At 40.4% G+C, this 72089-nt stretch overlaps 1 protein-coding gene across 1 annotated transcript; it reads left to right on the top strand.

The window, feature by feature from the left end:
- Window positions 1-39261: 39261 nt before the first annotated feature.
- Window positions 39262-43029, top strand: LOC148037219 (lysM domain-containing GPI-anchored protein LYP6-like). Its single transcript, XM_087676157.1, has 5 exons — window positions 39262-40136; window positions 40576-40687; window positions 41789-41956; window positions 42064-42095; window positions 42610-43029. The coding sequence occupies exons 1-5, from the start codon at window positions 39368-39370 to the stop codon at window positions 42840-42842; spliced, it is 1314 nt and encodes a 437-aa protein (XP_087532283.1). The 5' UTR covers window positions 39262-39367; the 3' UTR covers window positions 42843-43029.
- Window positions 43030-72089: the final 29060 nt, after the last annotated feature.

Genomic DNA, 72089 nt, shown 5'->3' on the forward strand with positions numbered 1-72089 from the left:
TGGAATTAGGGTTTCTGAGACAGGGGCCTGGTTTTTCTCAGATTGCAGGAGCTATACTTGATCATTTTCAAAAAATTTTACATGTCTAGGAAGCTTACTTCATGGGCTATCAAAGCCCTATGGAAATCGTCCAGATCGTGGATAGCACGATGCAGGCAGAGGGTGCGAATAGCCACGGCACGATTCAGGACAGCGATGACAAATTTCTGTAATTCCAGGGTCAAGGCGCAGCAATGTGGTCGATTGATGTGCCAAGGTGAAGCGCCTTGAGTAGGAGAACAATCCCCTAGAAGAAATCAAGAGCTGAAGTGGCCTGGTTGAGGAGTTATGGAAGCTCCAAGTGAGGTAGGTCCTGTCTGGCTATGGCAGACACAGAGCAGAGATTGAGAATTTTCACAATGCTGAAGCTATGCTTGCCCAAAGTCAGTGATTGATGTGTCAAGAAGAAGCTCTAGAAGCAGGGGAACACTTTCCCGGAAAGAAGCTCCAGGAGGTTTGACCTGTAGAGTGAGATATAAGAGCTTCAAGCTGACAGGGTGATGCTGGCTATGGCTGCCATGAAAGCTCAAGTGAAGGTAGAGTTGAGAGATGAAGTCATGGGCTGGAATTGTGGTGACCAGAGTTGAAGAGGAACTGAGAGAGAGCAGAAAAGAGCTAAGCCATGCTCAACTGAGCTCTGATACCATGTGAAAGATGCGGGATCTAGAGCATGGCAAAGGCGGAAGCTATGGAGGATGGAAGATGAAGATACTACTCATGTTGACATTGACAAAGAAGACAACTGTTACACAAGTGAATTAGGTTTCAAGATTGAGACTTGAACTCATAAACACAATCTTGTGTAGGACTGACAATGACACAGGGACTTGACACAAAGAGACAAGTACTATTGCATTATCATCATATGAAAGTGATAGTCAAGTACATCATTATATAGGATTGCTTGGTAGCACACTACATCACTGTGCCTATGGGATCTGTCTCTCTTCCTAGAATGAACTGCACCTTCCTAGCCTAGTTGTTCCATACAAAGGGGCATACATAGGGTGTGATTGGCAGATTCTCAACATCTATGGGATGTGCCTCATAGTGGACTTGACCTTAAGTCTCGAAGTCCTAAAACCCGATGAGTCAACACAAATGAGTGAACATTCCCATCCATCTATCCATTCACATGTTGCTAGAGCTAGCAACACAAGAGCCTAGGCCATAGCTAGTAGATCAGATGATGGTGATAGATAAATTTCCAAGGGGGCTGACATTAGATGCATTGAGTGTAGCATCACTCACATGTATCTTGACTGTCCAACATGCAAGGTCTCATGTAGTACCCTAACTAGGTCTAGCATGCCTAATGTTCGAAAGGTCCAAGCCACAAATAGTGACCCAAAAGATGAAGAGCTAATCCCTCTTGCATATCTTAGGGTCAAAATAACTGCCAAACGGGAGCTCTCATAGAGGAAGATTAAGATTATAACATCTTGACCTATGAGGTATGGACTGAGATCGGACAACCTGAACTTGTTCTGACCAATGTAGCTATCAAGCCATATGGAGGATCAGCCTATTCCCTCTTAGGATGATGCAAAATTCTCTTGATATTGAGATTGAAAGCATGCCCACAGTGTTTTATGTGCTTTCTCAATTGAGAAGATAAGGGAAAAGAAATCTTGCTTGGAAGAACTTTCAAGCATGCAACCAAATGCATTGTGGACTATGAAGCACACCGTATACGTCTAAGCTTACCAGACATGGAGATAGTCACTTCTTTCAGAAAAGGGAACCTTGTCTCTTCTTTAGAGAAGGGCAAGAAGCTTGTCTCAGAGTCAGATCTAACACCTAGAGAGGAAAACTAGAGAGTTCTTAATGAACTAATCAAGGCACACAAGAATAAGAGAGAACCGCTCTCAGTAGGAACCCTTTTGGAACCAAAGAAAAGACCACAACTACTCGAAACTCTACCATAGCTTTTCAAGCTGTTGAGAATAGAACTGCATCTAGAAGGGGAAAAAGATTTAGGGCAAGTAATTGAAAGTGTTGATGTCATGATGGGTATCCAAAGCGTTGCTCCATGCCCAAGGGTTTTATGTAGGAAATTGTTGGATTTGGTTACCAAAACCACCTCTAAAGCCACCTTTAGTGACCATGGACCAAGTCCCATCCAAATCCAAGAGAAAGCAAAAGAGACCCACACGTAGATCTAGGTCATGGACCAAGATACATGAGGAGACAACACTAGATAAGTTAGTGATTGATGAGCTAATTCGTGTGACACTTGAGCCACAATTCTGTAAGAGCAACCACTTGAAGTTGCTGCTAATCCACATGAGAAACTGGTAGTATCTAAAAATTCATCGAGCAAGGAGAAAAAGCTAGAGCCAAAGTAGCACTTCCACGTTGTCACAACACGTAGGGTTGAAGGTCACCACAAGGGTTTGGTAAGAAAATTGGACAAGATAGATGGAGATGCGTCTTCAAGAGATCAGTAGATTACAGTGAATGTTTAAAGGTTCAAGGTGTACTTCATGGTCAATCACAGGGGTTAGAGAGAGAAGAATGCATGAGGGTTAAAGAGCTTAGACTCCAGAGATGGTAGAGATAAGAGAAGGGTTGAAGGTTTTAAGCCAAATCCTTGAAGATCTTAATAGAGCTTCCAACTATATGTTCTTAGCAAAGATCACAAGAGTAACTCCTCATAAGTTCTAACTCAAATCAAGCTTGTTTTTCTTGATTGTAAGAGCAATCACAAATTATGAAATCAAGTACAATATGCTGTCATGTATCATAAACAACTCTGCTTCCCATCATTCATACATGATGCCATAGCATGAATAAACTTTGCACGGTTACATTCAATGTAGACTGAAAGGGACAAAAGCTTTTGAGTCAATTACAAGGTTTGTAGGGCAAAGAGACTTGCTTCAATCAAGAGAGCTCCAAATAGAGATCCTGTTAAGGATAAGATACCACATCCATGAAATAAAGAGATAAAGTTCCTCATAATTCAACTCAAAGCATCTATGAATGGTTTACAAACATTGCCTTGTCATAGGGGCACATAATACTTGCATATTTTGACAAGATATATTTTGTAGAGCAAGAAATGAATTAAAAGAACTCTTCTATAGCTAAATCTTTGAATATTGCTAAAGATATCAACCCCACATCAGCCCAAATATCTTCTGGAATTCACCTTTGATGAAAGCATAAACTTCCCCTAACACGGGGTGCATAGAACATCTAAATACAAGTGTCTATCATATCATATGAAGCAAAAGAGAAGGAAAAGGACCTGCTGTCCACAAATTCACTATGTGGGCTACCTATTTCAGCCCATATACAAGGCTTCTACCTTCCAAGAAGACACTTTGATGAAGTACAAAAACATCCCTATAATCAGGAGCATGTAACAAGCAAAGCATGTACATAGAGCAATCAAGATGCTCTCTTGTTACCCCTTCCACAATGCTTATGCAATATCAATTTGCATCAATCATATTAATGTCAAGTAAGACCAATGGTCAAACATGAATCATCAAGAAGAGAAGGATAAGTGTTGCTACCCACAATTCTTTGTTTGGGCTGAAATATTCAGCCCATTTTCTTCACATAAAAAAGTCAAGAAGGCTCCTTGACACTCCTCTCTTCAGGCTTCCACAATGGTAGATTGCAGTAAGCTTCCAAGTGTAAGAATGAGTCCTTTGAATTAAGATTAATCATCAATAAAGCAAGTAGATGAACTTCAGCCCTTCAGATTTCAGGATTGGAAGATCAATATCAGTCCCTATTCAACTCTTAAAGGACTCATGAGAGTGAATTTAATGTCTCTCTTGACATGGGAGATCAAACTCAGCATATAGAGGAATACACATGTCAGGTCTAGTCCTTCCTCAAGACTCCTAATAGAGCTGTCTTATGTATGGGCTGCTGCCCTTTAAATACATAGTTCAACCCTGTTTTACACAACCAAGAGTGGCCTTAAATTTTCATCAAAGCATAGAAAGAGTAGCACTTACATGTCAAGTGGAGTCTGATGCAGTTTCTTGTGGTTGCATGGCTTGAACTTCCCCTTTGTCTGGTGGCTTTGGACACCTCTCTCCCTTCTCCAACCATGGCTCCTATTCAGCTTGAAAAACATGGTGAAAAAACTAGATGTTCTCTTGTTTCTTCCTTGACTATTGTTCATGTATCATTAGTCACTTAAGTAAGGTACAAGACATATACAATGTCCTACCAAGCCATCTGCTCATGACCACATTTCTTCTTGCTTAATGTACCATGACTTATAGAACTTGTAGCAATTTCATGTAAGAAATGCAAGGAAAGTTAAGAGTAAGTGACCAAATTCAGTCATCTTGTCAAGGACCCATGATAAATTTATTGCATTTTAAGGCAGAGAGCCCCCGTCTTTATTCCACCATGCCATATGCTAGTGGCCTTGGGTTTTTAAGATTTATTGCACTAGGTAAGTCTCCATGCAACATGTCTAGATTACGATGACTAAGTGATATATGTAAAGGATAAAATTTTTATGTTTAGACCATGGGCAAAGTATCCCATGACAATGTGAGGCTACTCAAGGTAAAACGGAAAGTCCAAGGATAGATGAGATAAAGCCTTGAAGTGTTAATAAGCAACAACCCCAGGTTGTTGCTAGTTCTTCAAAATAACCAAAATCTCCTCGAAATCAAGAACCTTTGTCACCGAAACCAAAAAAGAAAATTTGGCAATAATAGCCTAGTATATCTAAGGAAAAGGATCCACAAGGGATAGGTACAAAAACATCAGAAGGGCGATGAGCTCCCTCTACAAGTGTTGTCACAAACAAATCTAGAAATACTAAGACCATGAATACTTCCACTCAATCTGAGGATCCAAGTGCACAATCATATTTGATTGCCATGATTGACCACTCCACTGAATCAGAAGTTACTACTTCCAATTCTGAGATGGAACCCATACAATCACAACCCTTGGCTGTGACCAAGACTGTCACTTCAGCTGAAGAACAAGCCTCTAGTAGTTTAGTCTCAAACAAGGATATCGATACTCTAGTGCAGAGAGCATAATGAATCCATTGATTCACAAGTCATGTTCTTGTCCACCAACACCAATACACTTGAAACTAGCTAAATGATCAATCAAGGAGATGTTAGAAAAGAGGGGTCAACACAGAGATCAATCAGAAGCTACGAGTTCTCAAGAACTAGATGAAACACTCTTGACTTGACTTGCTCATGCATATGTTCATGCCAACCTTGGAATTCAAACTACTGAGCATAAAAAACTCTTAGAAAAGCCTTTGACATGGTCAAAGCAATCACAAATTTGTTGGATTTACCCAACAGTCGTGGGAGAAGTTATAAAGCAAATGACCAAGGTAGTGTAGGAGAAGCATCGTTTAATTCTTGTGTTCTACACTAGGAAGCACACAAAAAGTTGTAGAGATGTTGGAGAATTGGCCAAGAAAGCAGAAGGACAAAGTGAGTTTGAATGGAAATGGTATACTAGTTGAGGTTTAGATGCATGATATGGTAGCCACCACCTAATGACTAGCAAAGAAAGACACTTTGGACTTCAGTGCATGATCCTACATATGTTGCTTCTACATCTCTCCGAGTGCTTGCATTTGTTTGTGGTGTCAACATTTCTAAATTGGCTGGACTTGATCCCTTGTGTGACAAACTTCTTTCAAAGGAAGAGCTACACATTGCAAGTGGATTAGGACAATGGGACATGATGATTGATGTCACTAGATATATCTTTTGTCTCATTTATGACCCACAAACTTCTTGATGAGCATGCTTCATTAGAATACAATCCTAATTTCTATGAATGGTCTGACTGACACAATACCAAATCTTACCTTTGCTTCTAGTATGACAATGACTGAATCTTCATCAAATGATGTGGAAGTAGAGTGATGTACATAAAGCTTCTACTAACCAGACCCAATGGTGGCTCGAAAAGGTTGCAACTCTAGATCCTAGGCACAACACCACTGATATCCCTACTAACTCACCCCACTAGTTAGTCCCAATTGAGCCGATTGAACCCCGAGATGCTCTACAAGAGGTTGTTGAGACACATCTCTAGGTCAACCCTACTAAACCTGACCCTCCATCTGGCATCAAGCCTTTGCTAATATGTCGACCATTGAGTACCATTGCTTCTCATTTGGCAAAGAAATTCAATTCCTTTGAAACAAAATGCCTACTACAAATTGAGTCCATATACACTACTTATGCCAAGTTTTTTGCAATGATTGATCTAGACCTTGCTGATGATGAGGCAATTCACATTGCTTCTAAATGGTATTCCACTTGGGAGGACAATGAAAATATTTTCGATAAAAGCCTCTTTATTCTGAGGTAAATCCAACAAATTTATGATTGCTTTGACCATGTTAAAGGCTTTTATAAGAGCTTTTGATGCTCAGCAGTATGAATTCAAGGTCCATGTAAACATATGCACGGGCAAGTGAAGTCAAGAGTGTTTCATCTAGTTCTTGAGAACTTGTAGCTTCTGATTTATCTTTGTGTTGCCCCCTCTTTATAACATCTCCATGATTGATCTTTAGCTCGTTTCAAGTGTATTGGAGGTGTTGGTTGTAACGTGTCCGCTTGCCCACTGTGGGACACATCTTAGCAACCCATCGGGAGGGGAGTCTAGAAAGCGCCACTTGGCACTTGCAAGGAATGTCACAGGGTTTGCGATCTAGGTCTTCCCGAGTTAGGATGGACCCAAGTCACATCCACCGCACTTTCCTCGATAGCTTTAGTTGTCTAATTAGGTCCTACCACATTTATGTGCGACATTTAAAATCAGTTTCATTAATTAAGCCTTTAGGGGCACAGAGTTCATTCACGTAATTTACAACAAATACACAAAAACAAAACAAGCAGTCCTTTTATCAAACAAGTTCCTTAACTTATCTTTAAGTTAATCTTTGTCTCCTGCCCATACAGGAGAATTATGTATCCCTTCTGTCCAACAGAAGTACCAGGTCCAAATCTCATGGCACCGAAATTTCCTCCTTTATCTAGAATAGGATCTTCAAACGTCCCAGATATTGGGCTCACGGGGATCTCCAACTCCATTCTGGACAACATGCAAGGGTGTCCAGAGCTCCACTTGACCCACAAGCGGTCTAGGAGTGAGATGCCATTTTTGTGGTTGGCCTTTTCACCACTCGACCATCGGCCTGTGAATTGAGTAGTGCCCTCTCAAGATCATCTGCGATGTGATCTTGGAGATGATCCACGCGTGCAAAATATCCTTTCTTAATTAATCCAATTAAAATTCAAGCACGATCAAAGCAATCAGCCCTAATATCATATTCTAGAAAAACATTCCTTTATTCCCATGGTAACTTGTCATTACAGACCCCTGCCATGGATTTTCCATCAACACAAACCTTGGAATATTTATCCAAATCACAATGCAACAATCCCTTGATTGAAAGAAAAACATTTAGGGTGTTGTTCAATCAACCAACAAAACTAATTGTATTTTCCCAAACAATACAACAATAGATGCGACAATAATTCCATTGCATATTCACTCTCCCCCTTGGGGCCAAAGCGTAGAATTTACTTAATATTCCCTCCTTTAGCCTAAGGCATATGCTAAAAGTTCCAATACTATACATGACGTAAGTCCTATCATTCCAATGCAAATTAATCAATCTAGCAAGAGCATTTATGCCTCTTTTCTAAGTGACAATTATCTTTTAGCATTTTCCTACTATGCAACATTTTTTTCTTGGCTTTATCTTCCTCTCTCCTAAGGCAAGGAGTCGCATGTCATCGATGTAAAGTTTACATAATCTCTCCCATGTATGTACCGTGTATATGCATTTGCGAACTTTAAACAATATTATCCTCGGTACAGATTAATCAAAGACTCATCGATGCTCAATACTTTAGTGTCCCATATGTTGCTTATGCTATGTATGGATTCATCACATAGCAACTAGGTGCAATTTAACTCCCTTTGATACAAGCACTTCACAAACTTCATCTTTGAATATTTGAGATGCGATTTTTCATTTTCAGTGACCTATTCTAGCACCACAAGGTATGGAGCCTAATGTATCTCTTGTGAGCATTAAAACAAGCATCTATCAATTTGAAAATACATTACTTATGATCGGTACCACAATTGGATTGACAGTGATACCTTCGCCCGAAGCTCTGTTACTGGTTGTAGGATTGTCATCTGCATGCGACATTCTTCGCTTGGAGGCCATCATCCGCAAGTAGACTCAAGAGATTAAGAAGGTGGAATAGATTCGAGATGGGAGAGCGAAAGAGAAGATGGTTAAATCGAGGATCGAGATAGAGGGAAATTGTGTAGCCTCTCGGGGTAACTCTTCTCTCTCTCTCTCTCAAGCTCTCTCTCACAATCTCTTGGAGGGGTATACTCTCTCTCCCCCTCTCTCTTGCAGCCTTTCGAGGTCTCCTTATGCTCCCTTGTGCCTCCCCATGCCTCATATTTATAATGAATTAGAGAGGAGGGGATAAGTCTGAGAACAAGAGTGGAGGGGCTCTTAGAAGACTCAGTGATCTGATGCTCAGATCATAAATCTGATGGTTTCATTGGCTCCAAAAGGGGGGTAAAGATTCAAGACACTTGGTTAGAAAGCTCTTAGTTCACTCCTTCTTTTCTCAGTTCGAAGTGTTGTCTACTGCCTATAGACTGTGATCGCATTGCGCACGATTTTGCCAGTCACTTTTCTTTATTTCTCTTTTTATAAAATCTCCAAAACTGACTAAAACATCACTTGTCTTTTCTTTTAAATGGCTTTTAGTTCTATCTTTTTAGGATAATATCTAAAATATAATAGTTTTTCCCCTGCCAAGAATCTAATATTTTTGGACCATTCAAACTATACACATTAATACTAGTGATTAATATGGCTCATAAATCCTGTTCACATTGTACTTTTCGTGAAGGGTGGCTATGGTCCTTATCAATTCGAGAAAAATGTCAGATTTATGACTCTTGATTTTTCTAAATATGTTTTTAATTGAATGAAAATTATTAGCTATTAATGCTAGTCAGTTTTTACCTTAGTTAGTCTTTAGTTAGTAATCTTACTAACTTATTAATTCACTAACTAACTTTCAAACTAACCAACTAACTTTTGTTGCATCGAAATACTACACCGTAAGAACCTTAGACTATGTCATCTGCTCCATGAGAGCTCCAAACTATCGTCACAAGATTCTATATCCTTGTCTGAGATTGAAGTACTAGAGGCTTGTTCTTCAGCTAAAGTGAAAATCTTGGTCACATCCAAGGGTTGTGATTGTATGGGTTCCATCTTAGAATCGGAAGTAGTAACTTTTGATTCAGTGGAGTGGTCAATAGTGACAATCAAAGATGACTATGCACTTGGATCCTCAGACTGAGCAGAAGTATTTATGGTCTTGGTATTTTTGGTTTGGGTGACAAAGGTTTCTGGTCTTGAGGAGACTTTGGTTGTTTTGAAGAACAAGCAACTACCTGGGGCCGTTGTTTATCAACAATTGAGGGATTTATCTCATCTATCCTTAGACTTTTTGTTTTAGCTCTCGAGTAGCCTCACGAGAGGAAGTCATTGCTTTGGCTCTAGCTTTTCCTCCTTGCTCGATGACTTTTTAGATACTACCAGTTCCTCTTATGGATTAGCAGCAACTTCAAGTGGTTTCTCTTTTGGACTTGTGGGCTCAAGTGCCACATGAACTAGCTCGTCAGCCACTAACTTATATGGTGTTGTCTCCTCAAGTATCTTGGTCCATGACCTAGACCTGTGTGTGGGTCTCCTTTCACTTTCTCTTAGATTTGGATGGGACTTGGTCTAGGGTCACTGGAGGTGGCTTTGTGGGTGGTTTTGGTAAACAAGTCTAACAATTTCCCACATAAAACCCTTAAGCGCAAAGCAATGCTTTGGGCACCCATTGTAGCCTTGTGCTAGCTCTCCATCGACACTTCTAATTACTTGCCCTAAATCTCTTTCCCCTTCTAGATGTAGCTCTATTCCCAATAGAGTGAGAAAATGTGTTAGTTTTTCTAGTAGTTGTGGTCTTTCCTTTAGTTCCAGGAGGGTTCCTACTAAGCAGTTCACTCTTGTTCTTGTGTGCCTTGAGTAGTTCATTAAGAATTCTCTGGTTGTCCTCTCTAGGCATTTGATCTAACTCTGAGACAAGATTCTTACCCTTCTCTAGAGAAGAGAAAGGGTTTCCTTTGCTGAAAGTAGTGATTATCTCCATGTGGTAAGCTTAGGTGTACACGATGTGCTTCATAGTCCACAATGCATGTGGTTGCATGCTTGAAAGGGCTTCCTTTCCCATATATTATCAATTTGGAAGCACATAAAACACTATAGGCATGCTTTCAATCTCATCAGTCAAGAGAATTTTACATTGTTTGAAGGGGGAATAGGCCGATCCTACATAGGACTTGATCATTGTATTGGTCGGGATGAGTTCAGATTGTCTGATCCATACCTCATAGGTCAAGATGTTGTAATAATCTAACATAGGACTTGATCATTGTATTGATCATTGTATTGGTTGCGATGAGTTTAGATTGTTCGATCCATACCTCATAGGTCAAGATGTTGTAATAATCTGAACCTTCCTCTATGAGAGCGTCAGTGATGAGCTCTCTCTTGGTAGTTAGTTTGACCCTGAGATATGTAGTAGGGATTAGCTCTTCATCTTTTGGGTTGGTTTTTGTGGCTTAGACCTTACAGATATTAGGCATGGTAGACCTAGTTAGGGTACTACATGAGACCTTGTATATTGGATAGTCATGATGCATGTGAGTGATGCTGCACTCAATGCATCTAAGGTCAGCCCTTGGAAATCTATCTATCGCCATCCGGTCTACTAGCTATAGCCTAGGATCTTCTATTGCTAGCTCTAGCAATATGTGAATGGATAGATGGATGGGAATGTTCACTCATTTGTGTTGACTCATCAGGTTTTAAGACTTCAAGACCTTAGGTCAAGTCCAATATGAGGCACATCAACAATAGAGTGTAAGGCTCTTAATAGATAGATGACAAACTCCTCAACTCTTCTTGCAATGGTATTGTGTGGTTCTCGGTGTGGGTGTTCTCATTCAACGCTCTAGGCTTGTCAGTTCTTATTGGATTTTGCAACTTCTTCTTCTCAACCAAAAGCTCCAATACACTTGAAACTAATTAAATGGTCGATCATGGGGATATTAGAAATGAAGGGACAACACATAGATCAATCATGAGCTATGAGTTCTCAAGAACTAGATGAAACACATTCCACTTCACTTGCTTGTGCATATGTTCGTGCCGACCTTGGAATTGAGACTGCTGAGCATGAGGAACTATTAGAAAAGCCATTAACGTGGTCAGAGCAATCACAAAATTTGTTGGATTTACCTAGCAGTTGTGGGAGAAGCATTGCTCAATTCTTGTGTTCTACATTGGGAAGCACACAAAAAGTTGGGAAGATGTTGTAGCATTGGCCAAGAAAGCAAAAGGACAAAGTGAGTTTGAATGGAAATGGTATTCTAGTCAAGGGTTAGATGCATGATGTGGTAGTCATTTAACGGCTATTCTTGAGCATAATTGTCAATAGAAGCTTTCCATGAATATCCTACGCTGCAATAACATTAAAGACTTGAAGCTGATACTAGCATCAAAACCTTTCTAAAGATCTCAAGCTCGAGAGGCATCACATCAAGACAACACATTTATCTTAGATCTTAAAGAACCATCAATGAGGTTTCACTTTCTTCATGACACCATACCTTTACTACAACATCTAATGGTCATCTACTTCATTGCTTCATTAATGACCATACTAGTCTTCATCGACAAGTTTAGGTTCTTCTTCAACAACTTCATCAATAATGTGGCAATGTGCTTCAATGTCTAGACTCAATGTTCAAATCTTCATTGTACCTTAGTGCACCAATAATCTTATGTGCAAAGTTTTATTATTTGCAGTCAGCCTTCTAATCTCATACTTCCATTTCTCCTTGTAAGGCAACATGCCTTATTGTATATCATTGTTGTTACTTGACTTGCCAAAAGAAAAATAAAAGAAAAAAGAAAAAAGACAATAAAAGAAAAATAAATATGCATGTATGTGCTTAGCACTGCACCTAGGAGTCCTCAAGTTGGATGCATCTAGTGACCCTAGTTAGCTGGCTCCATCTCTAAACCCCTAGCCCTTTTTCCATTTTCCAACACCCTTACTTAGGACACATCAACGTTAGGATGACATACCTAGGGAGCATCCATGAAGTAGTCTTCTAACTATATATTAGACTATGTATGTAGCACGGGCACTCACTATAGTATTTGCACAATAACCTATTCATAGTTTTGGGTCCTCAAGTGTGGGAAACACTTCAACCTTGCTTGGAGTTTGACCCATCTCCCAAACTGAGAACATCATATGTCCTGTGCACGAATAATAGACTAGCACTTTCCCCTAGGAAGTGATTGCACGTGAGGTTTATTTTGCAAGTACAATAGTTCATGGAGGATCATAAGGCATCACTTCTACATTAACCTTGAATCTCCCATCTTTTGCAATCTCCCATTCAACTTTAAGGGCCATTCTAGCTGTCTCCATTAGAAGAACCATTAGTCAAGTATATCTTTAGCATAATCAACTTCTACAAAATTTGTCACTAGTTACAACATCAGTCACCATCTACCACAGTATGAGCAACATCATCCATACTTGCAGTAGGAAACAAATCATCATCTTCTGCCGTAACGAATTCTTCATTAGTAGCATTCATTTCTCCCTATCAAGACTACTTCTTCAATCAACTATTCCCAGCATTCGTGTCTATTCGTGTCTTCAGTGCAAGCTACGGCATGCTACCTATGATGTGAGTACCATGGGACTAGCACTCGTCTAGGAGGGAAATAATGTTAGTGGTGTTTTGAGAAGACTGCAAAGGCGCAAGTGCTAGCTACTATTTTTTAGTGGATATTATTTTTGTGGAGCTTCAATTCATTATTTTTGGGCACTTGGATTATATTTGTACTTCATGGACATAATCTGATTATGATGGATGTATTACTTTATGAGAGCCGAGATCACTCCTGTGTAAATTGTATCTAGCACTCGCAATTATGTTTGTCACACTCAAAAGTGTTGTGTGGTTGCATGTATTTTAATTATAATATCTTAGGCTTGGTCTAATTATGCTAAGGTTGAAGCATGCAATGATGTTTGACTAGCCTAGAGCCTACAAAATGGGTAGGATGCCCAAGAGAGGGAGCAAACCCTAAACGCAAAAGGGGCACAAACCCTAAATGCAAAAGGGTCACAAACCCTAAATACAAAATATAAAAGGGACACAAATCCTAAATAAAAAAGGGGTGCAAACCCTAACCCTAATTCTATTTCTTGGTTTATATAAGGGTGGGAGGTCTCAACTGTATTCACCCTTTTTGGCACATTCATGTTGTGGAAGCTCTATTAGTATGACTACTCAAGCTTTCTATTCAATATTTCTTGTCTATCGTCTTGCTTCCATTGTGTTGAGAGTGACTGAGAGGGAAAGAGTGAGAGGTGTGTTGAGTGAGGGAAGGGCAAGCTCTTCACCATCATCTTTCTTTTCTCATATTCTCTACTAGCTCTTCAACTCGTTGTTGGCGTGTTTGGTTGTGGATGCGAATAAGCAATGGCATTGGATTGTGTTGATTGTGGTCATAGAACCATCTTTGAGCCTTTGAGTCATCAAACACAAGAAGGTAAGTTAGGTGAGTTCACTACAACTCAAGCTAGTCTTGTGTTCTTGCTTTCTTGGGTTGGAGAGGAGGATGCTTGGTTAGTCAGAGTGGAGTGTTGAGAGACAAGGTGAGAGATTTTCACCGAAGTGAGGTGCAGCATCTGAAATAATAGAAGTCCATCCAAAGTCCTGACTATTGGTATGTTATGCTCAACATCAGGTTTGAAACATTAGGGTTAGAAATTTTTTTGATCAAATTTGAAACATTAAGGTTTGAAAATAAGGAGAAAAGAAGGAAAAGATAAGTCTATATACGACCAAGAAGCAAGGGAACAGAGAAAGAAAATGTCCAGGAAAGAATAGGGATAGATAATGACTTTTAGTTCTATCTTTTTAGAATAATATCTAAAATATAGTAGTTTTCTTTTTTCCCCCAAGAATCTAATCACTAAAAGAATAAAGAATAAGTGACAGTGTGACGGGCACCCGCCACACCTGCAGTGTGCAGTGGGGCGAGTACTGTCAGTGTAGTAATACATGGGCAGCTAGGCAGAGGCACCTTTACCCCCAACAACAAGGGCGCAAATGCTAAAAAAGGGGATACAAACCCTAACCCTAACCCTAATTCTTGGTCTATATATGCATGAGCTCTCAATTGTATTTACCCCTTTTGGCACATCCATACTGTGACAGCTCTATCAATGTGACTACGCAAGCTTTCTATTCTATCTTTCCATTCTATCATCTTGCTTCCATTGTGTTGAGAGTGACTGAGAAGGAGAGAGTGAGAGGTGTGTGTTGAGCAAGAGACTTAGGGAAGGTGAAGCTCTTCTCCATCATCTTGCTTTTCTCATCTTCTCTACTAGCTCTTTGACTCATTGGTGTGCTTGGTTGTGGATGCGAAGGAGCGACGGCATTGGATTATATTGATCATCGTCATGGAACCATCTTCAAGTTTTTGAGGCATCAAATGCAAGAAGGTAAGCTAGATGAGTTCACTACAACTCAAGCTAGTCTTGTGTTCTTACTTTCTTGGATTGGAGAGGAGGATGCTTGGTCATTTAGAGTGGAGTGTTGAGAGACAAGGTGAGAGATTGATGCCAAAGTGAGTTACAGCATCTGAAACAATAGAATTTCATCCAAATTCCTAATTGTTGGTTTGTTTTGAACTACCTCATCATCAACAAGGCCTAGATCAATCATTGCAAACAACTCGGCATAAGTAGTGTATATGGCCTCAAATTGGAGTAGGCATTCCGTTTTAGAGGAATTGAATTTCTTTGCCAAATGAGTAGCCATGGTACTCAATGGTCGACATATTAGCAAAGGCTTGAGGCCAAATAGAGGGTTAGGTTTAGTAGGGTTGGTCTGGAGATGTGTCTCAGCAACCTCCTCTAGAGCATCACGGGGTTCAACCAGCTCAATTAGGATTAATTGATGGGGTGAGTTAGTAGTTTAGGGACATAGGTGGCTTTGTGCCTAGGATCTAGAGTTGCAAGCATACCTCTTCCAACCATTGTGTCTGGATTAGTAGAAGTTTTATGCACATCACTCTGCTTCACATCATTTGATCAAGATTCAGTCATTGTAGTACTAGAAGTAGAGGTAAGATTTGGTGTTGTGTCACTCAGCCTTGAAATAAACCATTCATAGAAATTAGGATTGTATTCTAATGAAGCATGATCATCAAGAAGTTGTAGGTCATGGGTGAGACAAAACATATATCTAGTGACATCAATCATCATGTCTCGTTGTCCTCATCCACTTGCAATGTGTAGCTCTTCCTCTGAAAGAAGTTTGTCACACAAGGGATCAAGTCTAGCCAATTTAGAAATGTTGACACCATGGACAAGTGCAAGCACTTGGAGAGATGTAGGAGCAACATATGTAGGATCACGCATTGAAGTTCAAAGTGCCTTTCTTTGCACAACAATAGTCATTAGGCGACTACCATATCGTGCAACTAACCCTCAACTAGAATACCATTTCCGTTCAAACTCACTTTGTCCTACTGCTTTCTTGGTCAATGCTGCAACATCTTTACAACTTGTTGTGTGCTTCCTAGTGTAGAACACAAGAATTAAGTGATGCTTCTCTTGCTCTACCTTGGTCACTTGCTTTATAACTTCTCCCACAATTGCTGGGTAAATCCAACAAATTTGTGATTGCTCTGACCATGTCAAAGGCTTTTCTAAGAGTTTCTGATGGTTAGCAGTCTAAATTCTGAGGTTAGCGTGAATATATGCACGAGCTAGTGAAGTCAAGAGTGTTTCATCTAGTTCTTGAGAACTCATAGCTTCTAATTGATCTTTGTGTTGCCCCCTCTTTTCTTACATCTCTATGATCGATTGTTTAGCTAGTTTCAAGTGTATTGGAGCTTTTGGAACATGACTTGTGAATCAATTGATTCATTATGCTCTCAGCACCAGATTCTATATCATTGTGTGAGACTAAAGTACTATAGGGTTGTTCTTCAACTGAAGTGACAGTCTTGGTTAAAGCCAAGGGCTATGATTATATGGGTTCCATTTCAAAATTGGAAATAGTAACTTCGGATTCACTTGAGTGGTCAATCATGGCAGTCAAAGATGACTATGTACTTGGATCCTCAGACTAAGTGGAAGTATTCATGGTCTTGGTAGTTACAAATATGTTTGTGACAACACTCGTAGAGGGAGATCATCGCTCTTTTGATGTTTTCATAGCTGTCCCTTGTGGATCCTTTTCCTTAGATTGAGTAGCTACACTAGGCTGCTCCTGCTAGATTTTCTGTTTTGGTTTGGGTGAGAAAGGTTCTTGATTTTGAAGAAACTTTGGTTGTTTTGAATAGCAAGCAACAACCTGGGGTTGTTGCTTTCCACACTTGAGGGCATTATCTCATCTATCCTTAGACTTTCCATTTTTGCTTAAGCAATCTCACATGGAAGCGGGTGCTTTGGCTCTAGCTTCTCCTCCTTGCTCGAGGACTTCTTAGACACTACCAATTCCTTGTGTGGATTAGCAGCAGCTTCAAGTGGTTGCTCTTTCGAAATTGTGAGCTCAAATATCACACGAACTAGCTCATCAGTCACTAACTTATCTGGTGTTGTCTCCTCAAGTATCATGGTCCATGACCTAAATCTATGTGGGTCTCTTTTGCTTTCTCTTGCATTTGGATGGGACTTGGTCTGTGGTCACTAGAGGTGGCTTTGCAGGTGGTTTTTGTAACCAAATCCAACAATTTCCCACATAAAACCCTTGAGCATGGAGAAATGCTTTGGGCATCCATCACGGCCTCATGCTAGCTCTCCATCGATGCTTCTGATTACTTGCCTTAAATCTCTTCCCCCTTCTAGATGCAGTTCTATTCCCAACAACTTAAGAAGTTGTGGTAGTGCTTCTAGTAGTTGTGGTCTTTCATTTGGTTCCAATAGGGTTCCTACTGAGCAGTTATCTCTTGTTCTCGTGTGCCTTGAGTAGTTCATTAAGAACTCTCTAGTTGTCCTCTCTAGGCATTTGATTTGACTCTAAGACAAGCTTCTTGCCCTTCTCCAGAGAACAGAAAAGGATCCCTTTGTTGAAAGTAGTGACTATCTCCACATCTAGTAAGCTTAGGTATGTACGGTGTGCTTCATAGTCCACAATGCATGGGGTTGCATGCTTGAAAGGTCTTCTAAGAAACACTTCCTTTCCCATATCTTCTTGATTTGGAAGCACATAAAACACTATGGGCATGCTTTCAATCTCAACAGTCAATATAATTTTGCATCATCCTAGAAGGGAATAGGTTGATCCTCCATACGGCTTGATAGCTGCATAGGTCGAGATGAGTTCATGTTGTCTAATCTCAGTCCATACCTCATAGGTCAAGATGTTGTAATTTGAACCTTCTCTATGAGAGCGTCAATGATGAGCTCTCGCTTGGCAATTAGTTTGACCCAAAGATATGTAGGAGAGATTAGCTCTTCATCTTTTGGGTTAATGTTTGTGGCTTGGACCTTTCAGATATTAGGCATGGTAAACCTAGTTAGGGTACTACATGAAACCTTGCATGTTGGAAAGTCATGATACATATGAGTGATGCTGCACTCAATGCATTTAAGGTCAACCCTTGGAAATTTATCTATCACCATCCGGTTTTCTAACTATGGCATAGGCTCTTGTGTTGCTAGCTCTTGCAATATGTGAATGGATACATGGATGGGAATGTTCACTCATTTGTGTTGACTCATTAGGTTTTAGGACTTTGAGACGTAAGGTTGAGTCCACTATGAGGCACATCAACAAAGTGTAAGGCTCTTGATAGCCATATGAAAACTCTTCAACTCTTCTTTCAATGGTATTGTGTGGTTCTTGCTGTGGGTGTTCTCCTTTCAACTCTCTAGGTTTGTCAGTTCTTCTTGGATTTTGCCATTTCATTTCTTGGAGTTCCTATCCTTCAAATTTGTTTCTCATTGGTCAAGTGTTCTTGTGATCTTTCACTAAGTGCAAGTGGTGAAATTATGTGCAAAATGGTTGGCTTCTCCTCTCAATTGTTGCGGTCTTGGCACTTTCTTTGAATGGGGTTCAAAATGATTCAAAGGGAGGACTTATCGTAGCTTGGTCAACAATATTTTACTCATCTAGCGCTTGTAATGATTGGAATGGAGCACATGATGATGGCAACTTGGTTGGACAATTTCCCACCTAATGACTTGCAGTGTGTCCTATATGTAGATGTGAAAGTGACTGTTGTGGTTGTGCACTATGATCCTAAATGAACTAAGGTAATGTCACCCGAATGCTGTGAGTGAGGGATGAGTATGAGAGAATGAGTGAGTGTGAGTGGGTGAGTGTGAGTTAGGGATGAGTGTGAGAGAATGAGTGAGTGTGAGTGAGGGATGAGTGGGTAGGGTGTATGATCGAAGTAACAATACCTCTATGGCTTCTTCTTTTTCTTTCTTCTTCTTCTTCTCCTATCTCTTCTCCCTTCACCCCTTCTTTTCCATCTTCTTTTAATACTTCTTCCACCATTAGACGATTTAGAAGCTTTCCAAGAAGACACAAAAATTAATAGGATATGCACAACCTTGCCACACAAGAAATCCAACAAGGAGAGTATGAGTTTGTGTTTTGTGTTTGAGATTTGAGTTTTGAGTTTTTGGTGTGTGTTTTTTTAAGTTTGTGTTTTGTGTTTTTCCTACCCTAAAAATGCCTACCTTTACAATCTCAGTCCAAAGAACTGATTCCTTCTAATTCGACCTTCTTAACCTAACTGCATGGGTTTTTGAATGCTAGCCACAAATGCAAAAAATTAGAACCCCATCAATCCCATGCATGCGCATGCACAAGCCTCCTATTCCTCCACATGGTAGGAGTGTGAGAACCTTGGTGGTTGCACCATCCTACAAGAGAGATCGAATGGCCTCCAGCTCCCTCGCTTCCTACCTAAAACTAAGCACCATTTTTGAGATGAACTCCTACTCTATCACTCGATTTGGAGCATGCAAGCACTCAAGATTGAATTCATTAGTCCCAGAAATGGAACCAAAATGTCATCGCTTTCACGAACACACTGCCAAGACCCACCGAACTGCTTATTGCTTCAAGCGTTTCAAGCCGAGAGCTATGGCTACCTCTCACGTAGCCGTGCGCACTCTCCCACACACAAATGTAGTGAGCTTACCTTTGAATCCAATCTAGTTGCCTCCTCCCATGGATTCACCAGTAGCTCCATGATCCAAGATGCACTTTCAAGCAACCTCCATCTCCAAGCTCCAAGCTTCGAGTTTCATAGCCATACATGAAAAAGGAGAAGAGAAGATGATGATGATGATGAAGAGAGGAGAAGAAGAGCTTCTCCACAGTTTCTCACCCTCTCACACACACTCTCCCTATCTTGCACTCCCTCTCTCATACACAAGAATGAAGCAAGATCAAGAAGTAAGAAGAGAGCATGTTTGGCCACACACCAAGAATGAGCTTCTTCATTCACTTTTTGACTTTTATACATACCCTATCTCCTCCTTGGGCGGCCATCCCCTTTTTGGTCCGCCGATCTTTATCCATTCCTTCACTCTCTTTTCTCCTCCTTCCTATTAGCATTGACCTTAACCCATGTCTCTCATTCTTCACAACTTAGATGGGAGAGAACCCAGTGCTCTTTTTCAAAATAAATTACAATGCTCTTGGTGGTCTTTTTGAAAAATAATTGAAGTGTGCTTATTCTTATGCGCCTTCTTCTTACATTTAGAATTTTTCCTATGCTTTGTGTCTTACAATTTTCCTTATTAGCCTTTGTCCTCTGTCTTCCTCTTACCTTGGGATTGTCTTCTGCTTCCGATTTTTCGAATTTCCTGTCTTGGTCTTTCGAGGGTTAACATTTACAAAAGTTTGGTGTTTGAATTCAAAGTTGGAAAAATTTCAAGACAAACAATTTATAAAAATCTCTAAATGAGCAATGAAATACTAATGCTTGAACATGATTTTTTGAGTCTTAATACTTATAAGGTTGTTGAAGACTATTCATTCATTTTCTCTACTCAGGTCCTTGCTTTTGAAGGTGGTAGAAAGTATAACATTTAAGTGAACACCATTTCTACAAGTTGCTAAAGTCAAAAACTTGAACCTATTGTCTTGTTCTATGATTTCTTCATGTACATGGTCAGGATAGTCCTATGAAAAGAAAGAACTATGAATGACTACATGTTTTCTCTTTTTTCCATTTTTAGTTTGCTGCATGTTTTCTCATCTAGCCTTGTTTTCTTTCCTTCATTTCACTCTTTTCTTTAGTATTGTTTTATGTGTATATGCATTCTTTTTTTAGAATCACTTTCAAGGAATTAGATTTCCTCTTTCCAAAAATGTCACAAAGATGTGATATTCATCCCCTAATTTGATGGACTTTGTCCCCTAATTTGATGGACATCTTTTAAGTGTGCCATCTTGAGCCTTCTGATTTAAGAATACATAAGCAAACCAAAGATTTGATTCATATTCTATCAATAGAGTTGTTTGGAGAAAATCACATTGAATAGGTAGTTTATAGGGAGCATCAACTTGAACAGAGTTTGTATAGAGAGAATCAATGCAAGCATATACTTCACTTGAAATATATACCCTAATGTTTGTACTTGAAGAGATTATTTATGTAGTGTATTAGTGTACCTACTTGACTTGTCAATGTAACTTCTTGGTGGTAGAATTCTTATTGAGTTTGCCCATACAAATGATGTGCAAATACTTATATCCTAATGGTTGTAAACTTTAAATGCATGTTGGATGGTCTTGATTGACATTTTCAGTGGGGGTTTAGACTCAATAGGAGCCAAATTTTCTTGCTTATTTGTTGGGTCATCAAATGATGTGCCCATCCATCTATCATATTAACAGTTTGTGGGGTACAAATTTGGGCCTTCACCATGATAGGGATAGTCATTTAATTCGTTGAACCAATAGTGAGGTGTGTGCTTTGTGTCCACCATCTTGGGGCAAGGCCTTTGTGTGAAGATTTAGCCACCTCTTCTTCTAATTGAGCTCTATTCTTCTAATTGAAAGGACAATAAGATGCCTATTAAATTTCATAAAGACTTGAAGAATTGTTAAGTATACTTGCAAAGATCAGCCAAAGTTTCACCTATAGCAACTCCTCATCAAGATTTGAGTAAGATATCTAGGATTGAGCACTTCTTGAAGCCTTCTTGTATCAAGAAGCCACATAGAAGAAGGAATTTGGGGCTTTCATGAAGAGCACTTCAATCTTGGTGAGCTGAGCATCTCAATTCCTCAAAGGCTTACTCCAGCAAGGACTTTACAAATTCAAGGTTTGGGATTGCCTTTTAAGCCATCAAGCTATTCAAGAGTCATCATTGGACCTATGGGCTAAATATTTACATCATTGAGACCACACCGGCTTCAGCAAGCTATAAAGGATGCCACTTGAGTTTTTTTTCTTTGTACTCTCTCTTCAAATCCATTTGCTCAAGCATATCCATTTGACTATAGAGAGGTTGAGTTAGCCTTGAATTCTTACATGTTTGCATGATGCCAAGTCTAGTTCTCATTTGATATATCATAACCATTCATTGGGATCCTTATTTCAATGCTAATCATGATTCAATTGATCTCGGATTGTTGTGATTCCCATGTTTAAATGCCCAAAAAAAAAAAAGAATAAGGGTAAGTGTAGCCATTGATTCACTGAGCCACTAAGGTAATCTCTTTCTTAGTCAATTTTCATTGTTGCTACTATATCTCATCTAGAGCAAAAGATCTTTTTTTATCAAACTTGCATTGTATGATTTTTTATTAGCTTAGTATGCTACTGTCATGCCTTTTCCAACTGAGGAAAAGGTCGATGCTAGACACGATGGCAAGACAAGAGTGAGATAACCCTCCCTTGCCACTAACGACCCTAAATGCATGCATGACCTCGCTCAAGGAGGAACTTTACACAAACCATCAAGTCTTGGAGCCCAAACTTGTTTGCAAGTGCAAGTACATCCCTTGGGCCAATTGAGAAAGATTGGAAGCTGACCTTGAAGTCATGTTACAAATGTATTGCAAAAAGGGTTGTATGCATGGCAATGGCAAGGTTATATAGTGAGTTGCATATAATTGCAAGGCATGCATACTTGTCATAAGATGCTTGTAGTATGTATGTCATGCATTGAGTCATATAGTGATTTCAACCCATAAAGAGGTCATACAATGGAATTTTAATCCAAGATAGAGGGTGCATGAAATTTTGGACAATCATAGAAAACTTATTACAAAATTTTCAATACTATTTCTATGAGAGAATCGTATGTCTCATTGCAAAGAGGGCATCCTCTCCTTCAATTTGAATCAAAAATCTCATAAATCGGAGTTATAGGCTAAAAGTTATAGCAGTTTTAGTGTAGGGAGGTCCTATGGACTGCACTAAATATGACAGGGCTGGCATAGAGGAAAAGCAAAGGCCTAGGAGGAGATTTAGAGGAAAATAATAGACTATCATGCATCTTTGAATGAGCTTAGCTCTATCCAAGAGTATCATGGATAGCTCCAAGAAGAGGTACCTAAAATGGACCCTTACAACTTATTGAATAATACCCTATGTCAACATGCGATTCGCCATATTGCTCTAAAATGGATCCAATGATTGAATAGGTAGTCCCCCTCCAGCTCTCAAACTCAACAAACACTTGCACAACTCACAACTGTTGTCACAAAATTAGCCATGACTCAAGTGCCGAAGAAAGTGAACGTGTCCAAGCTTGATGCTAGATGGCCTCTCCCATTGGAGCATGTACATGGGCAGCAACATGTAAAGGTATATGAGTATGTACATGGGGAGTAGTATAACTATCAACAATGGAATGATCAATATGATCACTAGCTTGATCACCACTATAAGCAATATTACTCACATGAACAATTGCAACAATGGAGTGATCAATATGATCAGTAACTTTACTATGAGTAGTACAAGTATCCTTATGAGCAATGTGAGGCTCCTCACGGAAGATACCTCACTAGTGATAGCATAAGATAAATGCATGCTCAAGGCTTGTACTACAGGTGTGCTAAGCCTATCTTTTCTAATCACAAATACAAATGTAAGATGAGAATGCTAAAGTAGTCTTAGTACTAGAGTTTCCTGATGAAGAAGAGGATCGAGTGGCACACATGCTGGATGGAACCCTAATCCACCTTGACAACTCCATGCCATGATGAGAGCATCTCACTGCAACTTCACAAGGATACCCTTTAGTCAAAGGGTGTTGAGTTTGAATGCCAAACAATAGCTAGGAATATGGGGGTCATGGACATGCAATACCTAAGGGCTCATGCAATAAATGCATGTTTACCGTGTTTACCCGCAGCACAGAGGAGCGGGAAAATGGAGCAGAGGAGCGGGAAAATGGAAAAAAGGAAATAGCAAAAAAGGCACAGGATAAAAGAAGGAAAGGCGCCTTGACTGGTAACCAGACCCTGAAAAATTTAAATGTCCAGGCACGACCCCCAGAAAGTCTCAGTGTCACCCCGAGAAAGCAAAAGAGTAAAAAGTACACCATTAAATGTGTAGGCACTCCCGAATCCTTGTAAAAGAGTGCTAGGCTCGCTCCTGTGCAAATTGTATGTATTAGTTGGGAATAGGATAAATTAGAATGGTGGGAAATGAGAAATGGGCTTAGGCCAATGGCCGGCCATGTAAAAAAGGGGATGACCGCCCAAAGAAGAGAGGGCATTTATATAAAGTTCAGAAGTGAATGAGAAGCTCATTCTTGTGTGTGGCTAAAGCTTCTTCTTCTTCTTCTCTTGTTTCTTGCCTTCTTGCTTGTGCTTGAGAAAGGGAGTGAGGGAGTGTGAGAGGGTGAGGGAGTGAGTGTGTGAGAGTGAGGGATCGTGGAGAAGAAGCTCTCCATCTCCTCTCTCCATCTTCTTCTCTTCTCTTCACTTCCCTTGTCTCGCACGTGGCTATGGAGGATGGAGCTCCTGGGAGAGGGATTGAGGTTGCTTGAGCTTGCCACAAGGATCGTGGAGCTACCAATGTGCAAGAGAGAGGAGGGTACTCGATCGAGCATCAAGGTAAGCTCACTACACTTGTAAGGTAGGCATGGCGCGTCGGCTATGTGAGAGGTAGCCATGGCCGCTCGGCTTGAAACGCTTGATCAATAAGCGGTCCATAGGTCTCGGGGTAGAGCTTGTAGCTCCCCTTCATTTTGATTCCGTTGTCGGGACCGACGGAATCGAGTCGTGAGCGCCACGCGCATCAAATCAAGCATAGGAGTAGAGCCTTTGCCCGAAACGATGCTTCAGATAGATAGGAAATTTAGGAGGTTTAATCGTTGGAACAAGTAGTATTTTGAGTTTTTTGATGAGTGCTTGAGTAGGTAAATATAACCCATGCTTGGTTTTGCGATTTTTTGTTAGCATTAGGTAGGATAGGATTAAGATTCGAAATTGAAATGGTAGGGTTTTTGCCTCTGTAAATCTGGTTGCAATAAGAAAAAGAAGGCAAAATTTGTGTTTTTTAAGGGGGAAATCGCAATGTGGAAAGGCTCTAAGGTTAGAGAGTGGTTGGGCAATGCTATGTAATGCTGGGGTAAGCGAAGAAGAGCTCATTTGCATTTTGACTTAGTTGAGAGAGATCAAGAGAGAGTGAGAGAGCTATAGGCACAGGAGAGGAGCGCACGCCCTTTGATCACACTTTCAAGGTGCTACAGGTATATAAATCTCTTCCCCGGCATGCCCTTGTGTGTATTTAACAGCCTAGAATAGGTAATCATCAACATAACACTAGATTCGTCACCATTTTCATTGTCGGGCGACCCTGATGCGTTCGGACGTCCGAACCCTAGAATCGGACAGTTGGCTACCCCGAACCTAGGGTTCGGCATTCAGCCTTCGGGCATTTGGCCACGTGCCGTTCGGGCTTCTGGCTTTGGCCGCCCGAACGAACGCCTTCGGGCTTCAGCGTTCAGCCTTCGGGCATTCGGCCACGTGCCATTTGGGCTTCGGGCTTCGGCCGCCCGAACGAAGGCCTTCGGGCTTCGAAGTTCGGCCTTCGGGCCATCTAGCCATTCGGACCTTATCATTCGGGCTTTGGCGGTTCAGCCCCTCCGAATTCAGGATTCGGCCATTCATTCTTCGAATGGCCGAATCGGCCAGCCCAACTCGAGTTTGGCCCTCGGACTCGGCCATTTGGGCTTCGGCCCTCGGACTCGACCATTCGGGCTTTGGCCCTCAGACTCGGCCATTCGGCCTTTGGCCGGCCCGACCAAACGAGACATTCGGACTTCGACGGTTCGAATGCCGATTCTGGGATTCGGACCCTACCATTCAGGCCAATTTTAGCCGAATGCATTTTTTGACATTATTTTAATAATTTAAGCCCAGACCCACGTTGCCGATACTAGTGCAACCCTGTAGGTGCGAGAAAATCATAGAAAACTTGGTCGTGTGGCTAGGAAACCTAGCAGAGTGTGTTGTCACAGCCTAGTCGCAACAGCAGACCAGACATCAGACCCCCACATACCTGAGAGATGCAGTAGAGACCCAGATTTTAACCAGGCAGTCGTGTGCTGACCTCATACCCACTAGCCAAGAGCTGAAGGTAGCATTGACATCGCACTTGAGTGCCGTAATCCCGCACACACAATAGGCCACATTGGTTATGCACTGAAAGAGTAGAAAGCCTGATTTCACACCGAACGCATAAACACCACACTGAGTGTACATAATTTGAGGATTGGTTGTAATAACAAGGAATACACTCGAACATAATCATTCAAGGAACCTACCAATAGGAGTGAACCCCAAGACTTACCAGACAAACAGGGTTAGGACCCAGGAGGATGTTAAGTAGACGTGAGGATCCAGAAGATGACAACATAGAGGATCGGGCGTTGCCAGAACTACTCGAACTAATCGACGGCCTTGTGGAATTGGAGGCAGAAACAATGTCAGGATCAAGAGGCGACCGAGGAGAGGACCGGCTAGACCTAGGAGAATTCCCAATCTCAGTACAGGAACTAGTCCATGACTACGATTTACTTACTAGGATCGTGATCCAGGGCAGACCTGTAGAAGAAGTGGTAGCAAGCCTCGAAGAAGAGAGACGAGCAATCAGGAGAGCGCTAGAAGGCATAATTGTCTACAACCACGAGCAAAGGGCTAGAAAGCTACAGCAAGACGTAGATATGTATGAGGCTAGAAGGGTGCTAGACCTAGCTGGGGCAGCCAAATCTTGACCGAATGAAGAGAGGGAACGGGCAGCAAAGGCTGACATGACATTGAGCAAACTTGTAGCCAAGCGACTCATGGACAATACATCCGTTGAGCAGAGTGCTATAGCCCTAGCCACCACACTACTCTTGGGATTGGGAGTCACACAAGGGGCTAAAGGGCAAGCTAGAATCCCTATCGTAGCAAAACAGCTAGCGAAGTATGAGCCTAGCAGTGACCCATACAGCTTCATGGAGTAATTCGAGCAAGTATGCAAAGCAAGCGGTCTTACTAACCTTGCCCAACGCTCTCAAGCTTTTGGCATGTGCTTAGGCGATAAGGGGAGAATCTGTTATTCTAGCCTCGATGACGCAGAACGTACAAACTTTGCCGCCTTAAGGGCCTCTTCATCAAGAGATTCTCGGAGGCAGGGTATTCTGACAACCTCATCGTCCGGTTGATGAATATCAGCCAAAGGGAGAAGGAAGACATCATGGACTACGTCACTCATGTGTGTAGCCTCTTCAAAAGGATCCCTGCCAATGAACGACCTACTGAGAGGGCAGTATCTACAGTATTCATGAACGGAATTCGGAGTGAGGAACTCTACAAGGCTTTGGCCAGTAACTCTACCTTGCAACGAGACGTGCTAGCTAGAGTTTTCGAAGAGGCAATACGTGTAGATAATCAGCTTAGGAAACGAAGCATGAGGATTACCAGCCGAGAATGTGTAAATCAGAGGAATCTAGAGAGATCAACTATTTCGGGAGAAAAAGCAACCGCTAGTGTGCAGGAAAAGGGAAAGAGTATGGACCAAGGCCAGGAGATGGCGGAGATGAGAATGGAGATTGCACGACTGCAGGAATTGATAAGAAAGCCTGTGCAATCGCATGTACAGTGTATATACTATGGCGGCAATCACCTCCCAGCTGAATGCCAAGATCCTAGATCTAGGCCATGCTCAAATTGTGGTAGATTCGGGCATGATGCATTGCATTGCAGGATGCCGAGGAGATTCCCATACGCACAGCAGTACAATCCTCCGTACTTAGGTAATAGACCACCCAACTTCTTTGGGAGGGGAGCCCAATTGGCACTCCCTGCACCAAATGACTCAAGACCTATCGTACCTAGGCTGGAGATGAACCCAACAGGTATACCAAGACCACCAAGGCCTTTTGTAACCCACCCACTGAGCGATGCTCCAGTTCACTATGTGGAAGAGCCTAGTGAAGAGGAGACATATGTCAACCCGTACATATCCTATAACCAGGAGGGCAACCCAGTCCTAATGGACTATCGGCTGGTGCCGGTGATGGCATTAGGTAGAGGAAGAGGCAGAGGCTTTGGAGGGCCAAGCCAAGATTCGATCACATGCTGGACCTGCGGCCCTACAGCCATCCAAGCCACATTTCATCACGTTGCCTAGAGAAGGAATAGGCTAACAAGGACAAAGCGGATCTCTGATGCACAGAATGTGGGATCACTCACATGTTTCCTGATTGTCCTAGGCGGAAACCATCAGCTAGCTTTGCCAATGCGTCAGTACCTCTGGGGCTGTTTGGAGTGGAAACCTTTGATAGTGAGGACACACCTATCCCACTACTGGTTATGATGCGAGCTCAAACAAGCCAGGCAGGTATCTCCTTGCCTGGACCAAGTAACCTTGACACAGCCTCAATAGGAAAGAAAATCCAAAGGAGAAGGAAAAAGAGAACAGACGCGAAGATAACCCTTAAAACCGAGGAAGCCACGACGTTAGTGACAGGAAAGAAAGTCACGGATGCAGAGGCAGAGACCTCAGCCCCGAAGACAGCTGAGCTAGGGAGTGCCAAGGTAGGGGAATATCCCCATCCCAAATGGCAACTCGAAGCTATAGCCAAAGTCAAGGAGTGGGTCAAGGATGCCCAGGAGCACCTCAAGGACGCTGAACCCATACTAGAAGATCCAACTGACGATTTTTCTAGCATGAGCACACCAGACTCACCCACAAAACCACAAACTAAAAGTGTATCCTCGCCACAGGGGGCAACTCAATAGCAAGGACAAAGGGGGACTTACCAGGGCAGACAGAATGCATGGCCCAAGAGTGCTAGCCTTAAGGGAAGACAAGAGCCCAGCAGTCTCCTTGCAACCTTGCTGTCCACCCTAGTAACTCTAAGCGTAGAAGACCTGCTTAGGCAGAATCCTTCTTTATGGCAAGAGTTAAAAGATTTGGTGGAGGGACACATAGGACTTACAGGTGCTGATCAGCAAGTTCATGATGCAGTTACGCAAATCCCAAGTCTAACTCTACACTCAACTCCTAAGTCATTGCACATCAATGCTTTCTGGGAAGGCACTGAAATGCATGCAGTCCTACCTGTTCTAGCCTTAGGAGATATGACGCGGAAAGGAATTGTAGACACAGGCGCCGGTGTTAGCATACTGAGCCATGCAGTTTTAGAGGCATGGGGAAACCCTCCTGTAGAGACTGCCAAGTTCAATGTCACGGTAGCAAATGGAATGAAGGTAAGGCCATTCAGAGTCTTAAAGAACTGGCCAGTAAAGATTGCAGGTGTGCAATTTTTCGTGAACTTCCTTACTTATGTGGCACCTCTTTCATTTAGAGTTTTGGCCATTACCCGGAACCAACACTTAGATGACTAGGTCCTAGCCCATCCTTACATTAACCAATTCCTTACGAAAGAAGAACTGCACGTTGCAAGCCACCTTAATATCGGAGATATTTTTCACAATGTCTTGACCTATATCTCCCAAGTTTCTGTACAACCCTATGAACTCGATCGTCACACTCAACTTGAGTACAACCCTGCATTTTATGAGTGGTTGTTGGCCGGAACACCCCATCACAATCACCTTTGATATCCTCACCACTTCATTCAATCCTAGGAAGGATTTTCATCTTTCCAAGGGGGAGGAATAAGGCTAAGAAGGCATAAATAATTGTTGAAAGGTTGAACTCAGTGATCAAAAATAAAAAATAAAATTTAGCTAGCAAAATTTTTCAAGTTCTTTGCATTCCTGTTTTGCGTATTTTTCATGCTTAGCTTCATTTAGCCATGTTTTCCTTTTCCACTTGTGATTAATGAAAAGTATTTTTGCTGGGCAGGAACCCAAGATGGCTCATCAAGATCGCACTCATAAGCTTCCCTTCACGGAAGAAGAAAAGCAAAAATATATGCTGAGTTTGCAAATTCAAGCTTACGGACGGCTGAATTTCCAAACTGTCCACAACCTATCCAGGGTCATGGAAACGGAGGAAGCAGCTAAGCAGGTCATAGAAAAGTGCAATATGACCAAGTATGTGGAGAAGGCAGAGGAAAATGTGGATCATGCAAGGTGTGTTGAGTTCTTACGAACTTTCAACTCTGCCTCCAAGAGTGCCACGGTGTGACTGTGGGAAGGGGGGATGCTGCCAGGCAAGTCAGGGTACCCTTAAGCAAGGAAGTAGTAGAAAAGGCACTGGGCCTGGAATCAAGGACTATAAAGAGACCAAAAAGGGATGTCTTCGCCATGCTAAAAATGGACAGGGGCCAGGTGCGGTCCAACGACAGAGTCAATATCCAGGACATCCTTGATGACAAAATCCGCATGCGTGCTAAAGTCATGCACACCCTCTTCTCCAGCCATCGATACACTGCCTATATGGGCAGAATAAATGTGCCTGTGCTTAAAAGCCTCGCGGCCAATGCACTAGAAGAGGTCGACTAGAATGATTATGTAAGACACACAATCGAGAAGGCTGCTGTAGCGCTTGATCTGGGAAGCCAACCTGCTGGAGGTGAATCCCCAGCAGCAAAAGACAGGAAGAAGGCCGCCTCCAAAGTATCATTCATTGGATATGGAGGTGTACTAACCGCCCTAATTGAAGAAGCAGTAAAGGAGGCAGGAACAGCAGGGGAGGAGCAGGAGAGACCGCCACCCTCACCACACAAGAAGAATCCTCTGGCTCTGACGAGGAAATAGAAACTGACGAGAGTAGTGATGAAGAAGAAAAACAAGAAAAACAGCACCAACAACAGCAAAGAGAGCAGCGCACTAAGCGCTTCCAACAGCAAAGGGAAGAAGAAAGGAGGAAGAAAGAGAAATAAGAACTGCAAAAAGCGCAAAGAGTGTCAAGAGCCCAAGAAACAGAGAGGAAAAGGAAAGAAAAAGAGGATGCACAGAGAGTGGAAGAGGAGTCTAGAAAGGCAGAAGAGGAGAGGAAAAGAAGGGCTAAGGAGGAGGAAGAAGCCTTGAGGAAGAAGGAACAAGAAGATATAGAACTTGCAACTCACCTATCCATGGAACAACATCAACGACAAAGAAAGCAAACCCCACCCCAGGAGGATGAGAACCAAGACACGAGCTTGAATGTGCCAGATCCCATCCCGTCGCCGGTTGCAGAGGGCAAGGGCAAGGAGGCCAGTTTTATGCCAACTAGCCCTCTTGCTTCCGTAATAACCATCCTCGCCCCAGGAACTTCGCCAAAGGTCGATGAGAGCAATATGGTCTGCAGGCAAAGCCCTAACAGTAGGCCTACACGTACCACTGCAACTAGGAGGCCCGCCGCAGAGCCTGGAGGAGCAAAGAAAATACCTTACACAGGTAGGCCTGACGGTGCAAGAAATTGACAAACTTGGTTTCATGGAAGAGAAGGTGCAAGAAGAAAAAGTAGAAGGGGGTGGACCAGATTTTGATATGGGACCTTAGGAGGAGGACTACGTCCCACCACCCTCTCCTCCACAACAAGATGAAGTGCAACCCACTAACACATCCCCTGAGAGGAAAGCAACCCTGGCTAAGCGCAGAAGAGAAATGGTGGAGAAGGCAAGGAAGAAGCTGAACATTAGACCTGTCCCAAGGCAACCTGCTCCTCTCCCACTGCGCCCTGAGGACCTCCCCGCTGGATTCCATGCAGAGCTAATCATCTGGGAATAACAAGAATGTGCCCGCAACCCCTTCGACTTGAGCTTCGAGCTTCCCACTAAACTAAATAGAGTAATGCCCATTGAAGTTGTAAACGATGTAATCGCTATGGGTGCAAGGCTCAAGGACAAGTGGTTAGCAGAGCGAGAGGCCAACCCAACTACTTGGGGAACCGAGGACCGCGAATTTTGGCATGATAAAGTCTTCTAGGTGCCTAGATCGGTGGAGGGCTACAATTGCCAACCCACCTGGAGAAGACACATTTTTTATGTCAACCTTGACGCTTGGATGGCGTTTTGTAACACCCTTCCTTCTGAGAGAAACGACCCCACATTCATGCCGTATCCTCGAAGGGTAGGCGTGGATTTTAATCCGTCCATCCACGGCAAGTTTGACTTCCCTATCATCTATAATGCCAATAGCACCTCCTATAAAGATGCCCTTGTATTTACCCTCCCTAATTTGTACAGTTCCATAGATAGATTTCTTAGTGAGTTCACATCCTGTCCTAACCCCGCCTTCATAACAACCTGTAATTATCTTAGACTAATTAGGGTCCTAATCTGCCAAGAGCCTGCACCTCAAGAATGCCACCTTCCACCCCTTTACTTCGACCCCAATGCCATAGATAGCAGCACCATGACTCGCCTCATGATGCGCGCTACTCTTTTGCCATCCTTCTGTATTGCACTGCTTGAGGATATGAACGATAGTAAATTCACACAGTGCAACCACCCTTTCCTTTCCACCACCACTCTCAAGACCCGCATCAATCTCAAGGGCTACATGCTGAGCCGCAAATTCCTTAACAAAGCCCCTCACCCTCCACCATCCCCTACCCACCATTCGGATGACGAGGATTAAACTCCCATCATGCCCTTGTATCACATGCATCTATGTATAATCTCTTCAAAAAAAAAAACCCACAAGGCAACAAAAGAAAAGGTGAACTGGAAAGAAAAGACAACAGCAAAGAATAGGAAAGCCAAGGGATGAATCTACTACTAAGCAAAGATAAGATAGAGAAGACTTCACATGATGAGCTTGCAACTTCCCTTTGCCTTGTTGTGCTGTCACTGCATCTAGGGTTCTCCCTAGCCCCTTCCCCACTTCACACTTAGGGCACATCAAGGGCAGGACTTTCAGACCTATCACCCTAAGATTTGTACCGCACCTCCAACGACACACGAACTAGGTCCTCAAGTGTGGGACATTACCAAGGGCTTGCCCAAGGTTTGCCCAAGGTTAGACCCATCTCCAAGTTCCACTGCCACGGGCACCATGCACTACACGGTGAGGCAGACCCACCCCTTAGGAAGTGCACAACTTTTCTTGCAGGTTATGTTCGTGTTTCAAGAACTGGCTACTCACCTAAAGAAGATCATCCACGGCATCCTTTAATGACCAAAACTTTTTCCATGTGTCGGACATGACACCCTTGCTGTTGTTTCAGGAGCTTTTCTGCATTGGATTGGACGGACCAATATGCTTCATGTCGCCGACCATCTGCCTGCTAATGGCTACCATGACTGAACCAAATCAAGCAAAAGGAGTACTCAGTAATAGATATGCCATTGGCATAGATTTTGGAACCTCATCTTCCAAAGATGCATGCCTAACGCCTCAAGATCTACGGATCACTTATTGATTCCACAAGCCTGAAGATTTTCAATGCAAGGTTGAAGATCTTCAATGCAGCACTGAAGATCTTGAAATCACAGACAAAGATCTTAAAATAAAAGACAAAGATCTTCAAATAAAAGACAAAGATCTTCAAATCAAAGACACAGATCTTCAATGCAAAGACAAAGCATATCTTTGTCAAGGCAGAGTTCGAGGGGGCTTCTCCAGGATAAATCCCTCCAACACCATCCTCCTAAGGGATTGCTTATTGATCAAGCGTTTCTGATGCTCAAGTGCTGACCGGCTACATATTTTTCACCAGCCAACTAGAACCCCTATCAGCCCCGTCGCAGAATGGAAGCCACAACTATGTGAGAAATGCCGAGCATCTTCATGAAGCCTAAAGCACGCCGGAATCTCTCCTGGTCATCGTCATTAAACTCCATCACCTCTCATTCACACCCTCACCTTTGAATCAGTGTCATCTACCCACCAGTTCTGCTTAGCAGCAGACCCAACTATCCCATTACTTCCCACCGCAGTGCCATGGGACTGGCACTTGGCTAGGAGGGGGGTAATGGTTACCGTGTTTACCGCAGCACAGAGGAGCGAGAAAATGGAGCAGAGGAGCGGGAAAATGGAAAAAAGAAAATAGCAAAAAAGGCACAGAATAAAAGAAGGAAAAGGCGCCTTGACCGGTAATCAGACCCTGAAAATTTTTGATGTCCAGGCACAACCCCCAGAAAGTCTCAGTGTCACCCCGAGAAAGCAAAAGAGTAAAAAGCGCACCATTAAATGTGGAAGTACTCCCGAATCCTTGTAAAAGAGTGCCAGGCTCGCTCCTGTGCAAATTGTATGCATTAGTTGGGAATAGGATAAATTAGAATGGTGGGAAATGAGAAATGGGCTTAGGCCAATGGCCAGCCATGTAAAAAAGGGGATGACCACCCAAAGAAGGGAGGGCATGTATATAAAGTTCAAAAGTGAATGAGAAGCTCACTCTTGTGTGTGGCTAAAGCTTCTTCTTCTTTTTCTCTTATTTCTTGCCTTCTTGCTTGTGCTTGAGAAAGGGAGTGAGGGAGTGTGAGAGGTGAGGGAGTGAGTGTGTGAGAGTGAGGGATCGTGGAGAAGAAGCTCTCCATCTCCTCTCTCCATCTTCTTCTCTTCTCTTCTCTTCCCTTGTCTCACGTGTGGCTATGGAGGATGGAGCTCATGGGAGAGGGATTGAGGTTGCTTGAGCTTGCCACAAGGATCATGGAGCTACCGATGTGCAAGAGAGAGGAGGGTACTCGATCGAGCATCAAGGTAAGCTCACTACACTCGTAAGGTAGGCATGGCGCGTCGGCTATGTGAGAGGTAGCCATGGCCGCCTGGCTTGAAACACTTGATCAATAAGTCCATAGGTCTCAGGGTAGAGCTTGTAGCTCACCTTCAATGCAATGATGATTTCATCCTCATATGCTCTCTAGATGATCTAGCAGAGCATGGTGGTCCTTGATGAGTTCATGGGGAAGAGCTAGTAAATGACACCATGTTAGTCATTAGAGATTCATTGTATGAGACAGCCATGATTCTAGCTTTGTATGTCTATGGCTTTTGGAGTGCTGACCCAATGGATGGAAATGAACCCATTATAAGGACCTCTTTAGAGATGCATTTGAGAAGAGAAAAATAGGCATGAGCATTGTTTATCTCCCAATTATGAATTGCCTCCTCATAGTTGTCTCGGTCTCAATCGACTAGAATAGGATTTGCCATTTTGGGATGCATGATAGCTCCTAAAACAATATACCATATGTGCTTTTGGAATCTTCATACGCCAAGTTTTCATCATGGCATTTCTAAGTGAGATAGTTAGAACCTTTAGGGAGGTGCCATTTTAGAGGAGAAGAGAAGATGAATTAAAACATAGGTATTGAGAGAGAATTTTGCTAACACTCAGCCTAAGTAGTATTATTTAGAGTTCATGTATTGTAGGTGATAGCTGCACAAAGAATAGAGGAAAGATAGAAGGAAGAGCAAATGAGGTGAAGCCAATAGATCATCAAATAATGGAAACTTTGCAGCCCATAAGGTAGCTATACAACCTAAAAACTTTATTTCCTAGCCTTGCACAGTGGAAAAACATGAAAACGTAGATTGTTGTAGCACGAATGCAGAGTTAGCTAGTTGAAAATTTGGTTGTGCAACAGTTAGAATGGTCACCCAGGCTCCAGCTTGACAGTAGATGAAAAAGAGTAAACACGGGTCTAGCTATGTAAATTGCAGTTTGGTAGAGCATGAATTAGGCCTGATTGGAATGGATTGAGGTCCCCCCAAGCTTGAATGTAGTGTACAATGGTTCGGACTAGGTTAAATCAACACTAGAAGGATAAACACAAACCTACAGTAGTAGAAAATAAAACCATAAGACTTGACATGGCGTCTTGTTACCATGTCAGAAGTGGGAGTAACGATGGAAGTGTGATAATCTATTGGAAGAGACTACAAAACGCACCAAAAGAAATATTGCAAAGAATAAAGAACTCAAGAAGAGAATGCTTCGAAAATGAAATCCATATACCAAGGTGCAAGACAATACAAGGCTTGGAACATGAGTCACTAACAATGGCATTGGCTCCCTTCTTCAACACTATAAGTATAGTGATGATGGAATTGACTAAGGATGGAGCTTTTCTGCCTATAAGGAAGATCTAGGGATGAACAAGTTAGCTAGCCCAAAAATGCAAGTTGGCTAGTCAAATGTTGGCATCATAAAATGGGCAGCCAGTCTACACACTTTAACAATAAAATACAAAAATGCCCACTATAATGCACAAACTCACACATATGATATGTCTATTCTGTTGGCACTTTGTTGTACATGTTGGGTATCATCTATTTGACTCTAACAAGACAACTAGCTTAGACTTTCTTTGCTTGTTAACTAAAGAAATTTATCATAGGAGGTGACAAAAATACATATTTGCTTCGAAAGGGTCAAAACATAGTCTTATTTACACTTTAACATATATTCTTGCACAAACAAACATTAAAAAAACCTGCTTTTACACACCTCTAATCACTCCAACCATGTGTTGAAGTCCATCCCTCATGCTTGCACTTGCATGCTAAAAAAACACGAACTTTGTGTCGCATTGAATCCTCCTCTCCAAATATATCTGGACTTGATCAGTGCAAAACCTACTCTAATACCACATCACATTGTAGTGATGTGAAAGTGTATGCATATAATATTGATTGTATATGATGAAAGTGGAGAGAAGGAAGAGAAAAAGAGAGAAGAATGTTGAACATTGAATGCTAAATAAACAAGGTAGAATAAGTACAAGAGGTTGTGCGCATTGATAGCCAAAGAACCTCACCATTGTGTATAGAGGATATTCTTTGGACATGTGGATCTTGGAGCTTTTTGCATATGACTCTATGTCATAGTGCTACTATAAAATGTTCATAATGTTGACATCATATCTAGATATCCATCTTGGATCATAGTGAAAATTCCATGACTAAAGTATCTTAAAATTCATAGAAGGGGTATATAAAATGGTGCAAAAAATTTTTAAGGGGTTTTTAAAGTATCCCTTGAACACACGTTATATAGAGGGCTTCTATAAGGTAAACCCCCCCCCCCCCCCCCCTCCCCCAAAAAAAAAAGGAATGGATAAAGTACAAAGAAATGTATGAGCACATTGGTACAAACTATTTTGTATGGATAAAAGAGCACACTAACACTAAGTATGCTATTACTGAAGATGTGATGCTCAACTCTTGGAGTCCTCTCAAAGGATAACATGCTTGACATTCCTTATCAATCACTTGTTATTCATCATCATCAACAACCTTCCCAAAGATCACCTCACAAGCACCTTTTCAATCTCTATCTTACTATGGTATTTAGTGACATTGGGATCATATTTCCATCTATAAACATGCTCTCACTGTTGTTTCACTCCACCACTATCAAGTTCCAATTGCAATAGATCATATGTCTACATGATGAGTCTATCTCTTATCAAGTCTATCATGAAGCAAACTATGGTGATCAGCTCTTCATCAAGGTATCCATCAACCAAAGCCCAAAGATCTTCATCATCATAAACTTATATCCCTTAAATCATTGTAAACAAAGATTGATGTATATCTTCTGTAACAATAAGGACAAGGTCTCATGTTATACTCATCACTATAATCTTACTACTTTTGTAGCCAAGATGATTGGCAAAAAGTTTTTGTACTACAAAAGAAATTCCTATTTTCTTATGAGAAGGGAGGAAGAATGTTAGAACATATTGTTAACCTTTTCTAGAGAGGGGGAATGTTAGAATGATGATATATGCTCATATGAACATATACCTAGAGAATATCTAGGAAGACCATATCTAGATATTTAGGAGAACTAGATAAGATGGATCTAGAACATTTGGAGGATACTTCAATAAGAGAATCTACCCTATCCACAACTATATTGTATATATATGTGTGTGCTCTCAGCTATTGCAATGCAAGTGAACAATACAAGTGTGTGACTCATTCTCCATCTCATTGTCTCATTGTCACTCTCTCTTTCTCTCATCATCACTTTCACTATATTTCAAGGAGATGGTTGTGATTTCTCTTAACATACTATGCATACATGTACACGTATATCCAAAAACTCCTCATTCTCTCCACCAAGTGCTATAAGAAATTGCCATCAATAAGATTCCGGAATCCTAGCAAAAATTTTGAGAGAGAAATTCCTCTTAGCTTTGCTCTAACATACATGCCAAGCACATGGATTTTTATTCTCCTCATCTATGAATAATTGCTTCCTTTTGGTATTTTTGTGCTTTTTTTAAAGAGTGCTGCACGAGTAGGGATGCGCCGGGGGGGGGGGGGGGGGGGGGGGGGGGGTGGGGAGGTGGGGGGCGCGGGGGGGTTGGGCATTGTTTGGGTGCTTCATGGTGTTGTTACTTGCATTTAGGTTCCTTGACACCTTTCATATATTGAGTTTGGGAGACTAGTGGAGCTTAGGGATTGGCTCATCCCTCTTTTGTTGATTCTCAAAGTTCTCTTTTCCCTTAGCTTCTTGCTTTCTTTCCTAGACTCAAGTGACTAGTGTGCCACCTTCTTTGCATGAGAAGCAACTATCAAATAATTAGGGGAATTTTACCTCCACAAACACTTCATTGTCATTAGCATCGAAGAGCTCTAGACCCTTGGGTGGCTCGTTTCTCATAATATGCATGCCCTTTTCTCCCCTCTAACTAGTCCACTCCATTTAGATTGGCACTGGCATGCACATACAACACTTTGCCAAGAAGTGCCTTGAGATCACAACCCATCTAATCAATAAGCCTTGGGAAGGATACTTAGATGGAACATTCATTTTAAACTACATCTTCCATTGGGAATCCTACACAATATCTTTTTTAGACCCATAGAGCACCCTAAAATCGAACCATGTTACTACTTCAAGGTAACCAAGGCTAGGGGCCTCTCTTCTCTAGACCCATAGAGCACCCTAAAACCAAATCATGCTCTTACTTTGAGGTAACTAAGGCTAGATAGAGGCCCCTGTCCAAAATGTTTCATTGTTGAAGCATGGCCCCTACATGGTAGATCTAGATAAACAACCTCTAGAATTCCTCCTTAGAGGGGGGGTGTTTGCTTGGACAAGGAAAAGGCTATTGGAGCTTTGATAATCCCTTTGCCATTTACGATCTTGGCTCGTCTAGCTTTTTTTTTGCAAAGTGAGTTTGCATGGTGAGTTACCTTGTGAGTTGCTAGTCAACTAATAGTGTATTCACCTCAGTGCCTCACATAGCATTAAGATAGTCCATTTCCATGTTATCACTAGTTCTTGGTTGTTTTCTATAGTTGTTTGAACCGACCTACTAATAGGCGATTGTTTTGACATGGATGGAATTGTGCATAGACAGTAAGAGGAGGGACCCACAGGGCTCTCCCTTACCTCTCATGAAATGCATTGACACAAGTGGTGTAGCAAAACTCCTCTCCCCTCTTTATCGGGTTGATTTTTTGTGAATTGTTAGTGAGGACTCACTCATAGGGTAGCTTTGGGGGGAGGGAAGTTTGGAACTATGATATAAAACCTAACCTAAGGAGCGTGAGGAAATGACAAGGTTAGGAGAGTAAGGAAATGACAAGGTTGAAATGTTGAGGACCCGGGGGTGCGTAATAAGATGTAAGATGGTGGTGACTCGTGAGTGGTGGTCACTGGTTATGGTAGTCTAGAAGTTTTCAATTTGGGACTCCAAAGAAGTCTTTGTTTTCATACTGGTCAAGAGGCCTTATGGCAAGGCGCGTCGACCACGGCATTGGTAGAGTGGGTGAAAGGAAGTCTCGACACTTTCCCACTCAGACTCTTCTTCTTCTCTCGAGTCTCAACATCCCGTTTTATCTTGCTTAAAAATGGGCTGGCGAGCCTCGGGGTATGAAAGGAGACTCAGGAAAGGTAAATCTACACTCTCTGTATCACACTCACTCACTCACACGCACACACCCCCCCCAACCCGCCCACACCCACGCCATGAGGCCTCATCCCCTCTCCTTCCTTCTCCTTCCTCTTCTGCTCCTACAATCTCCATTGGTCTCAGGTGATGCCATCAGTCCTGAGCCGTGCTCCCGCACGGAGGCATCCCCATGCCCCTCCTTCACCACCTACTTCTCCTCCGCCAACCACCGCCTCGCCGACATCGCCCGCCTCTTCTCCCTCCCCTCCTCCTCCTCCCTCTTGGGTCCCAACAACGTCAACCTGTCCCTCCCGGGCCTCTCTCCGCAGTCCGTCGTCCCGGCGTCCCATGCGTACATCATCCCGCAGACGTGCGGCTGCGGCCTTGCAGGCTATCGAGTGGTCACGTCCGTGAATTACACAGTGGCTCCAGGCGACACGCTGTCCGCCATAGCCGACTCTGGCTATGCAGGCCTGGTGACCTACCAGGAGATCGCGGCGGCGAGCAACATCTCCAACCCCAACCAAATCTTCCCCAAGCAGGTGCTCTCCATCCCCATCCCCTGCGCCTGCTTCAACCGCTCCGACGCCGGCCACGCAGCCACCTTCCTGTCGTACCAGGTGCATACCGGTGACACGCTCTCTGACATCGCCACCACCTACAACACTACCACAGCCGACATCGAGACCCTCAATGGCCTCACCAATTCTTCCCTGGAAGCCTCTTCAGTGATCTTTCTTCCCCTTCCAGGTAACTGGTCGCCTGCGTGTGCGTCTCATCCTTTCCCATAATTAGAACGGGGAAAGGCATCCTTTGCCAAAATGGAAACGAGGAAGTGTCTGACAGAGCATATTATTATATACTGTATAGTTGCAATATAATGATGATGACAACAACCATAACAAGATTTATTATACTAATGCCATAGGTTAATACTTAGTAAACTTATCTTAATTAACAACAATAAGTACAGTAGTGCCATATGGTTAACAGTTAGTAAACTTATCATAATTGCTCGACAAACAATAAATATATATTGGAGTCAGAGCCCTTAAATCAAAACTGTTCATTGAGCTTTTATTTTTTTAAAAATTTGAAATGGGATTCGCTTTTATTATTCGAATCAGATGAATCAAATATCGAGTTTTTTTTTATTTCTTCTTTTTCTTTTTCTTTTTTGCCCCACCAGTTTGCAAAGCGAATTTCTCAGAGGGTGCGCTGGATGGGGATCTGACTGTGGTGGAGGGAAAGTATGAGCTCACAGCCAACAATTGCGTGCAGTGCCGGTGCACCAACGGCACGTAAGTAATCATATATGTATTTTCAACCGTCATTAGAGTTTTTTTAAAAAAATAGTCGTATATATAGATAAATAGTCATTTGAAGTCCCCTTTTTTTTTAAAGAGTCAAAAATTCAGCAAACCTTTGATCCATCAGCTTTCATTTCGAACGTTTCATTTAAGCTTCCACACCTAAAATTTAAACTAAACGCACACTTTATTAGAACATCCTTTCAATTTGAGGTTAAGGTTTTAAAAGCTTCCACTTTCAAACCATTATAGCCATAAAAGTCACAAATACGAAAACAAAAATATCCAACTTTAAAAAGTTGCATAAGTTAAGCAAACAACATTGTCAATCGTCCAGCATAGCTCGGCATTGTTAGCTAGCATCGATTTCATTAATTCCACTTAACAAATTTGCACATAGTCAATGACATTAAATAATACTGTAGTAATATATCAATATCTTCTACTGACTACAAAATGAGAGACAATTGTTATGGGAAAACTACCACTTTTCTTCTTTTAAATGACCTAGAAGAGGCAAGTTTAATATGCACACCCATACAAAATATTAATCCTCGGTCATCATGGGTTACCCGACTTTCAAGGGAAAAGGTTGCACATGGAAAATTTGAGCATATCCAACTAGATAAAGTTCATACCTTCTCATTTCTCCTTACCTACCCATTGAACAATTTGCATCATATATGCAAAGCCAATACATTTTCACTTTGTACTCACTAACAAATCAAAAAAAGCTACTTTATGTAGAATCTTAATGAGACTTCCCATCGTTGGGCATTGCTTTAATAACGGGTAACACTTACGTCCTTGCAATTGTCAACAATTCCAAAAGGCTATGTTCAAAAAATTCAAAGAAGTTACCCAATAGACTTGTGTTAATTCATCTCATCAAAGAAAATTTGTTTTGTTCCTACCTCTATGTTTTCTAGATGGACCATACCTATCTTTGACCAAATAATTTCAAAACATATCTTCAAAAAGGTAGAAGAAAAAGTATTATGTTAGGACGTTTCTCGTTCTTTCCATAGCATTGCTATTAAACTATCATATCATATTTCACCTTAGTTTAAATGTTATTTCTCTTGTTGCTAGGTTGTATTGCTCTCCTACTCCATCCTCATTTGGGAGTTCATGTGGGAATTTGACTTGTAAAAGCTCTACTCTTTCTGTGGGTTCCTCAAATGCTTCTCGAGAGAACAATGATTGCTCAATTACCTCATGTGTTTATAAGGGCTATACAAGTACAGGAATTCTTTCAGAGTAAGTCTATTCATTGGAAAATCCTTTAAAGATAAGGTAAAAGCTATTTTGATACTAGTCAATAAAGTTGAGATTCACACTGATCTTCTTTCTTTGATAACTTTTAGATTGGAGAAAGAGGTTGACCCTACATGTCCAGGTAGGTCCACTACATGCACAAGCAAATGAAAGCATATCTTGATTGTCCTTACTTGTTCAAACTTTAGGGTGTTCATATGTTCTTCATTGTTGTAGTCTTACAAAGAAGCTAGAACAATGGTATGGAGATGCTTTTGATTGTTCTTTTTTTTTTTAAACTTTAGGATGCCCCTATGTTCTTTAGTATTATAGTGCTTACAAAGAAGCTAGAACGATGGTATGAAGATGCTTTTGATTATAAGTTCTCTTGCTAAGGTAGATATTTGTGTATTTGAAAGAGAAATGATGTGAATGTGTGATGCCACATGCACATGTGCATACATGCATGCATGTGTGCGTGTGTGTGTGTGTGTGTATGTGTGTGTGTGTGTGTGTGTGTGTGTGTGTGTGTGTGTGTGTGTGTGTGGAGAGAGAGAGAGAGAGAGAGAGAGAGAGAGAGAGAGAGAGAGAGAGAGAGATGGTATGTATTTGTGACTTGTGTGTATTTACATGGAAACTTGGTTAATGGTTTGTAGCACCTCCACCACCAGAATCCCTCTATAATTTTCCATCGGGTCTTGCCGCTTCTCCTATCAACTCTCCCACCACCACAAGCTCATCGTCATCACCACCACCACCACCGGTACCTCCAACCCCCAATGGCAATGCTACTCCTCCTCCCCCAAGCTCACCAGCCTCTTCTAACAAGAACTTTGGCAAGGGTATTCCTTTGTCACTCTTATTATTAATATTTTGGCTACTTATTTGAAGGCTTTAAATCCCTACCTTGGTTTCCCTTATGCCACAAAGAGCATTTGATTGAATGTCTTTGGTGTGTCATAGCTGCCCCTTATTTTGGCAAAGGGGTTAGAGGAGTGGTTTTCATAATATCCCATTGATGAAAAGTCATTAGTGAGTGTAAAATTTTCCCTAATGCAAAGCTCCATTGATGTGAATCCATCTTTATTGTACTCTAATGGATTTCTAATTGTCTCAGAGTCATTAACTAATAGATTTATAAGTACAATGTTGTTCAAAGTAAAAACTTTTAGATATTAATATGTTGGTTTTTGCAATTGTGTGTGTTTATGTATATGTGGATGTAAAATCTATGTGCATAATTGTCTTTTTGGAAAGATAAGGGAAACACCAAATTGGACATTAGAAAATACTCACTTTAAATTATGATGATTTAGAAGGGAATAGATATTTTTATTATGCCTTAAGGGTGTGATGCGCAATGTTTGAACTCACATGTCCCTATTACTCAACCCACACCCAAACCAATATACCACAATCCATGGGCTTAAATGATGATGATTTGATTGCAAGCCTTGCATAAATGTTACTCTTCAAATAAATACCAATTACACAAGTTAATAAAACCATGCATTGCATGAGATGTATGAATCCTAATATATAGTTATACTCATGTGCACTCTTGAGAATCTTGATGCTCTAACTTCTTGAGACACTCTTAGGTTTGCAAACTATTATATCTTATTTACGAGGACATTACATTAGAGGGTGAACTTCAAGCCATGCAAAATGTAAACACCTTTGTAAAAGTACATTGCATGGGATGAAAGTTCACTCCCCCACATTCCTAGTAACTCCTAAGATGCTATGTGTTATAAAGAACTTGATCCATTTTGAGCGTATGTCAAATAATAGATCATACATTAAGACTTCTTTACAATTTCTTGATTAGGTTGTGTTATGAGTGTTTAGTTTGCTTAATTGATAGAGATTGCCTCCATGAGCTAGATGTGTGTGTGTGTGTGTGTGTGTGTGTGTGTGTGTGTGTGTGTGTGTGTGTGAATATTTACACATTTTTTACATGTAGAAAAAAGGTGCTATATAAAAGGGTCATTTACAAAATGAATAGAAAAGGGGTATGTTTTATTTCTCAAAAAATCATAGATAAGGGTGTTTTTAAATAGGCCTTGAACACACATGATATAGAGAGTTTATATATAGTGAATCCCCAAAGTTTACAGATAGTGAATCCCTCGAGGCATAAACTCAAATTCCAAACAACCTACTGTGGGATTTTTGCCTTAGTAATTTCATACCTCTCTTATTCATCTCTTAATATTTCCGATGAGGATAGATTAGCACTATCACTACCTTTTCTTGATCATGAGGTCCTAACATGTCCTCAACATCTGTAGCATATGAGTTTCCTTTATATACATTTGTAGAGCTATTGTCCTTTGCCTTGTCCTATGCTTCATATTAACTATACGTCATATCTTTGATTATGTAGGTCTCTCTTGAGATAGCAATATACCATTTGTGCCATTTTATTTTTTGGATAACAAAGAAATATGCATTTGATTGCTTTAAGCTCTATCTTCTTCCTCAAATCATCTGGAACATGAATAGAACACACACGTCTAAAGACTTCAAAGTAAGCCCACATAGGTTTACTTCCATATTTTTTCTTATAAGATGGTATGCTATGAGAAATGGTTGTATATGTCATACTCAGTATGTAAACTACTATATGTACTACTTAGTCCAATAATATGTAAGTGATATGTGCATCTAATTCATGAGTACTCTTGCAACTTTGCATTGATCAATTCTTTCTTTTGGCTATCCTATTTTTTTGGGTGCATACCTAGAAGTGATTTACTACTTGATAACATTGCCCCTCAAGTAAGCATTGAACTCATGTGAGATATACTCACCCCCATTGTCCTGATCTCAAACATTTTATGTATGTTCCAAACTTCTCAAAGGCCTTCTCTTTTATTATAAGCACACCAAAGTCATCATACCAATGTCATCAATGAAAGTGGTATAGTATTTAATACGTCTACTGTCAACAATGTCTCCATATATCTGGATGAATCATTTCCAAAGGATACATGTTTATGATCCCCCTCTTTGGAATTAAAAGTCTAGACTAATTTTCAAATTAACAAGCCTCACATACATCCTCATAATTTACCTATCCAAATTGTAGTAGACTATGAATAATATAGTTGGTTTATAAATTTTTCAATTCTAATTACAAATCCATGTGTGCAACACATATATTAATTGTAATTTTGACAAATACAATTGCAGATGATCATACCATGTGCATAGGAGTGAGCTCAACTCTCATAAAATAATACATCCATAATTATAATATATCCATAAAATAGAAAAATAATACAAGTACCCAAAAATGATACATTGAAGTCCTCCAAAAATAATAATCTACGAAAGAATAAATCTAGCATGTGCACTTTCACTTTGCTTCGACCTTCCTTGACATTATATTGTATATTTGTTGTTGGCATTATCTCCCTCTGCGACAAGTGCCAATTCCATGGCACTCACCTCAAAGATAGCATGTTATAGCTTGCACCAAAGACTTGGAATGTTGAAAATAGTCAATGCAACGGTAGTTCTAATGATGGAATAATGAGCCTTGCTAATGAAGAGCTGTAGTAGATTATGATAATATCTTACTCATGATCCAAAGGATATTGCTAGCACTGTAGATAATATCCAAAAGGATTTGGATGAATGATGGAAAGATTAAATGAAGGATCACTAATGATGTTGTTGAAGAAGGGATAATGGAATAGGGAGGACGTAGGGTCCTTCAATGTTGACAATGTTGTAGATGGTATTTTCTTAAAAATCTTATAAGCCAATTTGTACTATCGTTAAGGGGTGTGGCTTACTTACTTGTATAGTGATTTATGTGCATCCTCGTGCAATTAGAAGATGGGTCAAGCCTAAAGTGTTGTCCTACACTTGAGAACCTAGTTGGTAAAGAGCTATTTTGTGGTGCAAGGCTCAGGGTGATAGGTTGTCAGAGCAAGCCCGAGTAAATGTACGAATAATACAAGTGATTCACTCCTCATGGAGTGGCTACAAGATACGAGAAAGGCACCCTTTACTAAGAAGGTAGAGTTTGAGAAATTCGTAGAGTTGAAGGGAGGAATTTGGATAGAAGGGATAATTACACTATGCAACTCTACTAACCACCATATCCTCTAATAAGGCTATACGATAAGATTGAAATAATAGAGCTCAAAGATGAAGTCTTGTCATAGCAATATGGCCAATCCGTGTGTTGATATCAAATAAAAAAGGTGGTAGGTCATCCTCATAGGGAGTCAATGGCTATTGCAAGAGCTTGGCTATAAGGTGGAGATAATTGTAAGTAACTATGAATGCACGATTCACACAGTTTGTGAACCATTTTAAGGAAATTGTTGAAGAAGGATATTGTCTCTAATTCTTCTCCTTGGAAATCTTGTAAGCTATTAACCCTCAAATGAACAAGGTGAAAAATCTGAAAAATCTAAAGTAGAAGACAAGGCCAAGGCAAAAGTGGAATGAGAGATGAAGGCATGCCAAGAAAAATCTGGAAACACAAGAAGTGTAAAAAAAAGTCCTAAATCAAGGAGAGAGGTGCACAAGAAAAAGCTCAAGTCAATACTTTTGTAAAAGAGCGCAAGGTGCACTATGATTTATTTTAAGAGTGCCGGGCTTTCACTCATGCAAATTGTAAAGGTAGATGGGTGGTAGAAAGAAAGCTAGGAAGATAGGAGGACAATAGGAAAAAGGGCCTAGGCCACAGCTAGCCATGTAAAAAAGGGGATAAGGGGATGATCACCCAAAAGGGATTTAGGGTTTTGTATATAAATTTGAAAAGTGAATGAGAAGCTCATTCTTATGTGTGGCCAAAAGTATCTCTCTTCTTCTTCTTCTTGCTCGCTTGGAGTGTGAGAGTATAAGTGTGTGAGGATGAGTGACTGTGGAGCTACCGGAGTGCTCGGGAGAGGAGGCAACTCGATTGGGCATGGAGGTAAGCTCACTACACGCATCGAGAGAGATAGTGTGTCGGCTATGTGAGAGGTAGCCATTAGTGCTCGACTTGAAACGCTTGAATAATAAGCGGTCCGTGGGTCTTGGCGGTTGAGTGTGAGCTCCCAACATGAGAAGTTCTAAAAGCTTATCCATCTTATCTCTCCAACCATTTCCTAGCTATATTCTTTTCCACTTTGATAAGATCGACTATGTTGAGTGGTAAGGGCTCTTTGAATTTGGCTTCCTGGTGAGAGACATTGAAATAAAAAGTTATAATCTCATCCATGTTCTATTGCTTATGGTACTTTCTAATGGGCTTATCTAAATATTATCATTGTGCTTCTGCTCCCTACAAGTCAACTAGATAATCCAATGATCTTGGGCTTCATGTGCTAGGTCACTTATTGATGGTAGCTCGTGAGATTTTTCCTCAACTCCCTCCTTAGGTTCATCAAGTTCTTGAGGATCCATATAATCAGAAGGAGGTACCATGACTTCAAGGGGTGGTACTATAATAGATACTTTAGTAGGTGACTCAACTTGCATTTCACTTGGGTCAGAGGACTCTAGGCGCACCATTTCTATATGTCGCATCTCTTGATCACTATAGCCCATGTCACATAAGTGATCAATCATTTGGAATGTGATTGGGTCTAAGATCAATAATGTGAGCTCCCTCCCATGGTCAAGGTTGGCTAAAGTTTCTTTAGTAAGTCCCTTAATCTTTTAGTTCATTGACATCATCTATGCTTCTAGAAGATATAGTGTAGATGGCCTATTGATAGAGCTCTAGTTGTAATGACAATGCATGTTTATAGGTTGCTACATGAAGCTTGACTTGGCATTCCTTGTGTAGGGAATGTGCCAAGTCAGTAACTAGTTGCTGCAACATTTCCTCATAAGCTCTATTAGCAATCTCCTCCACCTGACTAATTGATGTAGTCAAACTCATCCCAATTGTATCTTGTAGTCCCTTAATAAAGGCTACCTTTATCTATGCTTGAGTTTGGTGAGTTTTTGTCAATTCTATGGTGAGAGCTTCTATCCATACCTTCTCCTACTCTAGATACACCATAAGATTTGAAATCTATGCATGAGTAGTTTTATCACATTTTCCTAGAACTTCAACTTCTTGGAACTTTTCTCTTAGCTCCTCCATCTCCTTGTTGTTCTCTTCAATCTAGGTCTGCAGGTCATGTAGTTGTTGAATAGAGTGCCTCAAAAGTTCATGAGCAATTCTTTCCTCCTCTCCAATCTATCATGAATTTCTTATTCCTTCTCTTGTTTCAACTCCTAACATAAGTGCTCCAATGTGCCAAGACCGCAACCAAACTCAACTAACTAAGGTGGCATACTAACTGAGCCACGAACTAGAGTAGATAAGGATAGTTGTCATCTAGCTATTATTCATGGGCGGTGTACCAACCGCATCTGCAATCGACAAGTCGGTGACATAAATGCACAACGGTCACCCTGGCATATCACGAGTGGAGCTCCATATCTTAACACTCCCCCTCGAGCTCAATCCCAATTCCTGCACACCAAGTAGGTCTCTGAACTTGCGCAGCTTCTTTGCGCCCAATGCCTTCGTAAATATATCAGCTACCTGATCCTCTGTGCTGACATAAACTAGATCAATAAGACCTAGTAAAACCCTCTCCCGCACATAGTGATAATGCACCTCAATGTGCTTTGTTCTAGCATGATAGACTGGGTTATTTGCCAAGTGTATACTACTCATGTTGTCACAATAAATGACAACTGGCCCATCTGTAGGGCTGATGCATAACATAAAGTATCTTATGCAACCAAGCTACCTCACATGCAGCCATTGCTGCGCCCCTGTACTCAGCCTCTGTGCTTGACAAGGCAATTGTAGGCTGTTTCTTGCTGCTCCAAGTGACTGCAGCACTCCCAAAAGAGAACACATATCCACTGGTAGATCGTCTATCAGAAATACTACCAGCCCAATCAGCATCAGTGTATCCATGCAACTGTATCTGAACCCCAGTCTCATAAAATAGTCCATAATGCAATGTGGAATTCACATACCTGAGTATGCGTCTAGCCGCATCTAAATGCGGTTTCGTTGGAGCCTGCATAAACTGACTTACCAATCCAACAGCATAGCTCAAATCTGGCCTGGTAATAGTCATATAAATCAAACTTCCTACTATGCGTCTGTACATAGTAGGGTCTTCCAAAAGCTCACCTGCATCTGCGCTCAGCTTCACATTCTGCTCCAAAGGAACTGAAATAGGCTTACAGCCTGTCATCCCATATTTGGACGACATGTCCAATCCATACTGCCTCTGTAAGAGCCATATCCCACTTGGTGATCTAATCACCTCAATGCCCAAGAAATAACGCAGCTCTCCCAAATCCTTCATCTCAAACTTCTGCTTCAATAGCATTTTCACATGAAGGATATCTTCATCACTGTCACCTGTGATAATCAAATCATCAACATAAATGACAAGCAGCATAATACCTTTCTCTGTTTTTCTCACATAAAGTGAAAAATCTACCTTGGAAATCTGAAAGCCAATAGTGACAAGATATTGTTCTATCTTGTCAAACCATGCTCTAGGTGCTTACTTCAAGCCATACAATGCTTTCTTCAACCTGCAAACAAACTCAGGATGAACAGCATGCACATAACCTAGTGGCTGCTCCATATATACCTCTTCTTGCAAATCACCATGCAAAAATGCATTCTTTACATCCATTTGATGTAAAGACCATTCCTTCGATGCAGCCATAGCAATGACTACTCTTACAGTTGCCATCCTTGCAACCGGACTGAATGTTTCTTCATAATCAATGCCATATGTTTGTGCATACCCCTTGACTACTAATCTTGCCTTGTATCTGTTCGTAGAGCCATCTGCATTGTGCTTCACCTTATAAACCCACTTACAGCCAATTGCATTCTTACCTTTAGGCAAAGGTACCAATTCCCATGTAGCATTTGCTTCCAAGGCATCCATTTCTTCATCCATGGCTTTCTCCCATTTTTCTTTTTCCATGGCTTGCTCAAAAGAAGTGGGTTCTGGTTCATGTATCACTTTGACCATATAGGCATAGTGAATGGCTGTAAATCCATCATATTTCAGCCTATCCACAGGATACCTAGCTTTGGTAGACCTGCGCAAAGTAGGTTCACTCCCAGGTGCTCTCAAAACATCCCTGGTCTTCCTTACTCCAGGTGTAACAATAGAAGGAATACCCAACTCATCATCCATGCTCTGTTCTGAGCCACTGGATTCACCATCCACATAAGAGTGACCTGCATTCACATCAAACATGGGCTGATCTACCTTCTCTTTTCCTTTTCGTGATACCTGAATACCACTATCTGCATTGCTTTGAGAAGATTCTCCTGATCTCAATCTGCCTGTCCATGGCGAAGAATGTGAACCACTGCTAGAGGACGTTCCAGGTCCACTAATATTTTGTGACTGCTGCTATGAATTCTGTGCAGCATTACCATTTTGTGCATCTACATCATCAATCACATTTACTGGTTTATACCAGCTACTCATCTCATCAAAAACATCTCTGCTCACTGTAAACTTACGAGTAGAAGGGTTATAGCATCTATACCCTTTCTGCTGCTGCAGAGAGTAACCAATAAATATGCACTTCTCAGCTTTTGGATCCAACTTGGATCTCAACTCATCCAGCACATGAACATAGGCAATGCAACCAAAAATTTTCAAATGAGAAATATCTGGTTTCCTACCAATATACCTCTCCTCTGGAGTCATCCCATGTATTGCTGCAGTGGGAGTCCTGTTCATTATGTAGACTGCTGTAGCAACTGCTTCAACACAGTAAAAATCTGACAAGTCTTTTTCGTTGAGCATGGCACGAGATACCTCTCCAATATGCATGTTTTTCCTTTCTGCAATTCCATTTTGTTGTGGGGTATGACTGCATGAATATTGCTGCTTTATGCCATGCTCCTGCAGGAACCTTGCAAACTCATTTGAGAGGTACTCTCCCCCTCCATCTGACCTTAGGCATTTTATTTGCAGGCCTGTTTCTTTTTCAACCATAGCTTTAAGAGTTTTGAAATGCCAAAAAACTTCACTTTTCTTTTTCATAAAATATACCCAAACTTTTCTGCTATAGTCATCAATAAAAGTGACAAAATAATGAGAGCCTCCAAGAGATGCAGCTTTAGTAGTCCACACATCAGAGTGGATTAATTCCAATGGCTTCTTACTCTCTTGAACATGTCTAGGAAATGGTTTCCTTGCTTGTTTTCCAAATTGGCAGGCTTCACATACCTTATAAATTTCTGCAACCTTGAATTTAGGCAATCCTACAACAATATTTTGGGCCTGCATTGATTTAAGTCGCTGTACATTAACATGACCAATGCGTTTATGCTAGATATCAATATCTCCAACTACACCGGTCCCATGTGCAAACATTGTTGCACTCAATTCAGACATGTATGCATCCAATGTAAACATTCTGCCCTTATTCTTTCCTTTTGCTATCAAGCGACCTTTATTTTTCATATCCTCAACAAAGCATCCATGAGGATTAAATCTGACCTGCAAGCCTTGCTCAACCATTTGACCAATAGAAACCAGATTCTTGGTGATATTCGGGACATGAAATACATCGGACATGTATTTCTTTTTCCCATCCTGCATAGACAAAGAAATTTTTCCAATCTGCACAATAGGATGTGCAGTATCATCACCAGTCTCCACAAATCCTGGTTTTTCCATTTTTTTTGCATCCTCCATACATTCTGCATGACCTGTCATGTGGTTTGATGCACCTGAGTCAACATACCATACATCGTTGCTTTCTTCTGCACTTGTCACAGAATTGTTCATGTGCTGCACCATAAACAAATGCTCATTTCTGTCATCACCCTGTCTACTAGAAGATGCATAATTTTCTTGTTGCAATTTTCCATTAATGATGTCATTCTGCTTTTTATAGCAGTCCTTAGCCATATGACCCATTTTACCACAGTAGTAGCATTCAACATTGTTGTTTGCATTTTGGCCTCTTTGCCATCCACCACGACCTCTTTGGCTCCCCCTGCCTCTAGAGTTACCACGTTCTCCTCCATAGGACTAGTTTTCTTGAGTTTGCTGCATATTCTGATTTCTACCACGGCCTCTAGATCGACCTCCTCTACCTCTGCCTCTACCTCTTCTAGCATTTGAGTAGAAGACAGCTTCTTTTGAAGTTTCTCCTGAAGAAGATGCACCACCATTTCTCTACTCCTCAGAAATTAGAAGAGCAATCAACTCCTCAAAATCAGGAAATCTTTCACGGACGGAAATGGATGTTCGGAACTGTGCATAATCCTTTCCTAGACCATTCAAGGTCACAGAAACTAAATCATCATCTTCCACTGGCGACCCAATGGAAGCAAGTGCATCTGCAATCTTCTTCACCTTCATGTGGTAGTCATTGATGCTCATATTTTCTCTTTGCACATTATGCAACTCTTGCTTGAGCTGCATTTTCCTGGCTTGAGTATTTGTGCTATACATTTTTGACAAAGTATCCCATGCCTCCTTTGGCGTACTTGCATCTTGAATATGCACAATCATAGAGTCTGAAATGCTGATAGACAGCCAGTACATAACTTTCTTGGCTCTCTCATGCCATGCTTTAAATGCCTGCATTTGCTGTTGATTGGGAACATCAGGAAGAACTGGTTCTTCTTCATTTCCTGCAACATCCTTTTCCCACAAGGAAATTCGTCATTCTAAACTTCCATGCTTGGAAGTTGTTCTTGTCAAGCTTTTCAGTGACAATCTGTGAAAGAGAATCGGACGCCATTACAGAACACTGCAAAAAATTCTGTCACTGCAAAGAACACAGCTTCAGCCTCACAAGGGAAAATCTGCAAAACTGACGAAAGTGGTATTTGACCACACAGTCACTTCCTAGTGATGATTTTGCATCAACAAGAAACAAGGATGATTCTGTAACTCCCAATGTCTCTGCGCACAGGCATACGATGCAATTTCTACAGTAACTTTTTACCGACCTATAGAACAGTGGTCACACAGCATAAAACTGGGCCTTTTTCTGAGTGCGTGCAGAAAACTTCCGCCTCCAAAACAGGCCCCGAAATGGCCTCAAATAAAAAAAACAGAGCAACCAAGGGCTAAAGCCCTTACCCGCAGCATATACTGCCCTCTTGCTACACCGCGAAGGGCATCTCAATCTGAGACAATGCACTCTTGCACTTTCTGGCTGTGCTACCTGCAGAGACTTGCTCCCAAAACAGAAGAATGAAAGCAACACTGGTCCTCTTACCAGAACACTGCGAACTTGGCTTGCTTTCTTGAGCTCCTTACCACGAACAAGGCTCTGATACCATGTCAAGATTGTGGGAGAGAAGGAAGGAGTCTCACTTGTAGCTTTCTTGCTTGCACAATGGGGGAATACACACAAAGGTGGAGGCTGAAAACAGTTTTCCTCTTCTTAGTTGTGTAAGCCAAAAAGAACTCAAGTACATAGAAATAGAAGAACCCTATATATGGGTCTCAAACCAAACTCAACTAACTAAGGTGGCATACTAACTGAGCCATGAACTAGAGTAGATAAGGATAGTTGTCATCTAGCTATTATTCATGGGCGGTGTACCAACCGCATCTGCAACCGACAAGTCGATGACATAAATGCACAACGGTCACCGTGGCATATCATGAGTGGAGCTCGATATCTCAACATGTCCTAGTCTAAGGAACTTAATAATCACTAATGAAATTGTAACAATTGTCAAAGTGAATTAGTCAATTGATTGCCCTCACATAGTCTTCTAGCCCACATTTAGCCACTAACTCCCAAAGTTTAGGATACGTATTGATGATACTTTCCAAGTTGGCCAGTAGGCAGAATCCTAAATCTGTGACCATATGTTGGCCTCAAGATCAAACTCTTTGTGCTACTCCATAGTGAGCACGATCTTGTCATCATTGCAAGAATCCTTGATGGACATATTTGAGACAACATGTTAACAGTCCTGTTTATCATGTATTGTCATCTCCCACCTGTGAGCCTCAAATGAGGACCTTTGGAGCTCTAACCAATTTGTCATGTGTTTTGATGGGGAAGACTATTCATTCTAGAGTAGCTATCTAGGTACATTTCTTTTGTTTGTCGAGTTCCAATGTGTCTTCTATGAGTAGTTTCTACATTTTCCAAGCTGTCCACACTTGTCGAACATTGTCCTTGCCAATCAGATTTTTTGGTGGCTATCTGACATATTCTAGGCATTTATTATACCATGACCAACATTAAATGCTAGTCAGTCAGTATTTGTGGCATTTCTTGATTTCAGTAGGCTAGTTTAGGGGTTTTTGGCTATTTATAGCCATTCCCCACTTGGCAATCATTTAGATCATCATCCTTGGTAGGTGCACACTCCGACTTTGTCATATTTCTCCATCTCTAATGTTGCCGTCATCATCAACCTAATCTAGTGCCCTCATTGATGCTATGGGTTGCATGCAAAGACTAATCAATCCATCATCATTGTATCAGCATTCTTCTCCAATCAATGCAACATTCTTATCACTCACTCACACACAAACACACACACACACACACACACACACACACACTCTCTCTCTCTCTCTCTCTCTCTCTCTCTCTCTCTCTCTCTCTCTCTCTCTCTCTCTCTCTCTCTCTCTCTCTCTCTCTCTATGTTCATGTTTCTCTTTTGTTGCACACTCTCACAACTTTGAGTTATGTGAACTCTTACAATAAGCAAATCCATGTGATCAAAGAGCTTACATTGGACAAGTTTGTTAGCATTAGGAAAAAAATAAACTCAAAAATGGGCATTTTAGCCCCCCTTGCCCCTCTCATTCTTAAAATAAGAAAAATAGGAGAGAAGAATAATAAAATAATCCTCTTCTCTCTCCACTTTTGCAATCTTGTTTTGTCTTTTTTATATTATCCACAAAGTCAGTTTCCTTCTCTCTCCTCATTCAAGAACCCCTTTTCAACTAAATTTTATATTCATAAAGGAATTAGTCACGAGAGTGTGGTGCTTGGTTTTCAATACAAAATGATTGGTAGATATGAAATGATTGATATTTCAATCAAAAATAGAAAATAAATTTTAAAAGTTTCTTTTAAGTTATTTTGAAAATTTTTTATATCATAGCTTTTGGTCAAAAAACAAACCTATTGGTCAAATTTTTCAATTTTTGGAGGTAAATTTGAATTTTCTAAAATACGAGAACTCTTGGATACCCCTATTCTTTGAGCCATTTTCTCCCATTTCTTTACTCTCACATGGCTCTACTGTGACCTCTTCTCTATGATTATGCAACCTTTATTAACACAGAGAACTACTTACACCTCTCTTGCTCACAATTGCTCATCCATAACCACTATATGCAATCTAGCTATGTCTATCTATCTACCGCCCCTCACTGCACTAAGATACCTCATTGCCCCCCCTTGATACCTTCATGTGCCTCTCTATGCATCTCTACTCTATCTCCTAAGACAACCAAGCTTGGCTCTCCATTTCTATTAATATCTCTATGCATCCCCTCCAACCTATCTCCATATAGACACCAAATGAACTATTTCCATTTATATCTTTATGTGCCTATACCAATGTCTCCACATGTGTCTCTCTAGTTTATCACTGTAAACTCAATAGCCCTATTCCTATTAATATATAAGTGTATCATTTAGCTTCTCTCCAAGTTAACTCTCTAAATACTAAACCTCATATTCTTGTTAGCATCTTTGTGTAATCAATTCATATAGTTACAACTGTGGCACAAACAATAAGTAAAATGTATAGAGAAAAGAAGGAGCTACATATTACAAATGAGACGGAATATGCCCCATTGTTTAAAAGGACACAGTGTATCAGTGACAACCCTCAAGTTCTACAAAGTTGTAGGTAGATAGGATTGAAGCATATGAACTTGTGGGTTGATGGGAAAATCTACCCAATTGATCCCCTAACAAACAAACCTCCAACTTTCTCAAGAATTACAAACTTTTTGAAGCATGTGTGTGAGGGTAATAATGGGTTACTTGATTACACTAAGAAACTCAATGATCAGGCATTCAAAGTGTTTACAACTTTCCAAGCAACCATTAAAATTTGTCATGATGTAATCATTGCACATCAACTTCATATACAACTGCTCATATGACAAGTGGTACAGTTGAATGAGACTATAGTTCAACAAAATAATCAAATTGTCACAATATAGAACACTGTCCATGACATCGGTATCTCATATGAAGAGGCAAAGGCACAATTGGATGACCTTAGAAAGATCAATATTAAACTAACGTAAGAGCACAAACAAAAGAAGAAGCCAATCAATTAGTAAATTGTAAATAGTGTCTAGTGGAAGCAACATATCAAAGCATGCAAGGAAACTCATAATGAAAATCTAGGTGACATGAGCTTGGATCATCTATTAGAAGATTGCTAAAGGCAAGTACATTAGAAAATGCTTTGAGCAATCCAAAGTTCAAGGTTGTGAAGGAGAAGGTGATTGAGTCCATGTTGAAATATGTATCAAACAAGTTCTCAGTTGTGCTACACAACCCATTTGTGACAGGGTGGGTATTAGCATAGTGACTTACTCAAAAATATTCAAGGGTGTGAAAGCTGGGTTTCTTCATAGACCTTCAAAGTTAATAGAGACCCGATGACAACTTACTACAAAGGTTTTAGAGCTAATAGGAGATCCATTTGTGACAGGGCGGGTATTAGTAGGGTGACTTACTCAAAAATATTCAAGGGTGTGAAAGCTGAGTTTCTTCCTAGACCTTCAAAGTTAGAGGCCGGACGACAACTTATTGCAAAGGTTTTGGAGCTAATAGAAGATCCATTTGTGACAGGGCGGGTATTAGTATAATGAATTACTCAAAATTATTCAAGGGTGTGAAAGCTGGGCTTGGTCGCCTACTAGAGAGAAATAGAAGCATGCCTCTTCCTAGACCTTCAAAGTTAATAGAGGCCCAACGACAACTTAATGCAAAGGTTTTGGAGCTAATAGGAGTCCCATGCATGTTCAAGGTTATATGGAAACACTAAATATTGGGACAAAAAATGCATACAAGGTGAAGTTCACCAAACTCAATAATTATTATCTAAATCTACACAAGGTGCAAGCAGTAATGGTAATGTACTACAATATGTCAGTTGAGAAATGTAATGGTAAACTACAATCTATCATAAAATTAGATGAAAGTGAGGTCATCAAAGGAATAAAGCTTGAAAGAGTTAGTGTAACTTTGAACAAAGCTTTACAATTCGACAAGAACAACCCATGGAACTTTAGTGTTAAATCAAAGTGCCATGTGTGGTGGTTCACTGCATTTGAGGTTACTAAGGAAACATTTGAGGTATTGTAGTTGTTCTTTATACACACAAGCATTCCAAACATCATCCATCATCAAGGACATGGTGAGATGCTCTCGAAAATTGAAGGATATGGTCAATACTTGGTGGAATAGCATCATATAGGAGACTTGAAAACTTAAAAATGCATGTGTGAAATCTCCAATGGTGCAAATACAAAGCATCCATTCCTATATTGCTTAACAAAGAAGGTGGAAGAAAATGATAGAAAGAAGAAATGGCAAAGAGAGACAAGTTTGAATAAACACCATCTTCAATATTCTATTGGATCGTGTTCATATTTGTTCATTGCATGCTTTTGTTAGAATCATGGAGAAAATTTTGTATGAGTATATTTGCTTTGCTTATAGGATGCAGTCAAAAAAAGAAACCATTGCAATATGTAGGAATGTGGAGTGAGTGCTATCAGAATTTGGCCGCACAAGCATCAAGTAACGATTGAAAAAGATCAAAAGAGACCACTAAAATTTGTAACTGGCCAAAAAAGCCTTACCTTGGAGAACCGAAGGCTATGAAGTTTCTTTCATCATATATCAATGAGGAAGAAAATGTCACAATTCGTAGACCGCAAGATTACGATGGGTGAAAAAAGTTGCATACCACTACAGTTCCTAATCAAAGTATTAGAGGTAAAACAAGGTTGGCCAAAGCTAACATTTGGATTAGTCTCAATAAATTGGCTCCATTGCTTCAAATGATGGTGTTTGATAATGGAGATATGCAAGAGTTTATAAATGATATGTATATCTTCTACGAAAACATGGTGGAAGCATGTGACAAAAGTTCTATCACATATTACATGGCGTGTACTAAGTCAATATTTTAAAAGTGTATGAATTGTATAGATTATTGAGCCTACTTTTACTCATGTGTGATATGTGCCTTTGTAGCATATCCTTGAGGCGCATGGGCCATACTTTGTAGAAAAGGGAAGCATTGGAGTTTGGTTTGTGGTGGAAATTTTACATTGGATAGCATGTTGGTGTATACCAATCATGGTGAAGGAGTGAATGGCAATATCCAATTATCTAATTGCTATCTTGGTGGTACAAGATCACAATAGCAAATGAAGCTCAACTCTCTCAAAAGAGAGCAAATGAAAGTGTTGATGAATCGGCTACAAACATGATTGAATCACTTCACATCACTAAAAGAGCATGTTATGATACATCAAGAGCCAAAGAAAACCATGTCAAGTGGCTATAATTTAAAATTACCAAACTATACATAATGCAATGACGAAACTTCACATGTGCACCTGCTAGGTGGCCTCCAACAACTCTCTATTTTTTTGCCAAAAAAATACAAGGAGACCCCTTGTCCAAATTCTAGCATTTAGAGCCACTTACTAATTTTTTGCCAAAAAAATATTGGGCTCTTGGCCACCTAACAAGTGTGTGTGTGAAGTTTTATTGCATTTCGATAAAAGGTTATAGATTCATGATCATACAATGAACCATGTATATGAAGCTACATTAACCTAGTTTTTAGGTTTAAATGGATTAAAAGTCCATTCTTCTTTTCATTTTTACATATTGCTTTCATTACTTCCTTCATTCTTGCATCCCCAACCGTTGTCTCTCCTTCATCCCACCCTTCTTGAGCTTGCATGGCATTAACCAAGCAAGCCGCTCGTCATTTTGCCCCAACAAGACTAACACTATGGCTTGCTTGGAACACGAGGTGGATCCTCCTTTGGTGCAACAGCAAGTGTTTTCCCTCGACCACAAAGACCACCACAAAAGAAGAGGAGATGTAGACCATGGATTGTTGCCCTTGGAGAGATAAGGAGAATCTAGCATGGATGTGAGCTTCTCATCCCAATTTTTTTTTTCTAGAAGTTCATTCAAGAAATATTATAGGAATGTAGCAGCAGCTAAAAGGATTAAGAAGGTTTTGGGCACAAGTGACTAATGGCCCATTGCCATGATAGAAGATTGCTCCAACCATGGATGTTCTGCAAAAAAATGCATGAGGATTTCTTATCAACCTATTCAATGATACACAGTTAATAACCATACATGCAAAGCATATCACAATCGCAAATAAAGACATGAACTTGATCATTTGGCTTTGACACGGTAAGGGGACCCCTCCATAGGTTTTACCATGAGTGCTCCAAAACTATCATACTTGAAAAGCCAAAACATTTTATATATTATATAACATTAATTTTTTTTTCCTCATACGATGTGTACTCAATTTAATTATTTTAAGTAAAGTTGTTTTGTTTTATTTCTTGAAATGCACGATACTTTTTTTAAAACATACACACATCAAAAGTAGTAATAGGTACATATACAAGTTACATTATCATCTATGCACAATGCAAGTATATGTGTATGTGCTGACATAATTATATTTGATTATGTTAACATATGTGAATGCATCATTAAAGTACTACACATTATCATCACACTTACACAAACCACACATTTATTCAATGAATATTAATTTATAGCAATAAAGCAAATTGTCTTATATTCATCAAGAAAAGTATGTGTGATGTATGATAATGATGACAAATATAAAGAGTCGATAGCCAACAAAAACTCTCATTTATTCATTGGATTTTTCATTGATATAGAGGAGGGGCCAGCTTCCAATGAAAATAGAAGTTTCTTCTTTATTTCAAAAATGATACACTTTTCCTTTAGCTCATCCTCCAAGAGAAGTGGATCTAACACTTTTGCAAGCTCACCTAATGTAGCAAGCACATACATTGCTCCACCACATGCTTGGTCAAATGGGTAGAGACGCTTTGATTGCTTCACTATCACCATCTTATCCAAGATAAATATCAAAGATATTTCTTGAAAAGATCCCCTAACTTGGTAAGGGCCCAAATTTTCATGATTGAAACATTTTCTCTCCTCATGATGAGCATTTCTTGTAGAAGACCACCAAGTTGGCAACAAGGTTGCCAATGTACCTCTTTAAAACTGAATCCTTTCGTCAATCCAAATGTCAAGGTCCTCCTTGTCTCGATGCAAACTCATCTATATATAGTATAACTTGAATGGCATGGTCAAATCAAACAACGTGATTATTAGAAACTAATCTAGAGTTATCGAAACGCAACGAAACTTGATCATAGGGTGCATCGGGTCCCTAGAGTCCATTGGTAGAATCTTGCCAAAAAATGATGCATGCATGTGTCCTATTCAAAGTCTAGCATCTGGGGCTACTTTTTGCCATGTCTAAAGTCTGGCATCATTTTTTGGCAAGATTTCACCAATAAACTATGGGGGACCCGACGCACCCTATGGGCAAGGTTGTCGCATAAAAGTGTATGCTAGCTAGAAATCTCACCTTTTATAGATCATATTATATCTTCGTTTCCTGATATCTCACCGAGTGGTGCGCAAATCGGATACTATATGTGCATATAGCGAACTCTGAAAAGTCCCCAAGAACAAAGAACTCTACAAAAGCTTCATTAAAGCAAGAAAAAAGTTTGCACGACATGAGACAAAAAGACAAATTAGGTGCAATCTCCGCCCATGCCTTGTGTGAATGCTTCACAAGGCATGTATTTATAAATTTATTAATCTCCAAGCTAAAAAATAGCCCACTTTACAATTAGCATGCTTTTGGCTTTTGTGTTTGCTTTTGCCCAAATAAATAGAAAAGTGTTTGGGTATCCAAAAATCAAGCTGTGCCCAAATACAATATCCAATAATGAAATATTAAAATCAAGTGTCTATGCGCATAAAAAATAATAAATGTTTATCAAGAGCTTTAATAAATAAGCACACATGAATAAATATTGACGCCACACCTTTAGTAATAAGACGTGCATCCATAAAAAATAATAATTCTTCTAGGTAATCTGAATACATGCCATCGCCTGGTGCTTCCTAACGCCACCGCTGTCTGCTCTACACATCAACTGAAGCATTCACAATTGTTAGAAAATAATAAGATAAAACCTACCAATGTGAATACCTAGCAGTCTTCAATTACAAAATAACTAAATAGGTTGGAACTCTGTCCTAACCTTAATTTAATACGAGTGCACTCTAAACTCGTAAATGTCCATTAATTTAATATGTATTTTGTGGAATCACCCACGTGCACATTAAATTAACGTAACGCTTGAAAAGGACATGCGTCCCCGTTAACTTCTCGCACAAGGAATCCACCTTGTGTGTGAGCCCCAGCAAATAAATATAGTTTTACGCAATCCACTGAAAAACCTCACATAATCCACTGTGGAATAAAAACCTCACGGAATCCACTGTGGAATATGCCTCCTGGCATCATACCCCCGAGGTAGTATAGCAATTGTCCTCAATTGCTATTAGCTCAATGTGGAGCAAGCAGTGAGGGGTAAGTACTTAGGTTGCGGGCATGCATCCATTGGGCTTCTTCAACATGATAAATTTTAAACTTAACCAAATATCTAGAATATTTATGGCCAGTTCTACTAGTCATAAAGTCAGTATCTATAATAGTTTCAGATTCAAGAATTTCGGTTTCTACTTCTAACAAAGGAGGGTTTTCATAGACACGGTGGACAAGTGATTGGCCTCTAAAAGATCTTAACAAACTGATATGAAAAGTATTATGGATCTTCCAATGTTGGGGTAGTTGTAATTTAAATGCATTGTCATTGATCTTGTGAATTATTTTGAAAGGTCCATAAAATCTAAGTGCTAATTTAACAACAGGGTGTCTCTCAACACTTTGCAATCTTCTCTTTTCAATGTGTAACCAAACATAATCATCAACATTGAAACTCATGGCTTTTCTTTTCTTATTAGCTTGTTTAGTGTATGATTGCTGGGCTTTTGCTATCATATCTTTAACTTCAATAAAAATAGTAGCATGCATATTGGCAATATCATCAGCAGCTTTAACTTTGTTCGATAATTATATAACAAGTGTAGGTAGTCTATGTCCATAAATGAATTCAAAAGGTGTTTTTTGTGTAGTTGTGTGTGGTGTATTATTGTATGCAAATTGAAGTAGATGCAAGTGTGTATCCCATGTTTGTGGTTTTGAAATTTTGTATGCACGCAAAAGATCTAGAATTGTACTGTTAGTAGCTTCTGTTTACCTATTGATTTTAGGATGAAATGTAGATGAGAAATAAATCTTAATACCTAAATTAGCGAAAAAAGTAGTTCAAAAATTGTTACAGAATCTAAAATCACGATAAGAAATAATAACTTTTGGCAAACCATGGTTAGAGAAAACAGTCTTAAAAAACAATTGTGCAACTTGAGATGCAGTTAATGTTTTCTTGCATGGTAGAAAATATGATTTTTTGCTAAATTGATCTACTATAGTTCAAATCATATCATGATTAGCTTGTGTATTAGACAAACTAGTTATGAAATCCATTGAAATATGTTCCCATGGACGTTCAGGAATTGGTAAAGGCATTAACAAACCATATTGCTTACCGTGGTATCGCTTGACTCTTTTACAAATTAAACACTTAGAAATAAAGTTAGAAACATCAGATTCTATTTATATCCAATAAAAATCTTCAATCAATGTTCTTAAAGTGAAAATAATGCCTCTATGGCCTTGATATAGAGGACAATGAATTTCGTACAACACAAATGATCTAGATTGAATAGTGACACACAATCTTTTCTCATAAAACATAAATCCATCAGAATAAGACAAAGAATCAATTGGAATCTAGTTATTAGCAACCAATTTATTCCAATCAGCTTGAAAACTGGGGTCATGGTCATAGGTATCCTTCATAAGAATAAGGGAATCAAAAGATGGAACATAAATATTGTGGATACTTGGTCTTCTACTCAATGCATCGGCAACAACATTTTCTCTTCCGGGTTGATATTAGATAATTGCATGAAAACTTTGAATAAAAGCAGCCCATTTAATATGATAGTCAAAAATTTGTGGCTGACTAAGGAGATATTTGATACTTTGTTGGCCAGTTTTAATCATAGATTTGGATCCCATTAGATAATGTTTCCATTGACATAAGGCTTAAACTACAACTAACAATTTTTTATCATATGTGGAATACTTCAATTCAGATGGTTTAAGTTTGCAACCAGAATAGGCTATGGGATGTGAATCTTGCATGAGGACAGCTCATATTTTTGATCCGCTAGCATCAGTGACTACTAGAAAAAATGATCCATTAAAATCAGGTAATTGTAAAACATGTGCATGTACTAAAGTATATTTTAGTAAATCAAAAGACTTTTGCTGATTGTCAAACCAATGATATACATCTTTCTTTAACAATTTCATCAAAGGCAATGCAAGTAATGAAAAATTTCTCACAAATTTTCTATAAAATCTGGCAAGACCTAAGAAAGAACGTAACTCATGCACATTTTTAGGGATTGACCAATTCAAAATTACCTCTATATTTTTAGGATCAACATGAATATCATCAGAAGAAATAATGTGACCTAATTATTCAATTTGGATTTGGAAAAATTCACTCTTGTCAGGGTTAGCATACAATTGATTCTCCTTCAACAATTTGAAAACCAAATATAGATGTTCACAATGCTCATTCTCATTCTTACTGAAAACCAATATATCATCAAAGAAAACAATTACACAATTCTAATACTTTAAAAATATACGATTCATCATACGACTAAATGTAGCTAATGCATTGGTTAAACCAAAAGGCATAACAAGAAATTCATAATGACCAAATTGAGTTCTAAATGCAATCTTGAAAATGTCAAGTGTATCCAATCGTACTTGATGATATCCAGATTTGAGATCTATCTTGCTAAAAATAGTGACTTCTTATAGTTTATCCATGAAGTCATCTACCCTAGGGATCGGATATCTATTCTTAACAATAATCTTGTTTAGGGCACGATAGTCGATACACATCCTATAGGTATTATTTTTCTTCTTAACTAATAGAACAGGTGCACCAAAAGGAGAATTGCTGGGCCTAATGAGGCCTTGGTTCAACGGTTCTTTAACTTGTGCTTGGATTTCTTTCTGTTCAATCTGATTGTGTCTATAAGGTGCTTTACATGGTGGTTAAGAACCAAGGATTAAGTCTATTTTATAATCTTCAGGACGTGTAGGTGGTAAACCAGGTGGTAAATCAACAACAAAACAATCTTTAAATTGTGAAAAAAATTGTGCATTCCTAGGATGCATCTGATTTTTCTTAGCTTCAATTTCATTCACCCATACTAAGTATGATTTGCTATCTTTTTTCATTGCACGTTTAGCCTGTGTGTGACTAAGCAAGGGAAAATTATCAAAGGTGTGTGTTCCATATAATATAATTTGTTTTCTGTTAGAATGAATTTTCATGGAATGTGTGGAATAAACTATGTCCGAATTATATTTGTAATGCTAAGGCATTCCTAAAATAATATCACTAGCTTGCAAAGGCACAACCAATAAATTTTTACACTCAATATAATCACCAATTTTAATTGCTAAATCATGAAATTCTTGTGTACAATTGTATCTAATGCCTAAGAATGCAACCTTTATGCGATAATGAGTTGGAACAGTAAGTAAATTCTATTATTTTACTAACTTTGCGAAAATAAAACCATGCATGCTTCCATCATCATGTAAAACAATCTTTTCTTGACCATGCACAAAATATTTCATTGCTAATAATGAATGAGAATTTGGTATACCTGGTAAAGCATCTGAAGAAGTATCTCCAATATCATCATCATCTTCAATGAAGTTTAGCATATCTTCATGGTCTTTGTCTTCAATCGCTCCCAAGTAATTGATTTGAACAGCTTGCTTCTTGGATTGACAGTTCACTACTAAGTGTCCAAGTTATTGACACTTGTAGCAAACTATAGACTTTGCTTTAAAAACATTATTGGTAATGGCTGGAAATTTGGGTATGTTGGGATTTGGCTGAAGAGAAGGCTTAGGGTTTGAATTTGTGTTTGATGGAAAAGCAGGAGGTCGAGTCCATGATTTACAAAAAGTAGAACGAACAAAGCGATTTTGATTGAATCTTCAGAAATTAGAATTAAATTGCTTTGTACCATAGTTACTATTAGTCGAAAATTGTTGTGGTCTCTTTTCTCGTCCATGAATTTTATCTTCAGTATCATGCACTAAAGAAATCGCATTTTCCAAAGTCTTTGGCTTGAACATATTCACTTCTACATAGAATATAAGAGAGGGGGATTTAATAATGGGAAAATACTAGCTACACTAGCTGGTATATAAGGTGTTAGGGACTTGATTTTTTATCATCAGATTTTAATACAAGTCTCCTTTCATCTTCATCTCCTTCTCCAAGCTCTCATGGCTTCTTCCTCTCTCTTTCTGTCTTTCTCTCTCTTTTTCTAGTCTTTCTCTTTCCTCGTCACTCTTTTTCTCTCTCTTCTTGCAGTCTTTTCTCTCTCTTCTACACCCTTTCTCTCTCCTCTCCTTCTCTCTCTCAGTGATATCAGAGCTCCAATTCTGATCCATTTAGTTACTTTACATGCTCAGTTATCATCCTTTTCAGTTTAAAAATCCAAGAAGCTTCAGGTACACGGTGACAGGCACAAAAATGGAGGAGCACTGAAGAGCCACAAGTCAAGGACCAAGAGGACAACAGTCAGGAGCATTAATGGAGTCCTTGGACCAAGATTGGAGGCTGAAACACCACATTTAGCAGGTCGTGGGTCATTCTGGGCTAAATTTGAAGGTCAAATTTTAGAAACAGTGGTCACAACAAGTAGGGAAGAGTTAGTCTTGGTTATTTTTCATTTGCAGTTTTCTCTCTCCTCATTCTCAAGCTCCTGCCAAGCTCCCATGGAGGAGAAACACCCTGGATCTTCTCAACCTCAATCCCAGTGATCTTCATCGCTCTTCTAGAGCCTCACAGGGATCACATCCATCAATTCAAGCTGTCCATGGGGTTTGACCCTCCCTTTCTCTCCAGGAAGCATCCCGTAATTTTTGGCGAAAATTTCGGGCTGCGTCCTGAGCAAAACCAACAGCATACCAGGCCACTCCTTCATCCTGGCCTTCTTCCCCATCATCTGACAGTTGATTCTTGCAAGATTGAAACCTCCTTTTCATCCTCTTGAACATCCTTCAGCCTCTGAAACCCTAACAGGTGCAGGCCATGGACATCCATGGATTCTCCTTCAGCATTCACTGATTCTTGAGGGCTTTTGCCTTCCTTGGTCCCAAGACCTTGTACCTACAGGAATCCTTGAAGAAGCAAGCATCAAGAGGCCCGTACCTGAAGATGGAGGCAAGATTGCAAGCTGGACATTTGGGGCAGCCATAGCCATAGACCACAACCTTCAATTTCTTCAAGTTCCCTTCAAGATTGGGTCCCGAGGCTTCAAGATTGGACTCCTTACCATCAATGGAGCTTGTTTACTCAATGGGAAGAGCTTTGGAGCACATGAAGGCATTATGGGGTGAGATTTTGGAGCATTCTTCTTCTATCATGTTCAAGGCATGCTGAGAACTACTGAAGTTCAACCTTTCATTCCCCCATTGAAGAATCAAGCTTGAAAACTCAATTCTTGGCTGAAGTTGTCATCATGGAGCTAATGGGAGCATTGGAGATCGATCATGGGGACATTGGCCATTGATTCTTAGCTCGTCTTCACCAATCTAAGAGGTAATTGACTCTTGAGCTCTTTTCTAAAATCCTATTGTTGAAAGAGATTCAAGTAGTCAATCATGCATTTTCTTCCAGATTTCAATGCTTACATACTGCCAATTTAATTTCAGTTCTCTCTTAGGCTTCCTTGCATTCAGAATGATCCATTCTATGCTAAAAATTATCACTATTATTTACTAATTGCCTCACCCTAACCTCTTGACTTGTGATGATTGCTTGAGCAAATATTAATCTTTGAAATCCATTGTAAATGAGGTGAGTTAGCAGTGAGTCACTTCTCGGTAAGCCCTCTCCTAATTCCCAACTCAATTCCATGCACCTCATGAAAAGAATTACTTCCAAGCCACCCTGCATAGCATGCTGATTGCTTAATTAATAAATGCATGCCATGTATACCCTAGGTGAGGAAAAAGCCCGATGCTAGGCAAGGTGGCAAGAAAAAAGAGGGATGACCCCCCCTTGCCATCAAAGACCCTGAAGGGGTGCACAACCCGGCCCGAGGGAAACTTTGCCCACCTCCCAGTGATCCAGAGCCCAAAGTTGCTTGCAAGTGCAGGTGCCCACTTGAAGAACTGAGATATTGACTTGGCACTGATGTATGGATGTATTACTAGCTGCAAATGTATGGAAATTTTATTGAGGATGTATTTGCAGACATGAGAATACATATGCAGTGAATGGCAGTGAATGCAATGCTTGGGATGTATGAGAGATGCCTATGCATGGGAAATTGTACTAAGAGATGCTTGTGACATGCTCAGTTATGGAATAAGGCTACAAACAGTGAATTTGGATGACTGGCCAATGCATTATGCCACGTGGGATGACCCTTTAGTCATACATTGACAAGATGATCCATTGCAACCCCTTTCTTAACCCTCACAGGGTGCTGTAAGTAATTTACTTGCATTTACAGAGGTATACCTACTCCAGGAACTAACATGCAGGTCTTGCAGAGTGCCCACAGGTCCTACTAAGGGCTTTGATCAGTTTTGGAACTCTATTTGGACTCCACAAGATACTTTCAAGTCAAAATAGGTCTCCTACAGGTGTAGACAGGCTGTTGGACTGCACAGTACAGCAATACTTTTCTTATTACAGAATTTCCTGTATAAAATCTAGGAGTGCATGCCCATGCTCAATTAAAAGAGGGCATCCTTGGCTCCAGTTTGAATAAAAAAGTAGGTCAATCAAAGCTTTCTAGCTCAAGTTATAGGCAAAATAGTGACAAGTGGTCTAACGGGACTGCACCTAACCATGGCAGGAAATAAGGGAAAAACTAAGGCAAATGACGACCTTCAGCAACAAATAAGGGATGCACGTGCCCCGAGGGCTGAAATTAACCCTGAGGTGGAAGATGAAGATTATTCTCATGGCATGGACAGCCTCAATGCACTCACTAACACCCTCAGTTCGCATGAGACAAGGCATGTTGAGAGGCATAGAGAATTGATGGAAGACATTGGTCAAATGAAGACTACTATGGACATCCTTGCGGCCCAGCTCACTAAGTGGATGGAATTCCAAATGAAAGGGAAGGAACATGAGGATAGATCAGGTATGCATGCTGAACAAGTGATGGGCCCACCAGGAATGCAGCAAATATGGACTCTTAAGGCATTTTGGGAAGAATGGGCATCCCTAACAACACTTTTGAATAGGGAGAGCCTTCACATAGATAGGAAGAGCCCATGAACAATGCAATGAGGGGCAATTTTCAGACATCACAAGGGCCCATGCCATCTATGCGAGCTCAGCCATCTTTTGGCAGAAATTTCTCTAACAACTGTTCATTTTTGGGTAGCCATATGGATCAGCCTCAGTTTGGATATGTGGAACAGCCACCTAATCATGAAAGAGAGCTGAGAGACAAGATTATCTTCTCAAAATTCAATGGTCAGTCGTCATCCCCAGTTGAACTTGAAGAGTGGCTCTCCAAGCTTGAGGATTATTTTGACATCTTGCCTCGTAATGATGACCAAAAGATCCATTTTGCAACAATCCACTTGGAAGGATTTGCACATACATGGTGGAGGTACATTAAAAGAGAAAATCAGCAAGTGAACTCATGGGAAGCATTCAAGGCACTCATGGTGCAAGTATTTGTCTCATCGGTGGAGAAAGAAAAGCTTGCCCGCTGATGGTATAGCCTTGAACAGCGTGGCCTTGCTGTTAGATAATACGCAAATCAGTTCCTTAACCTTACCATGTATGTTGAGTCAATTAGTGATGATGCCAAGTTACAGAAGTATGTGTATGGGCTGGATCCCCAACTCTCGACTGATGTTTCAGCTCAAAACCCATCAGATTTGTTCAAAGCTATTGAATTGGCTGAGAGGTACTCTTGCAAGTATCGTTGGGATGCTTCATTTCAGTATGGACAGCAAAGAGGGGCATCTCAGCCAGTGTTTGGGCAACAAAGAGGACACAAGCAGTCATATTCTAGACAGCAAAGAGGTGCTGTAAGGCCGGGGTAGTTGGGGCCAGTTATGGTGGTGGTAACATGCCATTCAGCACCCCAAAAATCCCCACATACCCCACTTTTAATGCCTCAAGACCACAATGCAATTTAAGGACAACAAACAGTCCAAGAATGGATAATAGACAAGGGGACAACAGAAATAAAAATGCTTCATCCTTTGGTAGTCCAAGGTCCATTCCCATGGATTTGTATAAAGAAAGAAAGGAAAAAGGGCTTTGTTTCAAGTGTGGCAAGAAGTATACAGCTAATCATGCCTCAAAATGTGCTTTTAGAAATGCTAAGGCACGGGTTCACAACATGTTGGTATTTGAGGACTCAGAGGAGGACCCTGAGGATACACATGCTTTTATGATGACTGCTGAAACAGATGATGCTGATGAAGAGTTTGGTCAAGAAGAGTTCTTTGACCCTACTGATTCTTTTCCTTTTGACCCTGGTGGCCATGTATCACGAGGTATGGGTAGAAAGATCAAACCACATGCTGAAATACATACTGCCATTGCTTATACCATATCAATGGATGCTTGGACAGGATCCAAAAGCCCTAATACATTGCGTATTAAGGACCAAATTCATGGGAAGGATGTGTTTATACTCGTGGATAGTGGTAGCACTCATAGTTTCATTAACAGAGCAATCATGGATAGGCTGAAGTGTTTTCCCACTGATTTACATCAGCCACATTGAAGGTGCAAGTTGCCAATGGGGATGAAGAAATTAGCACACAAGTATGCCCTGTTGTTCATATTCAGCTTGCTAAATTTTTTTTATAGCAATTGGATTTAATTGCATTGGAAATGGGGCCTATAGATGTTGTCTTGGGTTGTAATTGGCTGAAAACTTTGGGCACTATAACCATGGAATTTTCCTTGCTATATATGGAGTTTGTCAATGCAGGACAGCTCATTCACTTGCAAGGAATTCAAAATGATAGTGAATTTCATCTCATTACCAGTAAACAACTCAAGAAAGAGTTCAAGAAACAATCCCAAATCTTTGTATTGCAGTTAAATAAAGAAAATTCAGATCAATCCAATAAAACAGTAAAGAATTTAGCATTGAAAACTCTTTTAGAAGAGTACAAGGACGTCTTCCAAGTACCTACAACACTAACCCCTAATAGGGCAGTTGATCATCCCATAGATCTGGAGCCTCAGTCAAAGCTTGTGAACAAGCCACCTTACAGATTGTCTAGGTGCGAAAGAGAAGAAGTTGCCAAACAAGTCAAAGAATTACTGGACATGGGCGGATGTGCATAGACTACATGGATCTTAATAAGATCACCGTGAAGAACAGGTACCCTATTCCACGCATAAATGAAAAAGTACTTTACGAAGATAGATTTGAGGTCGCAGATCCTCTTGAGGGCAGGGGACGAGGTCAAAATAGCATTTCGGACTGATCAGAGGCTTTTTCATTTCTTGGTCATGCCTTTCGGGTTAACTAATGCACTAGCCACCTTTCAGAGCTTAATGAACAAAATATTTCAGCCCTTTCTTTTCAGATTTGTGTTGGTCTTCTTTGATGACATCCTCATCTATAGTAGATCACTGAAGGATCACCTTTGGCACATGAGGCAGGTGTTTGATGCATTGAGGCAACATAGACTCTTTGCCAAGGAGACAAAATGTTCTTTCATGCAGACGGAGGTGGAATACTTGGGGCACATTGTTAGTGAAGATGGAATTAGGGCTGATCCTAAGAAAGTACACTGTATAAAAGACTGGCCCACACCTGCAAATACCACTTCACTTAGAGGATTTCTTGGCCTCTCATCATTCTATTGCAGATTCATTAGGCATTATGCCACTATTGCAGCTCCCTTGACGGATAGGCTTAAGAAAGAGGCCTTTTTCTGGGATTCCATATCTGATAAGAGCTTTAATCAGCTCAAAGAATTGCTTACTTTGGCACCCATCTTGGTTTGCCCAGATTTTTCGAAAGAATTCACCATTCAGTGTGATGCCAGTGGTAGAGGCATAGGGGCTGTATTGTTACAAGAGCATGGGGTTATAGCATTTGAGAGCTGCAAACTTACTGAAAATGAGATGACCATGAATGTATATGACCAAGAAATGCTAGCCATCCTTCATGCCATTAGGAAATGGCACCACTACTTGTATGGCAGCAGATTTAGGGTCAAGAACGACCATAGGGTCCTCAAATACTTCCTCTCTCAGTCTAATCTTACCCCCAAACAACACAAATGGGTAGCTACATTGCAGAACTATGACTTTGACATTACACATACACGAGGAAAAGACAATGTAGTTGCTGATTCATTATCAAGAATGTGGGCTTGTAAAGTTTCAGCCATCATGGAACTTCATAGTGATTGGATAGAAGATCTTCAAGAGGCCTATTTGTTAGATGCTGATTTCAGCCACATTTTAGAGAAATTACAACAAGGGCATGTAGAAGAAAACTCTCCATATCATCTTAAGAATGGTCTCTTATGGTTTCAGGGCAGGATTGCCATCCCATACACTTCCCCATTCAAGCAAAAGATCATGCAAGAGTTGCATTCTTCACCTATAGATGGTCCCTTGGGCATATTTAAAACTTATGACAAAATTGCTAAAAGCTTTCATTGGAAGGGTCTATGGAAGGATGCAAAAGATTTTGTCTTGAGCTGCATGCCATGTCAACAAAACAAGGATAACACCTTAAAACCACAGCTGATTTACTATAGCCATTGCCTATGCCCGAAGGCAAATAGACACACATC

Source organism: Lygodium microphyllum, chromosome 4 (assembly GCF_053477565.2).
Source record: "Lygodium microphyllum isolate KBCC chromosome 4, Lygodium_microphyllum_v1.1.10, whole genome shotgun sequence".
NCBI lineage: Eukaryota > Viridiplantae > Streptophyta > Polypodiopsida > Schizaeales > Lygodiaceae > Lygodium > Lygodium microphyllum.

What these genes read in the sequence shown, in the direction of transcription:
- LOC148037219 (XM_087676157.1), top strand. Translation starts at nt 39,368, where the DNA reads ATGAAAGGAGACTCAGGAAAGGTAAATCTACACTCTCTGTATCACACT. An exon ending in AGTACAGGAATTCTTTCAGA is followed by an intron (nt 41,957 to 42,063) that starts GTAAGTCTATTC and finishes GATAACTTTTAG; the next exon opens with ATTGGAGAAAGAGGTTGACC. An exon ending in GGTTGACCCTACATGTCCAG is followed by an intron (nt 42,096 to 42,609) that starts GTAGGTCCACTA and finishes AATGGTTTGTAG; the next exon opens with CACCTCCACCACCAGAATCC.